This window comes from Tachypleus tridentatus, chromosome 2, assembly GCF_004210375.1.
Source record: "Tachypleus tridentatus isolate NWPU-2018 chromosome 2, ASM421037v1, whole genome shotgun sequence".
Taxonomy (NCBI): domain Eukaryota; kingdom Metazoa; phylum Arthropoda; class Merostomata; order Xiphosura; family Limulidae; genus Tachypleus; species Tachypleus tridentatus.
Genome location: NC_134826.1, coordinates 45187034 through 45247981, shown reverse-complemented (window position 1 = coordinate 45247981; position 60948 = coordinate 45187034). Strand labels below are relative to the sequence as shown.

Sequence of the window (60948 nt, the reverse complement as noted above, 5' to 3'; positions counted from 1 at the left end):
ATTAGTAATTTAACAATGGGAAGAGTGTGATTTAATTAGTAATTTAACAATGGGAAGAGTGTGATTTAATTAGTAATTTAACTTAGGTTTTTGCATCGACTAATTAGCATCATAACGAATTCTTGAGTTTATGAACTTTGGTTTCCTATATTTATGATTATTACAACACAAGCATAGATTATAGTTTACAATTTATATTGAAACATTTATGAAACTGCTAGTCATTTTAATAGTAGTTAAGAACTTACAGCAATAAACACTTCGAAGAAGGTATTGACTTGGGTTAAATATATACGTTTTTATTTCATACAGTTACTGAAATATATTTTTCATATCCTACTGGGTAAATTTAGTTTTCTGACGTAACGTTTAGTTTCGAGACCTCTTCATAAAATTAGCACGCTTTTTACCCTTCTATTTCTGAGAAGGAGCTAATGCCTAGCTTTCTGATAACTGGAGACCATCACATTCTGACAGCTAAAGGCTCTGCAAGCGCTTTTGCAAAAACCTTGTTTAGTTTATTTTTGAGTGACTTCTTCTTTCAAGTAGGTTATGGATAACTCCCGTAAGTACTTGGGTCGCTGAATGTTTCCTTCCGTGGCTGTTGCATGGCTAATTGTTCCTCCCAACGTTCCGGATCTCCTTCTTGGATACTGGTCGTGCCATCTATTAGACTTAGAACCAAAGATGTTGATGAAACTCTGACGAAATTTGACATTCATGAAACAGTAAGTAATTGGATTACAGCAAGAAGAAGTATAAGCTAGCAACTGAAGAAAAGAAATGCCTTGATAACCAAGACCCCCGTAAACACCCACTGGGTTAAAGAGACTTATTGTGTTGATGACGTGTATTGGGGTCCAGCAGACAAAAAATTCTAATACAACAACAAACAACATCTTAATCACACGTTTCTTCTCAGCAAGGGATCTTTCGTGATTACTAACGCTCTGTATAGTGTGTATTTCTCTTCCATTTGTGTCCTGATGAGCCATTGTACATGAAGTACCATAGTTGGTTTTTGACATATTACTGCTGATGATTCTGCATCGTGTTGTTAATGGATATTGGGTTTCTCTAACACGTCTAAGTGCTAGTCTTCTTTTACCTAATTAAGTCAGAAACAATAATTTTATTATGTTACTGTCCATATATACACATGCCCATTTTGATTAATAAATTAATAATTAAAGGTTCTTGAGATGATTCATGTAAACAAACATTTAATTTGGATACTAAGTAGCAAATAGATACAACCTTTTATAAGAGAAGTAATGGATATTCAATTATTATATTTCAAGATTTAATTTCACTATAAGAATATCCAGGGACATATTTTGCATACATGTAATCCAAATTTGAGACACGACCGCTTTAAATTGATAAAGTTTGGAAATAAATTACAAATATTGATATCAAATTAAATTACCCATTCACAGAAATTAAGTTCCAATATATAACCACTTTAGAAAGACTTATTGCTCTAAGGTAACAATATATAGTCACTTTAGTGAGACAAATTACTCCAAAGCAACAATTTATATCCACTTTAGAGAGACAAATTAGTCCAAGGCAACAATATATAGTCACTTTAGAGAGACAAATTGCTCGAAGGTAACAGTATATAGTCACAAAGACTTATTGCTCCAAAGCAACTATATATATCCATTTTAAAGAAACACATTGGTTCAAGGCAACAATATATAGCCACTTTAGAGAGAGAGACAAATTACTCCAAGGTAACAATATCTGGCCACCTTAGAGAGATTTAATGCTCCAAGGCAACCATATATAGTCACTTTAGAGAGACGTATTGCTCCAAGGCAAAAATATATAACCCATTTTGAAAAGACGAATTACTCCAAGGTAACAATATATAACCACTTTAGTGAAACTTATTGCTCCAAGGCAACCATATATATCCATTTTAAATAGACACATTGGTCCAAGGCAACGGTATATAACCACTTTAGAGAGACAAAGTGCTCCAAGGTAACAATATATAGCCACTTTAGAGAGATATAATACTCCAAGGCAACCACGGATATCCATTTTAAAGAGACAAATTGGTGCAAGGCAAAGATATATAGCTACTTTAGAGAGACAAATCGCTCCAAGGTAACAATATATATAGCCACTTTAGAGAAACATTCTGTTCCAAGGTAAACATATATATCCATTTTAAATAGACAAATTGATCCACGGCAACAGTATATAGTCACTTTAAACAGACAAATTACTCCAAGGCAACAATATATAACCACTTTAGAGAGACGTATTTTTCCAAGGCAACTATATATATATATACCATTTTAAAGAGACAAATTGCTTCAAGGCAACAGTATATTGTCACATTAGAGAGACAAATTACTCCAAGGCAACAATATATAGTCACTTTATAGAGACTTATTGCTTTAAGACAACCATATATAACCACTTTAGAGAGACAAATTATTCCAAGGCACAATTTTTATAGCCACTTTAAAGAGACAAATTACTCCAAGTTAACAATATCTAGCCACTTTAGAGAGACAAATTACTCCAAGGTAACAATATCTAGCCACATTAGAGAGACTTAATACTGCAAGACAATCATGGATATCCATTTTAAAGAGACAAATTGGTGCAATGCAACGATATATAGCCACTTTAGAGAGACAAATTGCTCCAAGGTAACAATATATATCCAATTTAAATAGACAAGTTGATCCAAGAGAACGATATATAGCCACTTAAGAGAGGCAAATTACTCCAAGGTCACAATATATATCCACTTAAGAGAGACTTATTGCTCCAAGGCAACCATATATAACCACTTTAGAGAGATAAATTACTCCAAGAGATTAATATATAGCCCCTTTAGAGAGACAAATTACTCCAAGGTACCAATATATAACCACTTTAGAGAGACAAATTGCTCCAAGGCAACCATATATATCCATTTCAAAAAGACACACACGTCCAAGGCAACGATATATAGCCACTTTAGAGAGACAAAGTGTTTCAAGGCAACAATATATAGCCACTTTAGAAAGACTTATTGCTCCAAGGCAACCAAATATATACATTTTAAAGAGACACATTGGTCCAAGGCAACGATATATAGCAACTTTAGAGAGACAAATTATTGTAAAGCAACAATTTATAGTCACTTTAGAGAGACAAATTGCTCCAAGGCAACAATATATAGCCAACTCAGTAATACAAACAAATATTAACGCTAAAACAAATTTTCTAATGAGTTTGCTGAAAAACTCTGAACAGAACTAAATCCCCTGTATATCTGTCAAAACACGAAGTGCTACCACACCCTGAGTACCCATAGTTTCCGCACCCTTTCAAATACATTTGAATATGCCTGAATACTAATAGCCCAGCACTTGATAAACAACAACAATTACTTAACGTGAAAGAAACCGTACTTTAAAACATGCTTCTTAAGGAATATTGATCAACATAAGATAACCAGACCTCAAGCCACGATCGGGTAATTAGTATATTCTAGCCGGATCTCCACACATGAACAATCTAGAAAGGCAATCAGCTCCAAAAGGAAACGCAGTATCAAATGTGGTAACTTAAGCTTTAAAATGTACAAATTTTTCATACAATTATACTTAAAGGGAACAATACAACCTAGATAATTAACACCAATATATGCATACTTTTGGAAGACAAACAACTCAAATGTAAACAGATTCCTATACATGGATACTTAAAAGAACAATAACAGCCTAGATAACCAAACTACAACATATGCATACTTTTGGAAGACGTTATAGAGTTAAAAGTTACAAGTCTTGTCAAAAAATAGAATGAAACATACAGTCATGGTGTATAAACTCAATAAAGCCATTTAATAAGCGTTTCATGTTATGACCAGATGATTAGAGCGCTCAAATCATAATCCGAGGTTCGAGTCCCCATTACAACAAACATTCTCGCCCTTTCAGCCGTGAGGTTTTGTACAGTTACGGTTAATTCCACTATTCGTTAGTAAAAGAGTATCCTAAGAGCTGGCGGTGGGTGGTGATGACTAGCTGTCTTCCCTTTAGTCTTACCCTGCTAAATTAGAGACGGGTAACGCGAAACTAAAAACCGACAAATAAACAATAAGCGTTTCACTTGTTCGTAATATTTTCTCTCAACTCTAAGGTTTGACCCTACTGTCGGGAATTACTTTTATGTTATTGAGTTTATACACCATGACTGTATTTATTTTTTTACTTGTAAGTATTCAAGTGATAAAAGTCTGTATTATCTGTATTTGAGTCAACAACTTAAATGTGATCTAGTAAAAATTCAGCCTGTCATCTCGAAGCTTTCTATCAAGGCCACATTGATATCAGTAAAAGAAAATTATATAATTGTCATAATTTTATGATTCTCAGTGCTACCTCTGGTGAAATTTAGTTTCCCTACGACAAGTGTTTTTTTTTTTTTTAAGAAATAGGCCTGGCATGGCCTTGTTTATGGAGCACTTGACTCGTAAGTTGATGGTCGCAGGTTCGAATCCCAACATTCAATCACATTATTCATTCGTGATGAGTAGTCCAAGATTGATGATGGGTAAAGTTTACTAGTTGCCTACCCTCTAGATTGTCACTTCGAAATTAGGGATGACTAGCGCGGATAACTGTCGAGTAACTTTGCTTGAAATTCCACAGACAGGTTTAAAATATAATGACTTTATACTATTTTGTATAATCGATTTTAATTTGCTTGAAGAAATTTTTTTGGTAGGAAGACTAAAATCAGTCTAAAAACACCATTTATTCAAGGAATAATTATGCAGTAAGTGGATTTTATTTGGTGCATTTTATTAGCCCGCGTTCAACCAAGTTGAAAGTAATTTAATAACACGATACTTTGTACGATCGTCACGTTTTCTGTTCTTTCTTTAAAACTAGGTTTCTTTGCGCTTCTTTAAAGCGCTAAGATGTTTTATGTGGAACATGATATGAGAGTATAACCAATTTCCATATTCCGTGATGCATTAAAAATAGTAGTAGGCTATTTTTAATGCATCACGGAATGATGGAAGTAGACCGTAAGCAAATGCCACTCGTTTTACAATTGTTTTTAAAATGAAAACTGCTTTTAGTGACATGGAGATATTCGTGGGATTTGTATAGTTCGTAAGTGAGATAGAATTGAATATCTAATATCTGAATTCGAATGTAAGTTTTTTATTTAGGTCATCTCCAAATTTCTCTAAAAACAAAAATAAATCAGCATTTTGCGTTTATTAATTCTAAATACTGTAGGAGACAACTTCCAAAAAAAGAAAGACACTTATCGTAGTTCACTGGATAAAAATAGAACTTGTTTACTTCTAGAAATATGTAGTGAAAACATCAAAGGCTCGCACCAAAAACAACAGCAATAATAAACATTCTGTAACAGAACAGACAACACCAACAATACACATTCTGTAACAGAACAGACAACACCAACAATACACATTCTGTAACAGAACAGACAACACCAACAATACACATTTTGTAACAGAACAGACAACACCAACAATACACATTCTGTAACAGAACAGACAACACCAACAATACACATTCTGTAACAGAACAGACAACACCAACAATACACATTCTGTAACAGAACAGACAACACCAACAATACACATTCTGTAACAGAACAGACAACACCAACAATACACATTCTGTAACAGAACAGACAACACCAACAATACACATTCTGTAACAGAACAGACAACACCAACAATAAACATTCTGTAACAGAACAGACAACACCAACAATACACATTCTGTAACAGAACAGACAACACCAACAATACACATTCTGTAACAGAACAGACAACACCAACAATACACATTTTGTAACAGAACAAACAACACCAACAATACACATTCTGTAACAGAACAGACAACACCAACAATAAACATTCTGCACAGAACAGACATCACCAACAATAAACACTCTGTACAGAACATATAAATGCAGTAAACACGACATATCCCTTTCTTCCTAATAAAGATACAACTTCACCTACCTTTTGTCCTGGATCGAAGAGGACGTATAGCTCGCCAGAGTGTTAGTGTGATGAGTGAATACGTTAAAATCATAATCAACAGTGGTGTGATCAACAGTACAACGTCCAAAAAAAAGTTGAACAGCTTTTCTGCTGTCACAGTGGGCCAACTTTCCCGACATTTGAATCGATCTAAAAAAATTGATAACTTATGTTAATGGTCCCTCACTAAACATATATGTCTGTTAAAGTTAGCTATTATCAATATTTCTCAAGTTGGAATTTATTTAAAAAAAACATCAGATCAGAATAAGTCCAGAATCGAAAGTTACCAGTAAAATGTTTTTCTTGAAATAACCAATGCAATGAATCATTACGTCAGGATATTTTTATACAAACATTGATGTACTCGTCTAAACTGTTTAAATCCAAGGTTTGATCGATTTAATGTACTTGTTCTATTCTAGCGTTTATCTTTAGATATAAAGAAGTTTTTCACGTGTTCGAAGTACAAAAGTAACATCTAAATATACTAAAGAAACATACTTTTACACTTTAGAAACCTTGTAGTCTCTCACGTGCTTATCAAATCTCAGAACTTGTCCACTTAAAGAACGTTTTTACAAAATTGTTTTGATATTCAACACGATTTGTGTGTGTCTTTCGTTTTTCGCTTTCCACGAAGTATGACTTTAATGTATATAAGTGGAAAGAGAGTTTATTTAGAAGCTGTTGGAAATATGTAAACATTTCCTTCAAGCTTCTCCAAAACTAATGAATTTGTACACTGTACTCTCGACCCTGTGTTCGTCATTTTGAAAAAAAAAATACAGAAGTTGCACGTTTTTTTATGTTTCTCGTGTTGTTTTTTTCCCTCACTTTTCCAGGATTTTGATGTCGAAAGCAACATTGTTTGGAAAAAGCACCTTTTAAGACTTAAATTAAAGCAACGCCATAGAATTATTTTAAGATCGAAATTAGAATTTCATTTGCCAATCTGAGATTGAAATTAAACGTAGTGTATTTGTAGCGGAGCATAATTGTCAAACCAATTTGGATTGTTTTAGTCTCTAGTTAGTATTAGTTTACTGGAATATGAGACTCAGATGCTTTACAGGTTTGTCGTGTTTTAGAGGTTCGAGATATTTAAGTAAAGTCAGACTGAGGTGAATGTTATTTCTAAACTAAGCCAAAGGAATCTTCGAAATATCTGAGAAACGTTTATGTAACAGTAGGTTTCTGTCTTGATATTTATATCAACATTTATACTTTTCACAGAAAAAACCTTTTAATAATGTGAATAATGAACCGTTGTATTTTGATTATTTATTAACCCTAAAATATTACACATATGCCAACATTCATTCTTGAAAAGAAACTTTTACTGTTTTTATTCAATCAGTTGTTGTATAAAGTACACGTTGATGAAAAATAAGTTTAAATATGATTTAGAAGAACATAAGTTAAGTCGTTGGAAATAACTGGTATATCCAGTTTTGTCAAAAAAAAAAAAAGAAAAGAGAAGAGAGGGCGCTAATTAATTAGTTGTTTTTTAAAATTGATTACAAGAAAACCATCAAACTGAAATACAAATACAAGAATTAGAAAATGGAAACACTCTTAGATTTGTTTAATTTTTGATATATAATATATAAAACATATACATTTTGTGATTACACCGCAAGAATAATTGGATTTTTCAGAATATAAGAGAAAAGTGGCCCAGCATGGCCAGATGGTTAAGGTGCTCGACTCGTAATCTGAGGGCCACGGGTTCGAGTCCCCGTCACACCAAACATGTACTCCCTTTCAGCTGTGGAGGCATTATAATGTGACGATCAATCTCACTATACGTTAGTAAAAAGAGTAGCCCAAATTAAGGATGCCTAGCGCAAATAGCTCTCGTGTAGCTTTGCGCGAAACTGAAAACAAAGAAACGATATAAGTGAAAAATCCGAGGAAGTAGCAAAGATTACATGGTGGACGAGGTTTTGAAACCGAAACGGAAACTTTTTCTTCTACTTAAAAATTGGTTTGTTTTGAATTTCGCGCAAAGCTACACGAGAGATATCTGCGCTAAGCATCCCTAATTTGGGCTAATCTTATTACTAATGTATAGTGGGATTGACCGTAACATTATAATGCCTTCACAGTTGAAAGGGAGTGCATGTTTGGTATAACAAGGATTCGAACCCGCGACCCTCGGATTACGAATCGAGCACCTTAACCTCTTGGTCACGACGGGCTTTTACTTAAATAATTTATTTATTTTTTTTAAATCAGAAGCTAATGAACCTCATCGCCTTTCGACCTTCACTACATGGATACTCCCGCTAAACACCCTTTAAAAATATTCAATGATTTTTCATTTGAAAAAAATACCAGTTAAATGAAAACATTTTATGTTGTGCTCAAAATAGGTAGGACCAACCAACGTAAATTATATCGCATTATATAAATTATCAAGTCATAAATTTGTCGTAACTACATTGTGCCGAACGGGAACATCTCCCCACTCCTAAAAAGATATATATATAACTGTAATATTTCCTCTATATTTAATTTCCACATTTTCGCTTGCAAGTTGTGTTAAAGATGTACAGTTAAAATTAATAATTATATGTTTTACAATTGCACCTTTGAATATAGTCACTCTATACAAATCAATGTAATTCAAGACGAGTTTCGTTTAATTCATAAGCTGTACAATCTGATGTTACTATCAAAGTTGAAAATGTTTGTTTGTTTTTCTGAATTTCGCGCAAAGCTATACGACTGCTATTTGCACTAGTTGTCTGGTTGGTTGTTTGTTTTGAATTTCGGTCAAAACTACGCAAGGGCTATCTGCGCTAGCCGCCCCTAATTTAGCAGTGTAAGACTAGAGGGGTAGGCAGGCAGTCATCACCACCCACCACCAACTCATAGGCTACTCTTTTACCAAACGGCAAGCGTGTTTAGGTGGACTGGAATTTGAACCCACGACCCTCATATTGCGAGTCGAGTGTCCTAATCATCTGGCTATGCTGGTTTCGTGTGATTCAAATCTGAAATGGGAGCAAAATTAACTGTTTTGAACACCAATTATTTTTTATTTTCACAATATGTTTTGCCTTCTCCCCCTGGTGTTCCCGACTTACAACGCTACAAATCGGGTTTTGTGTATTTTTGCGCTCAGCTACAAATAAACAAAACTTTATTGATTGGGCTAAAGAATGTTCGACTAACAATGTGTAATAATATCACCTGTTTCTTAATCTGTGGTTACATACTTTGAAAAACAACAACACAATTTGTGAACGTAATTTTTACTTTTTCTTTTTACGTAATTTTATTTTACGTAATTTTTACCTTTTCTTTTTACGTAATTTTTACGTTTTTTTACGTAATTTTATTTTACGTAATTTTTACTTTTCCTTTTACGATAAAGAATGCGTATAAAGATATTTCGTGATGACGAGAAACTCACTTGAAGTAAAAATATACAAAAAACATATTTGTTTTCATAATGTTAACCAAAAATTATGAAAGTTATTGCTTAGTCTCCAAAAGGCTACACTGTTGGATATTTTGATATTATAAGGAATAACAGAAGGAAGGGGTGATATAGCTTTACTCATACTATATAACAGCTTACATTTACAGTCACTCTAATCGTGTTTATTACATTGAAACTCCTTCAAAATATACGACTTATTACTAACACAAAACGATCACGTGCCCGATAAAAAGCTTTTTCCAGTTCGTTTCTGTTTACTTTTTCAGGAACAAAGTTTGTCTAGTAACAAGCGCCTTATGTGCTGCGTTGAAGTTTGCTTGTTCCTGCTGTCTGTGGACCTGAAACGGATCCGCCTTTAGCTCTTTATCCTTATGTATTAATTGACACTTGAAGCCCGAAATATCCAATTATTAGTGTTGTATCGAACTGGAGTCGAGTTGTCATCAACAGAAGTATTGATATGGCGAATATTTTGTGTGTCTTTTGCTCATTAAACGTTACTTAATTTCATCGTGATCGATCCTTTGTTTTCTTCTCCACTGAAATAGGAACTCCTGAAGTAAAGTTTTATGTGTCATTAATATTGTGAAAAATTATTCCAATCAAGTCGAGTTGTCATCAACTGAAGTATTGATATGGCGAATATTTTGTGTGTCTTTTGCTCATTAAACGTTACTTAATTTCATCGTGATCGATCCTTTGTTTTCTTCTCTACTGAAATAGGAACTCCTGAAGTAAAGTTTTATGTGTCATTAATATTGTGAAAAAATTATTCCAATCAAGAAAAAGACATTGTAACGTCCCCACGGCTGAAAGGACGAGTATGTTTGCTGTGATTCGAACCCACGACCCTCAGATTACGAGCCGAGTGCTTTAACCACCTGGCCAGGTTGAGCCTTAAAACATGGAAATTGTGTTTACGTTTCGACATCTTTATTTCATTTTTAAAAAATCTGTATGGTGAGATCAGGGGGTTTGTAAATCAAAGAAAGAGATTACGGATGAGAATGTTTACCTTTTGAACAAACAAATACAAGAATGTTGTGGTGAGATCAGGTGGTTTGTAAGAAACGCTTTGTGGCATTTTACGAATAAAATTCTTTAGTTCTGTGACATATACATTAAGAAAATATTTCAACATGTTTAATGATTAGTAACGGTTTCTACAGTATATATTGACGAAATACTACAGTTTATGTTTGTTGCGCACTAAACAGTTATGCTAGAAATAACGTTCTTGTCGCCAAGCAGCAAATTGTACATTTTTATAGAAATTTGTGGAAATACGTGAAAATGCATTGTTCTTTGAATATACTGTTGTAGAAAACAACTAGGCACAGTGATATGAAGCAAGCTACTGTAACCACTTATTTTACGAAAAAAAACACCAAACAATACTTAACGACAGTTGCCCATAAAATGACGCCACCATTTCTTACAGATTAGACTGTCATAAACATGTTCGAAGAAGATGTGTCAAATCTGATAAAAGATATAAATCTGTAATTATAGTGACAAATAGAATATGGTACTTTCGGGGTCATCTGGTAAAATCATCGATCAACTGTGTAAGTCGTAAGGGACTACCAATATTTTCTTTCTACAAAATATGTTATAGAAAATAAGATAGAAGTAGCACAGCCAGTTATTGCATTTCTGGTACAAAACGTGAAAGTTTAATAACAGAGTGTGAGAAAGCGAGTTTACATAGTAATATATTACTACTTTTCAGCGTATTTATGTTAAAGTAGCTTTGAGGAAGAAACAATTTACCTGGATTTTTTATACTAAAAATTGAGTCGTCCATCAGGGTTTAGTAAGAATTTTCCATCCAATAATATTCGTGAAACATTTATCATTTGATTAAAAAACATATTTTGCTCTCTGCCTTTTACTACTGTGTGGATACACAGGCAAAGTGTCCACAAGAGTTTCAGAAACCCTAATGTTTGTCCAATAATACAAAAGGTATTGGTGAAAATATTAATTTTCTAAGTGGTATGAATCTCAAGGGCATCGCTCAGCATACATACTTTTATAAAGCTTAATTGTCAAACAAAATGTATGAAATGCTTTACACTGGTTTTGAAATAGCTCGTATTTTGCTATCATTTACTAATACGGAAAGAAAATCTAATTTTAGCGCGCTAAGTGCAGCAGAGAATGGTGGACTAAAGCGCTTGCATTCGCGAGCACCTAGCAACTACGGTCGCGGGTCTTTACATTAACTCTTGCAAAGTTTACCATATATATACTAATATTAGCTCATAAATCAGCCAAATTAACATGCGTCTACTTTGCTAAGATAGTTAAATACTTCTTATTAATTGTAAATAAATATTTTTAAAGCATGCCACAACAGTCATGAATGAGAAAGAGCGTCATTTAACAAAAGAAAACCAACAAAAAATGTCCTCTTCCTAGTCCTCGGATAGCTTTTTTTTTCAGAGGTAGTTATATAGCTCTGTTCACAACTGGAATCCCATCAATTATTCCTACTGGTTTTAGTTCTTTCTCACACGTTCTTATCCGTTACGATCCAATGTAACCTATTTTGAAAAAAAGCAAAAAACTTTGACTTCTGCGTACCACCCCCACGCATGAGGTGGTGCTCCTTCTTTAAAATGTCTAATTAAACGTTAATTATTACTGCGTAAATGCCTTGGTCTCATGTAATACACAAAAATACCGGAAATCCACTCAAAAACACTTGAGCGAAAAAAATTAATATATCTGTTTTAGTTAAAACAAATTGTTATTACTCACGTTGCATAATTTTATTCGAGTGAATTTTATCTTTGCGCTGGATTTTCAATTACTTCTTGCAACTGTTTGTATGTGTGTGTGTTTTTATTTACTTTTGGATCAGAGAAATATAAAAATACAGTCGCTTGGAGCGTCCCGTAAAAATAGCCCGACAGTTTACTAAACGATAATAGAAAATACTCACCATCTCTACGAAGTGGCTGCAACTCACTAAGGATGGCAATTGGAAGCATGCAGGCCATTGATCCCATCCATACACCCCCTATCATCCGGTAGGCGTGAGACAGAGTCTGCCATTGTCGAGACTTTAGTGGATGACAGATGGCGTAGTATCGTTCGACAGAAATTGAAACCAGGGTCCAAGCACTGACGCTAACCGAAACAGCTATATATAAACAGGGGCAAATAAAACAAAACAGATGAATAATAATTAATGCAAAATAGTTAACGATGAACAATTATCATGACATGTGATATATATATATATATGTTTATAACATTTGCAAAAAAAAATGCAATAAAACATATTTAAACTTCCGTTTCTTTTGAATTTCACGCAAAGCCACAAGAGGGTTATCTGCGCTAGCTGTCCCTAATTTAGCAGTGATGGAATAGAGGGAAGACAACTAGTCAACACCACCTACCGCCAACTCTTAGTCTATTCTTTTACCAGCGAATCGTAGGACTAATCATCACGTTATAATGTCCTTGTGGCTGAAAGGGTGAGCATGTTAGGTGTAACCGGAATTAGAACCAGCGACTCTAAGATTGTGAGTCGATTAGGCCAATATTTAAATGTACAAGTTAGAAATCTCAGAATGCTCTGATAGCAAAAACAAACTCGCATGCGAGACTTTTTAGATAAAATATTACGTACAAAATTTAAGAAAGCTAATTTAAAATATCAACACTAGTTTCTAAATAAGTGGATGAATATCTGTATGGAAAAATATTAATATTTGTATACGTTCCTTTCCTTTCTGGTCTAAAATGTCTGACCCACAAAGTTTAAGAAATTTATTACATTTTTTGTTTGTGTAATAGATAATAAACCTTAATTATTTGTCAGCAAAGAATGTATTTATTCATCTCAACCCATTCCTTAGCCCACAGAATTCTACAGACATAAGACTCAAGAACTATATTCACTCCTCTTCCCTTAATTACGTTGCAAAGAAATTTGCAAGATGGCATCATTTCACTCACATGACTTATTTATTAAGCAGAATAAGAAACCATCAATATCTATTTGTTGGGTTGAAACACATCGTGAAGAAAATATGATAATCCCACCAGTTCCTTATTCCAAACTTATGTTGCAAATGTGGCGTAAAAATTGCTATAAATCCTCGGACAAAAATATGTTGGAGACAGAGTTTATGAACTGTTATCAGTTACTTTATCCGAAGTATGCTGTAAACAGATTTTAAAACAACTATCATTTCCTCTATTCAAAATTTGTTTTTTAACTGTTTACAAACAATTACCAGTTCTTAGATTTAGATTGTTCTAAATAGCGTTTGAAAATCATTATCAGTTCTTTGATTTAAAGTGTATGTAAACAGTGTTTAAAAATCAATATCATTATATCAATATCATTAAACCAACGTAGACTGAGAATTAGGACCATTATTAGCGGTATGATTATGTAAACCTGTTGCTTGTCTAAATAATTTGTAATTTACTGATATAATTTTAATTTTTCTTGTTGTCTATGTTTGTAATTAATATATATATATATATATGTATTCTCCTGTATATTCACATCACTTCCCAAGTAGATCAGCGATAAGTTTCAGATCTTACAATGTTAAAATTCAGTGTTCGATACCCCGCAGTTGACAAAACGGAAATAACTCATCTTATAGTTTTGCTATCCAAAATCAGTAGTTTTATAGAAGCTACAAGTTTGTTGAGACCACTTCGTGCTAATGTGCACCTTACTATTCTGGAAGTAATATTCACAATGAGAAAGATGGCAGGACCTGCACCCTATCATCTAGATACTGAGCATCACTTTTTAAGAATTTTTTTATTTCAACTTTGATCAACTCCATGTACTCTCTTCATGTCCTACGTATGTCTTCTCGAACATGAAATACTGTCATAATGTTTTGCATGACATATCCACCGCCAGCTAAAACTTTAATTCTTACACTTTTATCGTGCAGTATTTCAGTATTGAAGTCTTGACTGCACTTACACTACTAGTAATGAGCACAGTGTGACTTTCTGTACCTTTACAAAAACTGTGTTGATGTGTAAACTGTCAGCAGCTCATTTTTACACGACAAAGGAGTGGCATGTTCGTATTATTTCTCTTTGGTAGCATTTTCCTTACCGTTTCGCTAAATATTCATGACTCACTGTATATTACTTACTGGCTTTAAAATTAAAAGTAAGTCATTAGTTTTTAAGTATAAATAAATCACTATTATTGATTAAAATTAATAAGATATTTGGAAATATTCTGAATTAGAAGTAGGTGGTTGGTAATGTATATAACACTGCACAAACAAAGCTTTTGCTTCTTGAACACTGTTGGGTGTTCCTTATAGATTTTTGGCTGTTGAACACGAAATTCATATCCAAATTTGCCCAACACGTACCGTTTCATCGAAATCTTTAGTTTTGCTACAATGGAAAAACGATATCAAAGCAACTGGAATCCGTCAATGCTTGTGACTGCTGTTGGACACTGCAACGTGATGCACCGGACATTGAATACAAACGAAAATCAGGAGCAAAACACTTTTAATTATGTTGAACTTAATAGCGTATTAGAAACATAAACGAAATTAAATACGTTATTGCCGGTAAACAGTTAACTGTCTATTTCTCAGAGTTCCTACGTGATGAAGCAAAACCAAAACTATATTTGTGCATACCCACCAGGTACCTGTCACAATCAGCAAAAAACTTTTCAGGAAGCAAAACATTAAAAAAAAATTGTTGTACAGTGTAATAGACGTGAATTGACATTAAGATCTAAAATTAGAACTGGCTCACAAGTAAAGGCTAAAACAGGAAGTAGATCATCTTTCGTTTAGAAAGGGGAAGAAGATCGTCAGTAAAGACTTAAGCAGGAAGTAGACCATCAATAAAAGTAAAACAAGTAAATCATCAGTAAAAGTTAAAACAGGAAGCAGATCATCAGTAAAGGTTAAAACAGGAAGTAGACCATAAGTAAAAGTAAAATAAGAAGTAGATCATCAGTAAAGGTTAAAATAGAAAGTAGAGCGTCAGTAAAAGTTAAAATAAAAAGCAGGTCATCATCAAAGGTTAAAACAGGAAGTAGATCATCTTTCGTTGAGAAAGGGGGAGAAGATCGTCAGTAAAGACATAAACAGAAAGTAGATCATCAGTAAAAGTAAAACAGGAAGTAGATCATCAGTGAAAGTTAAAACAGGAAGTAGAACATCAGTTAAAATTAAAATAGGAAGTGGACTGTTAGTAAAGTTTAAAATAGAAAATCGATCGTTGGTGAAGACTGAAATGAGATGTAAGTTCTATATAATGCTTAATATCTAAATGAGTAAAATCATGTGATTTAAAGCATTTCTTTGAAAACAGAAGAAAGGACTTAGTAAAGATAAAGAATCAGCAAAACGAGAATTAAAAATACATTTTCTGGAGAACATTTGATTGAAAAAAACATTTTGATATATTGCTGATTTAATGTTCTGGGAGTCTGTTTCTTATTCATTTATGTACATTTGAAGAGCTTTCAAAATAAAGCAACAGGTGAAAGTATTTCTGAATAGAAGACAACTAAAACAGTATAAAGAAACTGTTTAATTTAATCTTTCTTTTTGTTTGTTTGTTTTTGAATTTCGCGCAAAGCTACACGAGGGCTATCTGCGCTAGCCGTCTCTAATTTAGCACTGTAAGACTAGAGGGAAGGCAGCTAGTCATCACCACCGACTACCATATTTGGGGCTATTATTTCACCAACGAATAGTGGGATTGGCCGTAACATTATAACGCCCCCACGGGGGAAAGGGCGAGCATGTTTGGTGCGATGGGGATTCGAACTCGCGACCCTCAAATTACGAGTCGCGCGACTTAACTATCTGGCCATGCCGGGTATTTTGTTTTGTTTGAACACATAAATAGCCTATCTAGTTACACACGTATATGCATTCCTCTGCTAATCTATATCTAAATTATCTCTTCAAGTTTGCTTGTGAAAAACGTACATATGACTATTATTTTTCATATTGGTGCACAGAATCGTATTAATAGGTTTTTGGAAACTAAAATCAATCATTTGTCAAAGAGTTACCGAACAATTAAGTTATAAGACACTTTACGAAGTTGAACGAGACATTTTATGATGTCATTACAATGATGGTTACTAAGAGCTAAAGCTATCGAATGGCTTCTTTGTAACTTACGAAACCGTTTAAAAAAAAATCAAAACGGTGCTTTTAAAGTCTAAATCTTTTCATAATGTTCTGGGATATGTTTAATAACTTCTTTCCATTTAGAACTCTTACATCGATTTGATTCATATGGTACATTCACCTTGATACGTTTCTTTAGCTTAAACGTGATACAGTACATAATTTAAAAATACAGCTGAAGTACCCTATTACTTCCGTCGTTTATTTATACAATAACAGTGATTGGTAGCATTGATACATCAAAGAAGTTCTTCAGGTAAGGCGATTGGCTCCAAACATGTGTATTTAGAGTTGCTTATTAAAATCCCGTGAAGAAACTAAAAGATATAACATAAACTACATTCTGCATTGCCTGTGCTTACAGGAATAAAGACTCACCTTTGAAGCAGACTAAGACGATATTCTATCTTCTAGTTCACAGGACTAGTCCAGAGAGCTTCTGAAAATTTTCTTACAAGACTATTCCCAAACGCTTCTGAAAATTTTCATACAGGACTGATGCAGAAAGTTTTGGGAAATTTTAATTACAGGATTAATCTCAAGAGTTCCTGAAAATTTGCATTATTTTTTGTCAAGCTACGCCATTGATTGCATGTAAAGCTATAATTAATATTGTACTAATGTTTTGTAAGAAACCCATAAGATCTAGACAGAGTCAAATTTAATCTAGAGCTGCTAACTAAATGGTGGAAAACACTCATCAATACTCGCCGTCTAATATACAGTTACCTTTAACCGAACAGCAGGATTGACGGTTACATTTATAATGCCCTTACAGCTGAAGGAGGGGAGCATGTTTAGTGGCATACCAGGGCTCGAGCATTGGTTCTTGTGATACTCAATTTGATATGCTAACGCTAGACCATACTTTTCTAAATGAAAGTAAGAAAACCATATCACGTGTTGTGTTCCAAGAATACTTCAGTATTCCTTTTCTGGTAAACTTGTTGAAAAAAGTTTTCTTACACATCCGACTAACCAAGATGTTATTGTTCAGAGGGTATTTTATTTGAATGTTAGTATTTTCTTACGATATATAAAGTGATAATTATCTCTCCACATACATCCAGCCAGCCAAGATGTTATTGTTTTACTGGCTATTTTATCTGAATATTAGTATTTCTCACAATGGTAATCATAATTTATCTTCCGTGATATTTGAATAAATATATTCGCTGAGTTACGGAGGGACAACACTATTAGATACAAAATGGCGCAGATATTATTAGGTTTTTATCAGTCACTTACTTAAAAATAATCGGATTACTTTAAGTGAGAGAAAACAACCCTATGGATTTATCAACTGTATGTACTTTGCGGATCGAAGATCTATCTAACGCAGATTCTATTAGGTAACCTAAAAACAAATATTACAAAAACTTTTGCCAGAAATACGATATATGAGACTGGTAGAATAACACCGTTTTAAAGTAAAATTATAAATTAGATTAAGCGTTTAAAGCATTTCAATAAAGTACTAGCCCGTCATAGTTGAAACGCATAAATATTTTAATGCTTATAGGACAATGTTTGACGAATTCTTCATTTTCAAAAGAAGTTTATGTAATGAAAATAAAAATAAGATATTTACAATTAAAAGTAGAAGTGCATTGGAAGACAGATTGGATTATGGTAATGAACTGTTATATTAGAAAATAAATTCCAGACTTTATTCGAATGAAAGACTCACTAACTTTTTGGATGGGTCATTCTGTGAAACTCAAACGTTTTTGTTCAGCGAATGAGACGAACAATATTCGAGTACGAGCTACAGGAGCAATACCTGTTGTTGTTGTTTTAGATACAGGAGCAATACCTGTTGTTGTTGTTTTGAATTAAACACAAAGCCACACAATGGGCTATTTGTGCTCTGCCCACCACGGGTATCGAAACCCGGTTTTTAGCGTTGTAAGTCCGCAGACATAGCGCTGAGCCACTGGGGGGCGGAGCAATACCTTATGAGTGTGTTTAAATACTGTGAATTAAGGGTGCTTCTACCAGTTTGACGCGGCAGAAACATGTCCGGAGAAACATATTTCACTTTTTATTAAAATTTGATAATTATTAATTTATTTTAATGTACTGCTAAATATGTTTCACACGTTGACAGAAACTTAGTTTCGTGTACAACACAAGATTTGAAATTCACAATGATGATTGTAACACAAAAACTTAACTTCTAAAACATAAGTTTTCTTTTTACAACAATTATTTGCTTCAACGATTTATCCTCCAACCAGCTTACTGTATTACGGTCATCAGGTTCAATCATTTTTTTTTTCTGGGTGTGCGTGTATCTTAAAGTCACGTTGTGTTATGTCTACAGTAGGGAATCGAACCCAGAATTTTGTTGTTATACGTTATTTACCGCTGTCTCACTTACTCACAGGTGAAATAACTAAAGGATATTTATTATTGTTGTTTATAGCGTAAAGCAACAGAATAGACTACCTGAGCTCTGTCCATCATTGGGAATAGAGCCCCAGATCTTAATGTTGTAAGTGCGAAAACTTACCGCTCACTCATCAAGCTAAGAAACATTCGAAATCTCTGTGTCATTATTTTTCCTTCAATATCTTCGTTTGAAATTATCTGGAAATTTAATGGTACTTACTCAAGGCCATTGCTTAAAACTCATAAGTTTTGGAAATGAAAGGTAAAGAAATAAATTTTGCTTTGAAACTATTTTAACCTGACGATAGCAAATTACTTTCAATTCAATTTTTTAAGATGTCAAAAAAGTGCTTAGCCTTATACTACCATTATCATGTAGAGGTTTTATTATTTTTTATTTCCTGTATATGGAGCCAAACATCATTCTCTATTTTGTTTTACGATAGAATTGATTGAGTGATTGTTTGGAATTAAGCACAGAGCTACACAAAGGGCTATCTGTGCTCTGTCCACCATAGATATAGAAACCTTGTTTCTACCGGTGTGAGTCCGTTGACATTCCGCTGTGCCACTAAAGAGGCCTTTACGACAGAAACACACGATAATGAACATATCTATTAATTACATTAATTACCTTGAGTTTAATTGTATACAACATTATACACAAATACTTGCTTACCCTGTAGATAAGGAATGAGTCGACACATGACGTCTCCAAAAACGAACTCACGCATCAAAGCACCAATAAGGGTAAAAGGCATACAAAAAACTCCGAGAAGTAAATCACTAATGGCCAAATTCAGCAAAAAGACATTAGTGACAGTTCTCATTCTCTTGTTGACAGCCAAGGTCACAATTACAAGAACATTACCCATCACGGCCAGCAACAGGATGATGCTATATGGAAGAATCAGGCGAACTTTCTCTCCCACAGTTCCTGACGAAGAAACTTCGTTCGAATGATAAAGGAGCTCAGTAGCGTTGTTTAAATTCTCCTGAAACTCGATTAACCACAAAGAGGAGTTTCGAAACTCTGAAAATCTATCATCATTAGTCCAGTTTGGAATACCTGAAGAGTTAGTCATGGTTATTTGAAAGGAAGCAAAGCTGAGTCTTGAGACAGGGACAAATGTCTTCTTATCGCTACAGATAGCTTTCAGTGTTCATATTTCAAAAGAGAATGGCCATGTTTTAAGGGCCATTGGTTTTGCTGTAATTCATCTTATCTTTTGTTTCTTGAAGTAGGTGTTGTATTTTTTTGCTGTCTCTATCGTTGTCTTCTCCGGCTCAAAGGAAGGGCTAGCTAGAAGAGAGGAGAATAATTTTTTAGATTAATTATCATTAAGAATTGGTGATGCAAAAATAAATTAACCACACTATTTTTAAACATACCTTGTAAACCAATGAAGTCAATTTTGTATAAACACAATGTTTAAGACAACTTGATCATATGAATCAAAGTACAGTAAAACTAAAAGTTACAATAATCAAAACCGTGTTTCGATACCTGTGGTGGGCAGAGCACAAATAAAACCCATCGTTAGCTTTGTGCTTAATTCTAAACAAACAAACATTCTAGTACCTCGGTGGCTCAGCGTAAGATCTTATAGCACTAAATAGTGGACTTCGATAACCGTGATACATTGAGAAAACAAAAGGCAAAACAAAGATTGTTTATTGTGTAGTTTCTTTTGTTTAAAACAAACAAACAAACGTTAAAGTTAAGGAAGTCTAATACAGATAACCCTCTAGCAGATTTGCGCGAAATTTAACAAAAAATTAAAGAAACTAGTCAATCAATTAGATACCCACGTTGCTAACGGCATTTTTGACCGTAATTCAGTAGTACCTAAGAAAGTTTGACCATCTCAGGAAATATGGAGTACTGAAAAACAAAGTAAGTCGATTGTTATCATGGTTAGTACACTATATCTTTCAAGACAACGTTTAGTTATTTTTATGCGATAGAGATACAAAAACTTAACAATTTTCTAACCTAGTCATATTTTATTTTAGATCGAATGACTGACAAATATATACTCTAAACATAATTTATTCACACCATCCATAACTTAAAATACGCTTTTTTTCAATAAATAATTCAACTAAAACATTTACGACTCGGAAACAGGAATGTAAAAACAATTTAGAAAATGTAGTAGGAAGATCAGAGTGTATTTCAGGGAAGTTACTATTAACTCTGTATTGAGACAAAACAAAGAATACTTGAAAGATTGGTACTGCTTGTAAGAAGACGTTCCAGAAAGTACAGATAGTTGATTGTTTTAGGGATTTTTAGCCAACTATGATAAATCTAAAACAGTTTTACTAGAGTAAGAAGGAAACTCAATCAAACAAGTCCACCATCTTGTTACATTCCTCAAAATTACTTGACACGTTGAACGAATAAAAGTATTTTCAGTTGTTGTACTTAAACGATTTTTTAAGTTCACACTCTTATCGCTAATGAATGTTTCATTATTTTAACTAGTTGATAATAAAGCTAACGCGTATACCCAACAAGGCCATGGCCAAGCGTATTAAGGCGTGCGACTCGTAATCTGAGGGTCGCAAGTTCGCATTCCCGTTGCGCCAAACATGCTCGCCCTTTCAGCCGTGGGGGCGTTATAATGTGACGGTAAATCCCACTATTCGTTGATAAAAGAGTAGCCCAAGAGTTGGCGGTGGGTGGTGATGACTAGCTGACTTCCCTCTAGTCTTATACTACTAAATTAGGGACGGCTAGCACTGATAGCCCTCGAGTAGCTTTGTGCGAAATTAAAAAACAAACAAACAAACAACACCCGACAAAAATTATACATTACTACATAAAATTACCTTCCCTCAGGCGTTCAACTCGTAATTCATGGAGACGTTATAATGTGGCAATCAATTCCATTATTCGTTGGTAAAAGAGTAGCTCAAGAATTGGCGTTGGAGAGTGATGACTAGCTGCCTTCCCTCTAGTCTGACACTGCTAAATTAGGGACGACTCGTTCAGATAGCCCTTGTGCAGCTTTGCACGAAATTCGACATAAACCTACCCGTTTACCTGTGTTTTTCTCTTATTAAAATAAAACAAAGCATGGTATATGTTGTAAAAATAATAACCAGGTGGCGTACAGTACCTGTGAAAATTGTTATTTATTTATTCTACATTTTGAAATACATTATTTCCGGCCTAATTTAATTTCTTTACTAATATTGATAAAATGTACAGGATAAACTAATTTAAGCTAAAAAAAAGGTAAAAGTGCATACTAATAAATCTTTGTGCTTCAGTAAGGATACTATGAAAGTTAAATCTACTTTTCCAAACAATGCGTTTTGGTGGATTTTCCTTGCTTTATTTCGTGCTGTATTCATTCACTCAATGGGGAAATATTCGTATTATGCATACAAGTTACTAAAAACACGCTACGTTTATATAACATATAAAAGTGGTCTTTAATCTAATAAGTTTCATTTGCTTAAATCGTAGTTGAGGACAAAACTGTACCATTTGTTCTCTGTGCTCTCCTCACCCTAAAAAAAACTAATTTTTTCAACTGTAGGTTTGCAGACTTACAGTTTAAAGCCCAGTAATTTAAACAAAAAACAAATCTATTCTTCGCTGACTTACTATTTTTTTCTGGAGAGATATTGAGTGTAAGATCTTGTTGGTTTCTGTAGAACTTTAAGCAGAGACGTAGTAAGTTAGAAAACTTTAATGAACTGAACTGCCTGTTGAAGGAGGGGCATTTTTTCAACAGGCAGTTTCAGCCTATGAAAGTTCTCACACTGACCGTAGAACCTAATTCACTTCTGACTCACCTTCGTCGATTACCAAGAAAGAAATAAGTAAAAAAGCAATATTTTTTTAAACAATTGAAGAAAGTTTGAGAAATAGTAGTATAAAAGATACAGAAATATGACTTCCTTTAGTGTATGTAAGTTGTTCGGCTTTAGCTCCTCGTTTCAGCTGATAGAAGTTATTTTTCCTGCTTCAATAATTTAATTAAAACTATTATTTTCATTCTGATGTTACCACTATTATGAATTCAATTCTTACTTGTGACGTTGGAGACAAACTGGTATTAATATTTCCTAAAACAAACATCTGGCGTCACCATATCTCCTGTTTGTTTGTTTGTTTTGTGAATTTCGCACAAAGCTACTCGGGGGCTATCAGTGTTAGCCGTCCCTAATTTAGCAGTGTAAGACTAGAGGGAAGGCAGCTAGTCATCACTACCCACTGCCAACTCTTGGGCTACTCTTTTACCAACGAATAGTGGGATTGACCGTCACATTATAACGCCCCCACGGCTGAAAGGGCGAGCATGTTTGGCGCGACGGGGATGCGAACTCGCGACCCTCAGATTACGAGTCGCACGCCTTAACATACTTGGCCATGCCGGGCCCACCATATCTCCACCATGGTTTATTGGATTGAATGATTGTTATTCAAGAATGCATTTTATTATTAAGGTTTCAAGTAACTTACTTATAGAATAGTGTGTAACATTAGACGAAAAGTCTTTTCAAATCCCGAAACTCATTTATTGCTACAGCCAATTTCTAGCTTAATGTTTATCGTTTCACAACGCCATACATATTAAGACGGGTAAAAGTACGGTTTCAATTGCTTTAAGTAATTCTGAACATGTTATTGCCACAAACAATGGGAAAACAAGGTATACTTTATTAGCATAATAGGTTTAGTGAAATCAATATTAACGAATCTGGAATTATCTTTTGTTGAAGTACGATATTTTTAGTTTATAATGTATAATAATGTGAACACACGTGCAAGAAGTACCAGCAACTAGTGGTGGTAGTTAGATGACGAATTAATTAAGGGTACAAAACATTATCACAGAACGTTAAAAAAAGGAGTACATTATTCAAAGTATCAGAATTTTGTTTTGAACCCTTTGGTTTTAGCAGAGTACTGCCTCTTGTTTCTATGCTTCAACGCAGTTTATCAGTGCCTGATTATTGGATATTGTAGTACATTTCCTGCATCACTTTCTCACAATTCTGGCAGGATGTTTTAGAAGTCAGGATGCCATCGATTTTATGCACATCAGTAATGCGTTTGGATGAGGTGCAACCAAAAACTTCTAATGTTCTCCTAAATTGTTTCATTATAGATATATTGTGTGATAGCTTTCGTCTTTTCGCTAAGAAACAAACTGTTGTTTATTGTTATCGAACAATTTGAAGTCAATTTCATCTGTAAATAGTTCATGTCTCTAGTTTCTCTCGTTCAATCGTTTTTGATGTAATCCTAAGGTAACTTTATGGTTTTGTTTACCCTTGCTTATGAACGACTTTATAAGAACTACAGTTCTTCTGAGTACAAACTGAGAAGAGATACAGTTTCTCTGAGAACAACTTGAGAAGAACTACAGTTCTTCTGAGACTCCTTCGTGTTAATATGTATCTTATTGTTCTCAAGTAATATTTACACCTATATTTACAACAAGGAAATTACTAAGATATCTATTAATCGCCGCCCAAATCGTGAAAACATACACTGATACACTTAACAACCCCTTTGTTAAAATCTTCTACCTCAACCGCTTCTATCACTGACGGTAATAGTTTCCTATTCAGACCCCTGCATACAGTTGCTATCAAAACACGATGTATTGCTGCAATTAGTTTGCATGAACTATTCTTGACTAAATAAAACTTTGATTTCTATATGATTTTCATGTAAATGTCCAGTCATGAATATATCACACTACTGATACTGGGCGTAGTGTGACTGAGTGAATTTTTATAGCCTTTATAACACGGTATCACATTCTGATACTTTTCATCTGACGATATTAGTTTCTTGCAAATTTCAGTTCCATTCTACACTGAGTATTTGATTTCTTGAACCTTTCTTAGTACAAATTGTTTAAGAAATTGCCTTCGTAATTTAATTTTCTTAGTACAAAATGTTTAGAGGATCTACCTCGTGAATTATCTTCCCTAGTACAAAATGTTCAGGGAAATTACCCTCCTGATTTACCTTCCTCATAAGAACACCTGTATAAACGTAGAAAGACAGCGAATTACTTTAAATGTTTAAGTATAACAAGATACATGATAAGAATTAGATATATCTTAAATGTTTGAATCCCAGTGTAAATATATAATCACCAAAATGTATAACATAAATATCAAAGAATGTGCAGGCATCACATATTGCTATTTTACCAGCCCTAAGATATCTGTTCTAAGGATAACTAGAGCAAAACAGTATAATACAAACATCACCTATCACTGTATGAGCTGGTTTACATTATGGGAATTCTTTTATATTTAATAAATGAATAATCTTTTTCTGGGATTACTTCATAAGTGAATAATACATAATATATATTCTCATTAGCATATAGGTCTGAATACATTTTAAGAATTAATAATAGGCAAGAAGAAAATGACTGTTAAATAATTTGTTACATTTGGCAGTATACGACTTGTTTTAGAATCTTAATGAGGTATTCCAAAAATCAATTTTTGTGTTTTAATATAGTGATGTTATTTACAAATATCTTCTCGAACCTTAAGCATATATTGTTAATAACGTGTATGTGTAAACAAAATGCCATTTTTTTCCCTGTGATGTTTTCCCTATATTTCATCCTATTTATGAAAAAATATAATTCTCGTTTCTCGTAAACAAAAAACTCAGAACTCCAATTTTTCACATAAACTATATTTCTCGATATACGAGACTTTTTAAATCTCTGAATGTTTGCTCGTGCACATCAGATCACGGAAGATCACGTTCTTTAAACTCTTATCACGGAATCAAGAAACGGTAGAAAATGCAATTGAATAAATAAGTGAATCATTCGATCTTTTCAAACTTCAACGAAACTTCATTTCACGCAGATAGACGACTTGCGTTTGTTTATTTTGTCATCAGCGTATGCTTAGTGACTGGATTAGCTTCTAGACTTTACATTGTCAGTAATATACTGTGAAAGGTACTAAAAATTAGTTGCAAAATAAATGAATTAGGGTTTATCTCTGCAGTCCAATCAAAAGGTAGAAACAATTGTGTATGAATCCAAAATTGCAAGTAACGAAAATGACTGTTACATTTGAATGCTTTTATAGCAAATATTCATTGTGTGATACTGACGTTTCGCAACGTAAACGGTTTTGTAATTCGGTAAATATCATTACTGTTTGATTTTACAGTGGAAATAATATATGCTGGGTTTTTCTTAAGTCCGGAATTGAAAAGATATATGTTGGGTTTTTCTTTTACTGTACACTTAAAGCGACATGTGTTGGGTTTATATTTCTTTCTACAATTGGTATCACAAACGTTGCGCTTATCTTTTACTCTGTAATTAAAATGACGCTTGTTGAAAGGTAATATCGTGTTAGCTGTTACGAAAGGATGCTTCTGTTGTTATAGTATTGAAATTCAATTTGATATTAGCAATGTATTGGAGTTCTAGGAACGTATATATTAACATTACTGTTTCTAAAACTAAAATAGGTTGCTAAGTGACAACACATCAAGAACTCGACAGTCTGATGTAAATAATTTTGTGACATATTGAAGTGGATGAGGTAAGGATAGAGCGTAACTATGATGTTTGTGACCAATATGAACTGGATGAGGGTGGGATAGAGCGTAACTATGATGTTTGTGACCTATATGAACTGGATGAGGGTGGGATAGAGCGTAACTATGATGTTTGTGACCTATATGAACTGGATAATGGTGGGATAGAGCATAACTATGATGTTTGTGACCTATATGAACTGGATAAGGGTGGGATAGAGCGTAACTATGCTGTTTGTGACCTATATGAACTGGATAATGGTGGGATAGAGCATAACTATGATGTTTGTGACCTATATGAACTGGATGAGGGTGGGATAGAGCGGAACTATGATGTTTGTAACCTATATGAACTGGATGAGGGTGAAATAGAGCGGAAATATGATGTTTGTGACATATATGAACTGGATGAGGGTGGGATAGAGCGGAAATGTGATGTTTGTGACCTATATGAACTGGATGAGGGTAGGATAGAGCGTAACTATGTTGAGGAAATAGATCCTTTAGAATTACTATTTTATTGGAAGTAGAAATATATCTTTTGATATGAGCACTTTGTATAATGATATTAATATGAACATGATAATGCAAAAAATGCCTTAAACGTTAGAGTATCACGATAAACATGGAAACGACAAGACAATTTTTACATGCTAGAATATAGCATAAACATGAAAAACTAAAATGATCCTCAGGTGCTAGAGTACCAGTATGAACATGAAAAATTAAGATGAACCTTAGGTGCTAGAGTACTAGTATAAACATGAAAAACTAAGATGATCCTTAAGTGTTGGAGTACTTGTATAAAAAACTAAGATGATCTCTACACCTTATACAGTAATATAATCTTGAAAATCCGAAAGGGTATCTAGAGGTTAGTTAATACAAATATGATAAGACTGACTTGTGCTTTTAATGTTGAAATATCAGAAAAGTATAGTAATTCCGAGACATGCCTCAAATGTTATATACCAACGTAAGTACGACAATACCGAGATACGCCTCAAATGTTATACACCAGCCTAAATATAACAATGCCGAGACATGCCTCAAATGTTATATACTAATGTAAGTGCGACAATACCGAGATATGCCTTAAATGTTTTATACCGGCGTAAATATAACAATATCGAGACATGCCTCAAATGTTGTATACCAGCGTAAATATAACAATACCGAAACATGCCTCAAATGTTACATACCAACGTAAGTACGACAATACCGAGATATGTCTCAAATATTACATACCAACGTAAGAACGACAATACCGAGATATGCCTCAAATGTTATATACCAGCGTAAATATAACAATCCCGAGACATGCCTCAAATGTTATATACCAGCGTGAATACGACAATACCGAGACATGCCTCAAATGTTATATACCAGCGTGAATACGACAATACCGAGACATTCCTTAACTGTTATATACCGTCGTAAATAGGACAATACCGAGATATGTCTCAAATGTTATATACCAGCCTGAATAAGACAATACCGAGACATGCCTCAAATGTTATATACCGTCGTAAATATGACAATACCGAGATATGCCTCAAATATTATATACCAACGTAAACACGACAATACCGAAATATGTCTCAAATGTTATATAGCGGCGGAAATATAACAATACCGAGACATGCCACAAATTTTATATACCTGCGTAAATATAACAATGCCGAGACATGCCTCAAATGTTTTATACTAGCGTAAATACGACAATACCGAGATATGTCTCAAATGTTATATACCAACGTAAGTACGACAATATCGAGATATGCTTCAAATATAAAGGATCATAGGATCAATGTTATATATCAGCGTAAATATAACAATGCCGAGACATGCCTCAAATGTTATATACCGGCGTAAATATAACATTACCGAAATATGCCTCAAATGTTATACACCGGTGTTAATATAATAATACCGAGTCATGCCTCAAATGTTATATATCGGCATAAATATAACAATACCGAGACATGCTTCAAATGTTATATACCAACGTAAATATAACAATGCCGAGACATGCCTCAAGTGTTATAGAGAGGCGTAAATATAACAATACCAAGATATGCGTCAATTGTTATATACCAACGCATTTCGATAATACCGAGATACACTTCAGTTGTTAAAATATTAGTGTAAAGACAGTAAAGACGAGATGTCTTAACGACTAATAGAAAACTTTACTTAGACCAGGTTTGTATGTTTCATTCTCATTTTCTTCTGGAGTAACTTCCAGTGATCAAACACAGTATCTATAAGAGAATATGACATTTGTAGTTACATAATGAAATGAGTATATCTGAGCTCCAACTAGAAAAAAACAAGAAATATTTAAACTCCAGAGATCAATTTTCACTCAGGGGCCTTAGAGGAACAGTGAAAGATCTGACGGAAACATACTTAACAAATTATTCTTTCAATGATTAAGTGATAAGCTTTTTATCTAATTTAAATATCCATTAAGTTGTGGATCGATCATTCTCTAACATAAGCCGTTACTGGTGAATTTAAGGTTGAATAAATTTTATAATACGCAGTTTTGAAAGAACGTAAACAAACTGCAAAATTGTTGAGAAATGTAACACTTTCTAAAACATGTATTTTGAAATATTTTAACTCTGTAACATAGTGCTTAGGGCAGAACGCCATATTTTCTTCTCTCTTATGGAATATTTAACTGAGAGTTTTCTAGACAAGGAAAATATACTTTTTGAACCACTGCGCGAATACAATATTTTCTTTGTCTATCATCTTGTCTTACATCGAATATTTGGCATTAGTGCATGAAGAAGCGATTGATTTTCTTTTATTTGCATTAAAATCACGTCTTTAAGTTTTTAATAACATAATTTTCTTTATAAGACCGACAATGGTAGTTTCGAAACGTCGTCCTCTGCACTTGTGTCTTAACAACAGGCAGTTGCCGTCCATTTTACGAAGTTTCATCATGAATACGCTGCCTGAACAATCTGTCAAAGAAAAAATACTTCTCTCTTGAAAGACGTTTTTCTTATTTGTTTTTTGTAATTATTGATATAAAATTTCCTAAACCTGGCATAAGATAAAGATATAGATGTTACGCGTTTAATCACCGATGGTTCAGCCTTAGGACTTATGACAATAAAATTAGTGGTTTGATCTCTGAAATTCGCCAGTACAGTAATTCAACGATATCCTTTTATCTGCTATCATCTCAACAATGTTAGGCTATTTAGTCTTCAGAACTGGTGTTGGGTTAGTTGGCTTTTTCGGTAAGCTACACTAAACCTATCCGTATCTCGAATTTCTAATTGAAACAACCACTCATCAGTAGCCATCGTCAACTTTCAGACTAATCAAATTATGGAATTTTATTGACGCTACTTGAACACTTTCACAGCCCCAAGGTTTCTCGGGCTACACTAATCGAATAATAGCATTTTATTTACAGCCTTTAAAAACCACAGCCCCAAGGTAAGGTGGGCTATTTTAGAAAACAAAACTCGAGCCATAGACCCGTAGATTCACGACTCAGCGTGCTAGGTATCTTTTCAGTTTGTTCGTTTTGTTTTGAATTTCGCGCAAAGCTACTCGAGGGCTATCTGCGCTAGCCGTCCCTAATTTAGCAGTGTAAGACTAGAGGGAAGGCAGCTAGTCATCACCACCCACCGCCAACTCTTGGGCTACTATTTTACCAACGAATAGTGGGATTGATCGTAACATTATAACGCCCCAACGGCTGGGAGGGCGAGCATGTTTGGTGCGACAGGGATATCTTTACAGTAAAACAAAAACACACACAGCAGAAGCTATGTATTACAACGGCTATTTTAAAATAAACCCTTTTTAGTACATAAAGCGCATGTAAAACACAAAAAAACCGAGTCATGCCTCAAATGTTATATGCCAGCGTAAATATAACAATACCGAGACATGCCTCAAATGTTATATATCGGCGTAAATATAACAATACCGAGACATGCCTCAAATATTATATACCAACATAAATATAACAATGCCGAGACATGCCTCAAATGTTATACACCAGTGTAAAAATAACAATAGCGAGACATGCCTTAACTGTTATATACCGTCGTAAATACGACAATACCGAGATATGCCTCAAATGTTATATACCAGCGTGAATACGACAATACCGAGACATGCCTTAACTGTTATATACCGTTGTAAATATGACAATACCGAGATATGCCTCAAATGTTTAAAACCAGTGTAAATACGATAATACCGAGACATGCCTCAAATGTTATATACCGTCGTAAATATGACAATACCGAGATATGCCTCAAATATTATATACCAACATAAATATAACAATGCCGAGACATGCCTCAAATGTTATACACCAGTGTAAAAATAACAATACCGAGTCATGCCTCAAATGTTATATGCCAGCGTGAATACGACAATACCGAGACATGCCTTAACTGTTGTATACCGTCGTAAATATGACAATACCGAGATATGCATCAAATGTTTTATACCAGTGTAAATGCGATAATACCGAGACATGCCTCAAATGTTATACACCAGTGTAAAAATAACAATACCGAGACATGCCTCATATGTTATATACCAGCGTGAATAAGAGAATACCGAGACATGCCTCAAATGTTATATACCGTCGTAAATATGACAATACCGAGATATGCCTCAAATATTATATACCAACGTAAACACGACAATACCGAAATATGTCTCGAATATTATATAGCGGCGTAAATTTAACAATACCGAGACATGCCTCAAATTTTATATACCTGCGTAAATATAACAATGCCGAGACATGCCTCAAATGTTTTATACCAGCGTAAATACGACAATACCGAGATATGTCTCAAATGTTATATACCAACGTAAGTACGACAGTATTGAGATATGCCTCAAATATTATATACCAGCGTAAATATAACAATGCCGAGACATGCCTCAAATGTTATATACCAGCGTGAATAAGACAATATTGAGACATGCCTCAAATGTTATATACCGTCGTAAATATGACAATACCGAGATATGCCTCAAATATTATATACCAACGTAAGCACGACAATACCGAAATATGTCTCAAATGTTATATAGCGGCGTAAATTTAACAATACTGAGACATGCCTCAAATTTTATATACCTGCGTAAATATAACAATGCCGAGACATGCCTCAAATGTTTTATACCAGCGTAAATACGACAATACCGAGATATGTCTCAAATGTTATATACCAACGTAAGTACGACAGTATTGAGATATGCCTCAAATGTTATATACCACAGTAAATATAACAATGCCGAGACATGCCTCAAATGTTATATACCGGCGTAAATATAACAATGCCGAGATATGCCTCAAATGTTATATATCGGCGTAAATATAACAATACCGAGACATGCCTCAAATATTATATACCAACATAAATGTAACAATGCCGAGACATGCCTCAAATGTTATACACCAGTGTAAAAATAACAATACCGAGACATGCCTCAAATGTTATATACCAGCGTGAATACGACAATACCGAGACATGCCTTAACTGTTATATACCGTCGTAAATATGACAATACCGAGATATGCCTCAAATGTTTTATACCAGTGTAAATACGATAATACCGAGATATGCCTCAAATGTTATATACCAGCGTAAATATAACAATGCCGAGACATGCCTCAAATGTTATATACCAGCGTGAATAAGACAATACCGAGACATGTCTCAAATGTTATATACCGTCGTAAATATGACAATACCGAGATATGCCTCAAATATTATATACCAACGTAAACACGACAATACCGAAATATGTCTCAAATGTTATATAGCGGCGTAAATTTAACAATACCGAGACATGCCTCAAATTTTATATACCTGCGTAAATATAACAATGCCGAGACATGCCTCAAATGTTTTATATCAGCGTAAATACAACAATACCGAGATATGTCTCAAATGTTATATACCAACGTAAGTACGATAATATCGAGATATGCCTCAAATGTTATATACCAGCGTAAATATAACAATGCCGAGACATGCCTCAAATGTTATATACCGGCGTAAATATAACAATACCGAGACGTCCCTCAAATGTTATACACCGGTGTTAATATAATAATACCGAGTCATGCCTCAAATGTTATATGCCAGCGTAAATATAACAATACCGAGATATTTCTCAATTGTTTTATACCAGTGTAAATACGATAATACCGTGATATGCCTCAAATGTTATAGAGCGGCGTAAATATAACAATACCAAGATATGCGTCAATTGTTATACACCAAGGCATTTCGATAATACTGAGATACACTTCAGTTGCTAAAATATTAGTGTAAAGACAGTAAAGACAAGATGTCTTAACGACTAGTAGAAAACTTTACTTAGACCAGGTTTGTATGTTTCATTCTCATTTTCTTCTGGAATAACTTCCAGTGATCAAACACAGTATCTATAAGAGAATATGACATTTGTAGTTACATAATGAAATGAGTATATCTGAGCTCCAACTAGAAAAAAACAAGAAATATTTAAACTCCAGAGATCAATTTTCACTCAGGGGCCTTAGAGGAACAGTGAAAGATCTGACGGAAACATACTTAACAAATTATTCTTTCAATGATTAAGTGATAAGCTTTTTATCTAATTTAAATATCCATTAAGTTGTGGATCGATCATTCTCTAACATAAGCCGTTACTGGTGAATTTAAGGTTGAATAAATTTTATAATACGCAGTTTTGAAAGAACGTAAACAAACTGCAAAATTGTTGAGAAATGTAACACTTTCTAAAACATGTATTTTGAAATATTTTAACTCTGTAACATAGTGCTTAGGGCAGAACGCCATATTTTCTTCTCTCTTATGGAATATTTAACTGAGAGTTTTCTAGACAAGGAAAATATACTTTTTGAACCACTGCGCGAATACAATATTTTCTTTGTCTATCATCTTGTCTTACATCGAATATTTGGCATTAGTGCATGAAGAAGCGATTGATTTTCTTTTATTTGCATTAAAATCACGTCTTTAAGTTTTTAATAACATAATTTTCTTTATAAGACCGACAATGGTAGTTTCGAAACGTCGTCCTCTGCACTTGTGTCTTAACAACAGGCAGTTGCCGTCCATTTTACGAAGTTTCATCATGAATACGCTGCCTGAACAATCTGTCAAAGAAAAAATACTTCTCTCTTGAAAGACGTTTTTCTTATTTGTTTTTTGTAATTATTGATATAAAATTTCCTAAACCTGGCATAAGATAAAGATATAGATGTTACGCGTTTAATCACCGATGGTTCAGCCTTAGGACTTATGACAATAAAATTAGTGGTTTGATCTCTGAAATTCGCCAGTACAGTAATTCAACGATATCCTTTTATCTGCTATCATCTCAACAATGTTAGGCTATTTAGTCTTCAGAACTGGTGTTGGGTTAGTTGGCTTTTTCGGTAAGCTACACTAAACCTATCCGTATCTCGAATTTCTAATTGAAACAACCACTCATCAGTAGCCATCGTCAACTTTCAGACTAATCGAATTATGGAATTTTATTGACGCTACTTGAACACTTTCACAGCCCCAAGGTTTCTCGGGCTACACTAATCGAATAATAGCATTTTATTTACAGCCTTTAAAAACCACAGCCCCAAGGTAAGGTGGGCTATTCTAGAAAACAAAACTCGAGCCATAGACCCGTAGATTCACGACTCAGCGTGCTAGGTATCTTTTCAGTTTGTTCGTTTTGTTTTGAATTTCGCGCAAAGCTACTCGAGGGCTATCTGCGCTAGCCGTCCCTAATTTAGCAGTGTAAGACTAGAGGGAAGGCAGCTAGTCATCACCACCCACCGCCAACTCTTGGGCTACTATTTTACCAACGAATAGTGGGATTGATCGTAACATTATAACGCCCCAACGGCTGGGAGGGCGAGCATGTTTGGTGCGACAGGGATATCTTTACAGTAAAACAAAACACACACAGCAGAAGCTATGTATTACAACGGCTATTTTAAAATAAACCCTTTTTAGTACATAAAGCGCATGTAAAACACAAAAAAACCGAGTCATGCCTCAAATGTTATATGCCAGCGTAAATATAACAATACCGAGACATGCCTCAAATGTTATATATCGGCGTAAATATAACAATACCGAGACATGCCTCAAATATTATATACCAACATAAATATAACAATGCCGAGACATGCCTCAAATGTTATACACCAGTGTAAAAATAACAATAGCGAGACATGCCTTAACTGTTATATACCGTCGTAAATACGACAATACCGAGATATGCCTCAAATGTTATATACCAGCGTGAATACGACAATACCGAGACATGCCTTAACTGTTATATACCGTTGTAAATATGACAATACCGAGATATGCCTCAAATGTTTAAAACCAGTGTAAATACGATAATACCGAGACATGCCTCAAATGTTATATACCGTCGTAAATATGACAATACCGAGATATGCCTCAAATATTATATACCAACATAAATATAACAATGCCGAGACATGCCTCAAATGTTATACACCAGTGTAAAAATAACAATACCGAGTCATGCCTCAAATGTTATATGCCAGCGTGAATACGACAATACCGAGACATGCCTTAACTGTTGTATACCGTCGTAAATATGACAATACCGAGATATGCATCAAATGTTTTATACCAGTGTAAATGCGATAATACCGAGACATGCCTCAAATGTTATACACCAGTGTAAAAATAACAATACCGAGACATGCCTCATATGTTATATACCAGCGTGAATAAGAGAATACCGAGACATGCCTCAAATGTTATATACCGTCGTAAATATGACAATACCGAGATATGCCTCAAATATTATATACCAACGTAAACACGACAATACCGAAATATGTCTCGAATATTATATAGCGGCGTAAATTTAACAATACCGAGACATGCCTCAAATTTTATATACCTGCGTAAATATAACAATGCCGAGACATGCCTCAAATGTTTTATACCAGCGTAAATACGACAATACCGAGATATGTCTCAAATGTTATATACCAACGTAAGTACGACAGTATTGAGATATGCCTCAAATATTATATACCAGCGTAAATATAACAATGCCGAGACATGCCTCAAATGTTATATACCAGCGTGAATAAGACAATATTGAGACATGCCTCAAATGTTATATACCGTCGTAAATATGACAATACCGAGATATGCCTCAAATATTATATACCAACGTAAGCACGACAATACCGAAATATGTCTCAAATGTTATATAGCGGCGTAAATTTAACAATACTGAGACATGCCTCAAATTTTATATACCTGCGTAAATATAACAATGCCGAGACATGCCTCAAATGTTTTATACCAGCGTAAATACGACAATACCGAGATATGTCTCAAATGTTATATACCAACGTAAGTACGACAGTATTGAGATATGCCTCAAATGTTATATACCACAGTAAATATAACAATGCCGAGACATGCCTCAAATGTTATATACCGGCGTAAATATAACAATGCCGAGATATGCCTCAAATGTTATATATCGGCGTAAATATAACAATACCGAGACATGCCTCAAATATTATATACCAACATAAATGTAACAATGCCGAGACATGCCTCAAATGTTATACACCAGTGTAAAAATAACAATACCGAGACATGCCTCAAATGTTATATACCAGCGTGAATACGACAATACCGAGACATGCCTTAACTGTTATATACCGTCGTAAATATGACAATACCGAGATATGCCTCAAATGTTTTATACCAGTGTAAATACGATAATACCGAGATATGCCTCAAATGTTATATACCAGCGTAAATATAACAATGCCGAGACATGCCTCAAATGTTATATACCAGCGTGAATAAGACAATACCGAGACATGTCTCAAATGTTATATACCGTCGTAAATATGACAATACCGAGATATGCCTCAAATATTATATACCAACGTAAACACGACAATACCGAAATATGTCTCAAATGTTATATAGCGGCGTAAATTTAACAATACCGAGACATGCCTCAAATTTTATATACCTGCGTAAATATAACAATGCCGAGACATGCCTCAAATGTTTTATATCAGCGTAAATACAACAATACCGAGATATGTCTCAAATGTTATATACCAACGTAAGTACGATAATATCGAGATATGCCTCAAATGTTATATACCAGCGTAAATATAACAATGCCGAGACATGCCTCAAATGTTATATACCGGCGTAAATATAACAATACCGAGACGTCCCTCAAATGTTATACACCGGTGTTAATATAATAATACCGAGTCATGCCTCAAATGTTATATGCCAGCGTAAATATAACAATACCGAGATATTTCTCAATTGTTTTATACCAGTGTAAATACGATAATACCGTGATATGCCTCAAATGTTATAGAGCGGCGTAAATATAACAATACCAAGATATGCGTCAATTGTTATACACCAAGGCATTTCGATAATACTGAGATACACTTCAGTTGCTAAAATATTAGTGTAAAGACAGTAAAGACAAGATGTCTTAACGACTAGTAGAAAACTTTACTTAGACCAGGTTTGTATGTTTCATTCTCATTTTCTTCTGGAATAACTTCCAGTGATCAAACACAGTATCTATAAGAGAATATGACATTTGTAGTTACATAATGAAATGAGTATATCTGAGCTCCAACTAGAAAAAAAAGAAATATTTAAACTCCAGAGATCAATTTTCACTCAGGGGCCTTAGAGGAACAGTGAAAGATCTGACGGAAACATACTTAACAAATTATTCTTTCAATGATTAAGTGATAAGCTTTTTATCTAATTTAAATATCCATTAAGTTGTGGATCGATCATTCTCTAACATAAGCCGTTACTGGTGAATTTAAGGTTGAATAAATTTTATAATACGCAGTTTTGAAAGAACGTAAACAAACTGCAAAATTGTTGAGAAATGTAACACTTTCTAAAACATGTATTTTGAAATATTTTAACTCTGTAACATAGTGCTTAGGGCAGAACGCCATATTTTCTTCTCTCTTATGGAATATTTAACTGAGAGTTTTCTAGACAAGGAAAATATACTTTTCGAATACAATATTTTCTTTGTCTATCATCTTGTCTTACATCGAATATTTGGCATTAGTGCATGAAGAAGCGATTGATTTTCTTTTATTTGCATTAAAATCACGTCTTTAAGTTTTTAATAACATAATTTTCTTTATAAGCCCGACGATGGTAGTTTCGAAACGTCGTCCTCTGCACTTGTGTCTCCACAACAGGCAGTTGCCGTCCATTCTACGAAGTTGCATCATGAATACGCTGCCTGAACAATCTATCAAAGAAAAAATACTTCTCTCTTGAAAGACGTTTTTCTTATTTGTTTTTTGTAATTATTGATATAAAATTTCCTAAACCTGGCATAAGATAAAGATATAGATGTTACGCGATTAATCACCGATGGTTCAGCCTTAGGACTTATGACAATAAAAGTAGTGGTTTGATCTCTGAAATTCGCCAGTACAGTAATTCAACGATATCCTTTGATCTGCTATCATCTCAACAATGTTAGGCTATTTAGTCTTCAGAACTGGTGTTGGGTTAGTTGGCTTTTTCGGTAAGCTACACTAAACCTATCCGTATCTCGAATTTCTAATTGAAACAACCACTCATCAGTAGCCATCGTCAACTTTCAGACTAATCAAATTATGGAATTTTATTGACGCTACTTGAACACTTTCACAGCCCCAAGGTTTCTCGGGCTACACTAATCGAATAATAGCATTTTATTTACAGCCTTTAAACACCACAGCCCCAAGGTAAGGTGGGCTATTTTAGAAAACAAAACTCGAGCCATAGACCCGTAGATTCACGACTCAGCGTGCTAGGTATCTTTTCAGTTTGTTCGTTTTGTTTTGAATTTCGCGCAAAGCTACTCGAGGGCTATCTGCGCTAGCCGTCCCTAATTTAGCAGTGTAACACTAGAGGGAAGGCAGCTAGTCATCACCACCCACCGCCAACTCTTGGGCTACTATTTTACCAACGAATAGTGGGATTGATCGTAACATTATAAAGCCCCAACGGCTGGGAGGGCGAGCATGTTTGGTGCGACAGGGATATCTTTACAGTAAAACAAAAACACACACAGCATAAGCTATGTATTACAACGGCTATTTTAAAATAAACCCTTTTTAGTATATAAAGCGCATGTAAAACACAAAAAACAACCCTATGTTATTCTATTACGTGGAGTAATTTAGATTCAATTAAACTATTCAAGATTCATTACAATTTATTGTTGGACATAAGATAAGAGCCATTGTAGTTTCCTGTTTTTCATTGGGTAATATATGTTATAAGTTTTAGCAATTATAAACATTGAAACGGATTTAGCAAAAATAAATCAAAATGATACAACTGGAAAGTGTATCAAAATGTCCTAGGCTGTATCAACTATAGCCCACAGAAGAAGAGAGGAAGGAGATGAAATAACGTACAGACTTATCACGTGATCCATATACACATATCTGTGTGTTGGTAGTAAAGCATTTTTACGCTCTACCAAAACGTTATGTGCCATTGCGGTATCTAAACAGAGAATATTCTTTTTGTTTTAATCTAAACAGCACTTTGCCTTCTAACTAAGTTAACGTTATTCGTGTAACATTTCTCAGGTATATTTATAAAGTATGGATATTTATTATCTATAAATTCAATGAATATCCCCCATAGACAAATATGATAATTTACCTAAATATATATCTACAAGCTGTGGTACCCGATCTATGTCTGGGTTATGATTTGTTTGTTTGTTTGGAATTTCGCACAAAGCTACTCGAGGGCTATCTGTGCTAGCCGTCCCTAATTTAGCAGTGTAAGACTAGAGGGAAGGCAGCTAGTCATCACCACCCACCGCCAACTCTTTGGCTACTCTTTTACCAACGAATAGTGGGATTGACCGTCACATTATAACGCCCCCACGGCTGGGAGGGCGAGCATGTTTAGCGCGACGCGGGCGCGAACCCGCGACCCTCAGATTACGAGTCGCGCGCCTTACGCGCTTGGCCATGCCGGGCCAGCTGGATTATGAACTGAAAAAAACATTTGTGGGTAAATGATAGGTAAATAACACAAAAACCCTAACTTTCACAAAATGTATTTATAATATAACATATTATTACAATATTCATTATTAATTTACCCAAAATTTAGTATAAGATTCAATAACTCACTATGTATATACTTAAAAACTTGGTATACACTGTGCGACGGTCATGTTGACTTTGTAGGAAGAGGTAGCGAAAAGTAGTGGCGGTAGGTGTGCATTCTGTTTCTACATCCTGATTTTCTTGCCCTTACACAGTGTTTTAAAGTGTCACATAGTGTTTAAATGACGGTCAATGGCTGCAGAAGTGTCTTACAGAACGAAGTTGAAAGGTTTGGGGTCAAAGTAGGAAGTGTTATAACGTAAGAAACAGCTCTTCTGTTGGTGGCTGTTGGATTAAAAACTTTGGCTGAGTTTTATGCATTATTTTAATAGTGGCGGACATTTTCATTGTTTTCGTCCATAGAGAGTGCTAGCATACTCCCTTATATATGTAACAAGTTTGTGTGTTGCTCCCACATTTTGTGTATGTTGGGTTATAGGAAAGTTAACATACTTTTTGTGTAAGAACGTGACACTATCTGCGAATTGAGTTTACGTTAAGTTACGTTAAATATAATAAATGCTCAATAACAGCAATTATGGGAGTATAAGGGGTCATTAATCCTCCAATAACATGTTCCTTGTTCCAAACTATCGTCCCATAAAGTTTGGTACGTATTATCTAACGAACAAACAGACAGACACATATATTTTTGGACTTTATATACACTAATATATAATTAAGTTGCTGAACTGCCTGAAGCTAACTATTACTATGTTTTCTTAAACTAATAGTTACTACGCTACATAAAACTAACTGTAACTATGTTAACTAAAGCTAACAGCAACAAAGCTACATAAGCATGTTTATATATATGTGTAGGTACATGGCCGAAATGGGCCTGGCATGGCCAGGTGGGTTAAGGTGTTCGACTCGTAATTTGAGGGTGACGGGTTTGAATCCCAGTCGCACCAAATATGCTCGCCTTTTCATCCGTGGGGCGTTATAATGTGACGGTCATTCACACTATTCGTTGGTAAAAGAGTAGCCCAAGATTTGATGATGGGTAGTGATGACTAGCAGCATTCCCTCTAGTTTTACACTGCTAAATTAGGGACGACTAGCGCAGATAGCCTTCGAGTTGCTTTGCGCGAAATTCAAAAAACAAACAAACTATGGCCGAAATTATAAATACAACATAGAGCCATCTAATGAGTTGCACCATAAACAAAAAAATCCATAAAAAGTTTCACACTTTAAGTATTAAAAATTCACACAATTAAAAGAAGAAGTACGGTATAACTATTTCCTTATCCTTATCACAGAGCACAATAATAACACAACAAAAACAACACGACTTTCATTAGGATCGTACGTAAGGGTTTCATTATATCTTTATTGATGTAATTTGTTATATAGTACTAAAAATGTATTTCTTAGAAATGTTATTTTTAAATAAAGGGTATGATTTTTAACATATAAAAACATTAAACTTCACACCAGAAAAATCCGCACACGCATCGCGTGCAGTACTTTCCAGAAAAAGGTTTGTTTAGAAAATGTCACTTTTATTTTTCAAAATTTTTCGACTGCTGGGCGGCATTTCTATTAATATAAATTAGTGGTTGCTAAACCGCATAAAAGTGACTGTAAATATATCTGTAGCTAATAGCTACTAGGCTACATAAAATGAACTGTAACTATATTATTTCAAAACTAATATTTACTAGGCTTTATGAAACTCAAACTATGTTATCTAAATTTAACAGTTACTAGGCTAGGTAACACCTATTGTAACAATATTATCTAACTAATAGTTCTAAGCTACATAAAACTGACTCTAAGTATTACTTAAAACTAGTAATTGCCAGGCTATGTAGAAATAACTATAACTACATAACTATGTTAGTCCGAACTAATAATTCCTGAGATACACGAAGTTCGCTTTATCTAAGTTGCCAAAAACCAATAATTATGTGTCCTTAGGATAGGTAGCTTTAGACCGAAACTTAGCGAGGTTACGGAGTTCTAAAACATTTTAAAAAAAGAATTAACAGCTCATAATTATTTAACTTTAAAGCCGATGGAACATTTTCCTAATTATATCTGCGTTTATCTGGTCTATGTTAGTTAATTAGTGAACCACAAGAGGACCCTTAGAGCTACAGAACACTCACTAAACACCGTATGTAAGTGTTCACATCTGACAATAGGAGTATTATTAAATTATTCTTTGTTAGAGATGTAACAGTATACTCGTAAGTATTGTGCATTCATAATTAGAATCATATGGAAATGTGTATAACTTCCTGAAAACATGACATTAATTTTGATGAATTGTTAAATCAGGTTGTAATATGCTGGTTGAAAGATATGTAGCTAATTAGTGATATTTATTATTAAAACGTAAAATATATATCCCATTCAAGAGAGATTCACCCAACATCTCAGATGAGGTTGTATACCAAAAATACTTTCAACATTGTCATTCGTAATACTTACGTAGAACAATAATCTCTGGAGGGATTGAAGATCCAATCAGTTAAGTTGTTAAAGTTTTATAATAACGCAAGTTGACAAATTTGGTACACATAAGCAAAAACGTTGATTCAGTCTGACACGAAATTAGTTGCCAACAGATGTCTCAAAACTAGCCTCTCACGAGAAGAGACGTACGTGTTATTTGCGTTGTATGTAGCAAGGACAACCATACAAACCTTTCAAGCTGGAGATGTCCAGAGATGTAAATTTTAAAGGCGATTTTCTTCCAGTTCTTTCTAATTAAATTTAGAAGCGTTAGGGGCGTTTTCCGAAGAACCTGAAATCAAAAGTCAGTTTTATAATATAATACATCAAACAACTAAGCCTATATTTGCACTGAAACACGAACTACAATAAATAGTTTATGGCACTGTACATAATTCCAATATTCCAGAAATTACATTCCCCATATACTTCAGAAGTGGGATTATTTAAAGGTAGGCGTACCTCATTCCAATGAATACCAGTTTAGAGCATCTAGATGATTTAAATAACTCACACTTTCCTCAACTGAAAGAACAAACACGGGCTTTATTAGTTGATGACATTAACAGATTTGACTTTAAATGCTCTTCTTTTATCACATCCAAACGTGTAAATATTGTGTTATAGTAAAAAATAAATATATATTACCTTCATTAGCTTCGAGTTACCTGTTGGCTAAAACATTCAACTCGTAATCTGAGTGTCGCGGGTTCGAATTATATCCCCGAAGAAGCACCAGCTTTCAGTCTTGGGGGCGTTATCATGTTAGGGTTAATCCTTGTATTCGTTGGTAAAAGATAGCAGAAGAATTGGCTGTTTTAACTCTATCCCATCACCTCGAAATTTAGGATAGCTAACACAGATAGTCCTCGAGTAACTTTGCGCAAAATGCAAAACAAACCAAAATTAACTTTCATAATAGAGTCAGTCAACATGGTATAGTTCATAGAAAACACCTTTTTTAAACAGACGTTTGTTCGTTTGTTTTTGAATATCGCGCAAAACTACATGATGGCTATCTGCGCTAGCCATCCCTAATTTAGCAGTGTAAGACTAGAGGGAAGGCAGCTAGTTATCGCCACACACCGCCAATTCTTGAGATACTCTTTTACAAATAAATAGTGGGACTGAACGTCACATTATAACGCCTCCACGACAAACTGTCCCTGGCTATCCCTAATTTTAACCGATAGGTTAGAAAAATTCACGAACATCCAGATCCAACTTTTGGGCTACTCTTGTCTGAACAAATAGCGAAATTTAACTGTCTCTTCTATAGAGCTTCGTAATTGTAGTTTGTGTTTATGTAGAAAAGGTTCCCGAACCATTGTTTATAGGTCGAGCATGATAACTACTAGGCTAACCCTACCCAAGAAAATATAAGATATGCAAGCCTACCGAACTGTTTGAAAACGCGTGCGCAGAGTACATATATATTTTTAATTCTCACATATTACTAAGATGGTTTTCATTCTATATATAAATTCAAGCCCAGTTTAAGCTTTACAAACGTAGTAGGAGCGTGTACCTTTAAGGATGTGAATTATCACTCTGGCGAAGAAAATCAGTGAGTTTAGTGGAATCACACATCATCCTTTCACTACCACGTTTATATATATTTAGAACGAGAAATGTTCGAACTATTGGATTATGTTTCACGTAAGAACGACACTTTTAACATTAAATGATGTATAATTCGTCAACATATTTTGTCTTCAGATATGAAATGTGAAAGAGACCGATGACGAAAAGCACGAAAATAATTAATGTTCATTTCAACTTTGTCAGTGACTTCAGGTTTTACATCTTATAAATTAAACGAAACTTACATTGGATTACATTGTTCTGTATAGAGTGATTATGTTTAAAGTCGCAACAGTAAAATATATAATTATTAATCGTAATCGTACGTTTTCAATACAATTTGATAACTGAAAACTTGGAAATACAATATAGAGGAAATATTATCAAAATTATATTTTGGGGAAGGGGTCCCCTTCGGCATAAGGTAAAAACCACAAGTTTTCAATACAATTTGATAATTGATAATTTGGAAATGAAATATAGAGAAACTATTACCAAAGTTTTATTTTGGGGGAAACTTTTCCCCGTCGGCGCGATGTAAGCACCAACTAGAAAGGGCTGTGAGTCGATCCGCAGAAGTTGACGGGTATTCTGTTATTGACGTGGTTACGTAACCAGCCGAGGCTTATAAGAAGCTCGCTTTATTGCGTTCTTGCATGTGGCGTTCGGTTTAAATACACATTCGCTATTTTCCAAATTCAACGACATGCATTTAAAAAAAAAGGACAACTCAAGACAACATATGGACATTGCCCTGAAAAGGACTGGAGTGTTGTGGGCTTCTCTGGCCCTAAAGCACTACAACAACAACACAGTAGTAGCTGAAATGAAAGTTAGGGATAAAGGAAGAAGTCTTTTGCACCTGACCCTCCTGGGTATCTAAAATCCAACAAAAAAACCCACTTGAAGTAAAAATGTAGCTCAGGACGGTTGGTATGGGTATTAACACTTTTACCATAATAAAGCAGAGAACAACGTTTCGAGCTTCTTAGGTCATCTTCAGGCTAATCGTTCTGAGATTCACGGTTCACGAATCTATAACTTCGTTATAGATTTGCAATTTCCCTTCCTAATTCTGAACTACTGATCAGATGAAAGGCGAACAGTCAGCACCACCCGCCGTCACTTTCAAGCATTTTGTTTGTTTGTTTGTTTGGGAATTTCGCACAAAGCTACTCGAGGGCTATCTGTGCTAGCCATCCCTAATTCAGTGTAAGCACTTTCAAGCAAATAAGAGGATTGTTCGCCACTTTTGTAACAAGCCCACAGCTGAAGAGAACAAAACCGTAGCCTGACACATGAACGTTTAGGCTGAGTTCATCGTAAAATGTGAATTTTTTTAAAATTTTGATAAAATTCTTAGTTTAAAAATAAGAAACCATTGCAACTGAGCTTTTAGCAATTTTTACTTACTTAAATGAATCACGTTTTGTTTCTTATTTAAAATTTGAGAATATATAACACACCGTTGCAAAAGCCACAAATAACAATCAAAATGTATTGAATGAGGCATATTAGATAATCCTTCTTAAATTCCTCTCCAGGGGGCACAGCGGTATGTCTGCGGACTTATAACGCTAGAAACCGGGTTTCGATATCCGTGTTGAGCAGAGCACAGACAGCTGATTGTGTAGCTTTGTGCTTATCTTAAAAAAATAAACAATCCTTGTTAAACAAAAAGGTATGAACGAAAAACTACAATGTACATACTTCACAGGCTAGTTTAGTGGTTACATTACGGTCGTTCAATGTTGTTGTTTCTCGTCTGAAACGTAATGTAAGTCTCTAAGATATTGATAATTAATCGTATTTTGCAAGAAGAATGTTCCAGGATCCAGATTCCTTCAGATATACTTTCTCCAATGAACATCGTGCTCGTTATAAGAGGTCTAATTAGTTTCTGTGGCTGACACTCCAGTTTACCAGAAGTAAACGACGTTGGCCTCAGACTACATAGCTAGAAAAATCTTTTAACAGACTTATCAATGTGCAAGGACGTTCACTTCTCAGACTAAGATTAAGAGACCAAAAATTTATCGTAGCTGAATCGTGGATCATGACAAGTATGTAATTATATCGGATTGCCATCTTTCTTCTTAAAACATTTGTTGATTTCGAAGTGTGGCTGGATGGTTGCAAGCCTTCATTAACTTTAAATTGTTATCATTATTATTTGTTAATGAGGCATCAGACAGACAAGCACTGGAAACAAATATGTTTTCCTCGCTTTTTAAAGAGGTACCCACTTGTGAAGAATACGAAATTTTAAAGTTATTTGCACTTTAAATGTCGTAAATGATATTGTCTTAGTGTTAGAGAAGAAATGTGGTACATAACTAAATCTATTATCTCACAAATAGCCGTTTCAAAACTTTGTATGGAAGATTTTATTCTCAGCCAAATTTCAGATTAGCGTGATATTCAAGAGGTGCAGCTTGTTTGATAGCAACAAAACGAGGTATGAAAAGCAATTTGTCACGCTTATTTTTTTTGTATTTTCTGTTAAACGCAAAGTTACAGAATTAAATATATATATCTATATTCTGCCCATTATGGCTATCAAAACTCGATGTTTAGTATTTATGTGGGCTTACATTTATCGCTGAGCTACAAAGGGGCTATCTATAAACCAATTTCAGTTTTTAATTATTTGATTTATTCTCATGCTAGCTTTTCTAGGAGATAACCTACTGCCAACATTACGATACCTTGAAAGTGTTTTAAGACGTGCTGAAACAAATACATTAAAGTACAACTTACATATTGGGAAATTTTCTATTAACGTCGGGAATGCTTGGAAAAATCTCTCTTAAAATGATGCTTGAAAACTGTCATCGCTGAGACTTCATAACTTTTATTCAAGTTAAGAATTTATTTTCATATAGATAACTTATTATGGAAGTTGATACCGAAAAGAGAGAGCAGAGGTAGTGACGACTAGAAAGATCAGTACGTGCGAAGGTCTATCCTTCTGCAGAGTAAGTTAGTAACGGCCAGGATTAAAATGAGAGTTAGTGCGCGTGCGCTCAAATACAGGAATATTTTATAGGATTTCAATCAAAAAAAATTCTGGATATTTGTCTGAAAAGTTATTAAGCATAGATTCAAAAATATACGAGAAATTGGGAATATTTTATAGGATTTCAATCAAAAAAAATTCTGGATACTTGTCTGAAAAGTTATTAAGCATAGATTCAAAAATATACGAGAAATTGGGTGGTTAAAAAATACTGAGTTGCAAATTGAAAAATACTTTTAAACATTTTTACGAATATAAAATATTTGTTTATGTTCAGATCTGCCTTCTCGTCACATTATCCTTAAAGGTAAAAAATATAATATGACAAATGTATTTTATGTGTTATTTGTTTTAATTTTTAGAATAGATTACAGTTTTAGAGCAAATCTTGTTGACGTGAAAAATTCAAGCTAAAACTTTAAAATCACGACATTTAGATCCAAGATTTTGTATACTACTTCTTACAAATCGTCATGTGACAACGCTTAAGTGTGATTTATATTTAACTTCTTATATCAAAGTTGGAAGAACAAAACTTGTTATTCATAGACACAAAGGATATTTCTTCTACCGTGTCTTTTTGTTCCTGGCCCGGCATGGCCAAGCGTGTTAAGGCGTGCGACTCGTAATCTGAGGGTCGCGGGTTCGCATCCCGGTCGCGCCAAACATGCTCGCCCTTTCAGCCGTGGAGGCGTTATAATGTGACGGTCAATCCCACTATTCGTTGGTAAAAGAGTAGCCCAAGAGTTGGCGGTGGGTGGTTATAACTTGCTGCCTTCTCTCTGGTCTTACACTGGAAAATTAGGGACGCCTAGCGCAGATAGCTCTCGTGTAACTTTGCGCGAAGTTCAAAACAAACCGATCTATAATAGTTTAGCATTTGAAATTATATTTAACTCGCAGGTACTGTTCAGATGTACAGTTTTAATAACATGAAATGTTCTAGCTTTGATAGCGTGTGAGGTAAGGTATACTGACAAATCAAAGTTGTTAATAACATTTAACAAAAAAAACAACAAAACACGGAGTTTCTGAAAATGACGAATATTTACACACTTAGTTTAATTATTGCCCACGAGTGGCACAGCGATATGTCTGTAGACTCACACTGCTAGAAACCGGGTTTCGATATCCGTGGTGAGCAGAGCACTGGTAATCCATTGTGTAGCTTTGTGGATAATTCCAATCAATCAAGTTTTATCATTTTTATCATTATTTGACAATTTCTAGAATAACCTACGTTTTTATTATTTATATTATAAATACATTATTCTAAATCTATGAAACTAGCTAAAAGAATAATTATAGTAATAAGCGAATGATGTTCAGAATTGCAAGCTTCCTACATGAGGAGACTTTCAATTGGTTGTGTTTATATTTATCTTCGATTCCTAATTCCTTACTGGATTAAAAATATACAAACTACGATTTTAAGCCTAAGGTTCGAGAAAAGAACAACTACTTATTAGCTCGACACTTTCTGTTGTTGTAAGTCTGCAGACATGCCGCTGTGCCAAAAGGGGGCGTTTATTAAAAACAAGTTTAAAAATATTCCGAAAATTCACACCGAAGCTTGTGATTTTTTTCCAAATTTTAAATACGTCGTTTCCAACTATTTTAATTTTCATTAGTGTTGGTGGCTTTGTAATCTCTATGCACTAAGAGGTAAAAAAAAAGCTCAAGGTATGTGCTTTTGAAATGCTGAAGGATTAATCAATAAGGGAAAACATGAAGCTCTTTCTTTTGTTCTGACGATCATTTGGTTAAAACACGACTTTCAATTTGTACAGTAGTTACATTTGCAGTCTAGTCGACGCCAATCTGACATGTATGTTCAAGGCATGGAGAAAACATAAATGAAGTTACATCCGAACACCTACCCCTATGTTAATCTTCTGGAAAACCCTAAAGGTACAACACGAGTTTGGTGCGAATCGGTACAGCGCGATTCACCAGATATAAACATATTCATATAAAACTTGTGATGAATAATAATTTATATGCTTTAAGAGTTGTGAAGTGAGGCTCACCAATAAAATAGATTTACTTCTGGTTATTGTGAAGTAAGGCTCACCAATATCATAGGCTTACTTTTGGTTATTATATTCACTTGTAGTCAATAGAAGCATATAAAAAAATTGTATAGAAACTCACACTTAAAACAATAAAATCACGATATATTCGATGTGAACAGACATAATTTTTTTTTGAATAATTCAATGGGTACTTGATTTGTTACAAAATGTTTACATATGTTTGCAACAAATAAGATACTTAATATTAAGATGTAATACAAATACACTTACTGCTGTTAAACTGAGGAATGGTCGTTACATTACACATCTACATATGTAATTTGTATAACGAGACAGATTTTATGGATAACATGAACGATTTAATATAATAGAAAACAGTTTTATCAAACACCTTATCTTAAAGGATCGTATGTGTCCAAACCTTATGTTAGCATGCTGTTTTGCCAAAGAAATACATTCGCAGCAGTCAGTTCCTGTTAATATCGGTTTGCAGATAGCCCCTTCTTGCAAAATAATTTTATTTGGTTTGATGTTCTGAAATAAATGTGTTCACGACATTTTTGTTGTAAGGTGTTAAAAATCTTCTTTCCATCTTATCGTGTTAACCTGATTGTCATAACAAGGTAACATCAGGCAGTAGTTTTTTTGTTTGTTTTTTCCATTTGGCATCAACCAGTAAACTTTCCTGGAACAATGTTTCTTGTAGTCCGTTAACGTTTCGGAATTCTGGATACATTACACTAGGCAATTGTTCTGGCAATGTCCGTTTGCTTCATACCATTTTTGGACAGTCGAACAATTTGGACCCATAAAACCTCTGGCACGCGACAAGGCGTGACAGTACAGAGAACCCGTCTGAATAAAACGTTGATCTGTTTCGAAAAGGAAAAAACACATCCTTTTATTCAAAACAGGCGTGTATGTGTTTTGACTAACAAATACTCAAAACAACTTATAGAGATCAGAATAACAACCCATACATGTTTGTACGATAGTAAGCTACCTTCTATGTTACTAGTCGAGCACGTACTCAACAACACTCCATACCTGTGGACAACAACATCAATAAAGAACAGTATACAAACATTTTCGGCAAGATTTTATTAACTGGATGTGCTTCCATAGGGTCTTTGAAAATGTTCTGTTTTAAGAGTAAATAAGACCAAACTCAAAAGTAACATTTTATTTCTCGCTGTGTTCTAGCATAATACTGTGCATAATCCTTCTCGTGATTCACGGCATGCTTGTTTGTTTGTTTGTTTGTTTTGGAATTTCGCACAAAGCTACTCGAGGGCTATCTGTGCTAGCCGTCCCTAATTTAGCAGTGTAAGACTAGAGGGAAGGCAGCTAGTCATCACCACCCACCGCCAACTCTTGAGCTACTCTTAACTAACGAAAAGTGGGATTGACCGTCACATTATAACGCCCCCACGGCTGGGAGGGCGAGCATGTTTGGTGCGACTCGGGCGCGAACCCGCGACCCTCAGATTACGAAGCGCACGCCTTAACGCGCTAGGCCATGCCAGGCCCTCACGGCATGCTCTCGTTTTACTGACACAACAACAGTACTAATTCCGACGTTAAACGTGCCTTGTGTAAAGCCTTTTTAACATCTATTGACTGACAGACAATAGACTGCTATTGTGCGAGTGATTAAAACAAATTATCCCTTCCAATAAAATCCCATATATTTCATGAATTTTTTTTTATTAAATGTACTAGAACACTAATTTGTAGCAAACACATATAATTGAAATTCCTTTTTTTTCATTCACCGGTATCCGTTCAGATGGATAAAAAAATATTAACATAAAATAAAACAGCATAATATTATTTCGTGAAGTCTAAGGTAATGTTTCCAATTTGACCAAACAGATGATGACTTGGGTGTGTTTTATTTTGTCATGTTTATTGGGTTATAAACGTTCAGCTATGTGGTATTTGGATTTTGACAAGTACTCAAATTTACTTGCAAAACCTAGTTTCAGATGACGAGTAAACTTTCAATTATTTCGTATTCATCCTGAAAAAGAATGGTTCGTATTTGTTAAGCCGTCCTCTGCAAACACACAACAAATCTTCGCTACATTTTTAGTTTTACGTTTTTCTTGTTGTTGTGTTTTTGCCCGTTCGTGTTGCTTGTCAGTCCATTTGTTGTTGGCTTTCAATATTTCCTGACAAACAATACTTAGATTTAATGTGACAGAATAGTTTGTGAAATTCCTTTAATTTTCATCTTTAAGAACTCTCAATACTAAATAACTGTTCATTTCTCTTGCAAGAATAATTTGTTTATGGTAACAGTGATTTTTATAAGAGTCAAGGACTACAGGTAATTATGCTTTCTAAATAGTAACACTAACGAGGTATTTAAGAGTGCATATGAAATAGACAAGATTAATGTTTATATGAACTTAGTTCTCTTAGTATATGTTTTTGAGTTCCCTGCTTGTACAGCAGTAAGTCTAGGGATTTGCATTGCCAATATCAGGGGCTCGATACCCCTCGGTGGACACAGCAGATAGTCCGATGTGGTTTTGATATAAGAAAACACACATTCACATGTGTTTTGAAAGCCAGCCTTTAAATATGTAAAGATGTTTTTCTGATGTGGGAATTTCCAAACTATGGAAACATAAACATATCTATTTATTTTAAAAAAGGTTGAGCTCAACACTTAATAAATAGGTTTGTTTTAGAACACAGTCTGATATGTGAAACGATGTGTATTGCTTGATAGGGCCCGGCATGGTCAGGTGGTTAAGGTGCTCGACTCCTAATCCGAAGGTTAAGGTTTCGAATCCCGGTCGCATCAAACATGCTCGCTCTTTCAGCCGTGGGGGCGTTATAATGTTACGGTCAATCCCACTATTCGCTGGTAAAAGAGTAGCCGAAGAGTTGGCGTGTGGGTGATGATGATTAGCTGTCGTCTCTCTAGTCTTACACTGCTAAATTAGGGACGGCTAGCGCAGATAGCCCACATGTGGGAAATGCAAAACAAATCAAACCAATTGTTTGATAGTTTATATTGTGTTGTTACTGTTCAAAGGTTTTAGCATATTAAGGTACGTAATTAGTGAAGACAACGTTTTCTCTCAAATTGACCAAACCACTTGTTTTTATTTGTCTAGTTCAGAATTTTGACCTAATGGATTTACTTCTTGGTCAGAACTGAAAGGAAAAGATGTTTAAAAGTTATATAAGAGAAACGGTTAAAGATTTCTTTAATTACAATAGTCGCCAATGGTTAAGTTTGATCCTTCAAAACGTAACCTAACAAACATTTACATGAAACTAAAAGGTTAGTAAAAGTATCAATTTAAATCACTGATATTTAGTTAACCAATAAACGTACTAATGTACTATTACGCGATTAACACGCACGCATACGAGTATAGAAATGATCGAGATGGTGGCGATAGGGGGACATCTGTGTGCAAGTGATCATTTCTCTATTAGGTTCAGTGTTATACTACATATGGAGATAAGGAATAATTTGGTTACAAATTTCTAAAAAAAGCAAACTTTGAAGAGACGCGACAAGAATTATGTCTTGTGATATGGGCAACTGAATTTTTTGGAGAAACTGATTCGCTGTAGTAAAATTTTAAAGATATTATGGTAAACGTATTCCTTATTGAAATAAAAGGGTATATGTAAGTAAAAATAAACCAGGTTGCCTTTCAAAGAGTTTAAGAAATAAAATTTAAGAAAAGCCTATTAAATTTAAAACATTTAAATTGACTTGTATAACTGGAGATATAGAAGGTTATAGAAGATTGAGAGAATTGATCAGACAGGAAACTAGGACGTCAAAAATGGTGTATGAGAAAAGATTGGATGAAAATGTAAAAATCAGCAGTAAGGAATTTTTAAAATACATTAAGGGTAAACAAACTGTTAGTCAGGGACCAGGGCCTTTGAGGGATAGTGAGGGAAAACTCGTATCTGATTATTGTAAGATGATTGGATTATTAAATTCTAATTTTTCTTCGGGTTTTACTAATTAATATCTAAGCACTGTTTCCCATCTTTAACATTTGATTGGTGGAAACGTGATTGAATAAGATTATAACATTAATTCTAAGCTTGTTAAAAGAAAACCTGACAAGTTTAAATATGATAAGATTTCTGGGTCAGGTAATATTTTCCCAAGAGTTTTGAAGCAAGTTATGCCTATTAGACTTAAATAAGTTGTGAAAAAAGGTTTTGAGTGTCTGATAAAAGATCCTTTGCAAAGCCATTTAACACAGTTCAGAATTTACTGAATAGTCAACATGGTTTCACTAAGGAAAAATCTTGTCTTACAAATCTTTTGAAAATTTTGGAAAAAGTTACTGTAGATGAGGGTAAAAGTGTAAATTTGGCGTACCTGTATTTTCAAAAAGCGTTTGACAAGGTGCCACATAAAAAGTACTTCTATAGGTATGAGTGATAAGTTAGCAAATTAAATTTCAAAGTGGCTGGATTGAAGAAAACAGAAGGCTGTTATAAAATGAGCTGCACCATGTAGGGCCAGGTGGTCAAGTTGGTTGACTTACAGTCTGCGGGTCGCAGGTTTGAATCTCCGTCACACCAAACAAAAGAGTTGAAGGTGGGTGTTGACGACTAGTTATCTTTCCTCTAGGCTTATACTGCTAAATTAAGAACGGCTAGCGCAGATTGCTCTCGTGTAGCTTTGCAAGAATTTAAAAATAATAATAAAATGAACTAAATCAAACTGAATTAATGCCAAAGGTGGGGTTCCTTTTTTAGAACCGCTGCTCATTTTGATTTATATCAAATAAAAGAATGGTCAATACCTTACTTAGATTTGTGGGTAAGATTAAGGTTTTTGGTGTTAGTGCCTATGAGGATGCTGCTGATGATTTACCAAAAATTTAGATCATTTAATGAGTTGGACGACTAAATGACGGAGATATTTTAATTATAATAAATGCAAGATAATGCATGAGGGTTATCATAATTTCAAGTATAATTTCAACGGGTATAACCTTAATAATGTTATGAAAGAAAAGGATTTCGATGTTGTGGTTGATCAGTCTCTAAAACTAAGCGAGCAGTGAGCTTATGATAGTGGAAGAACAAACAGGGTTTTATGTTGTGTCTACGGAAATATATACAAATCTAAAGAAGTCATAATGGCATTGTATAGGTCACTGGTTAGGCCATATTTGAAGTAAAGGGTTACTGGTGTGTTCAGTCTTGGCCTCTTGTGAAAGGAGCTGTGGTACAGGACCATAAAAAAGGGTTACGAGAATGGTGTGATGAAGGAGCTGTGGTAATAGGACAGGCAGAAATCATTGAAGTGTTGGAAAGGGTTACGAGAATGGTGTGATGAAGGAGCTGTGGTAATAGGACAGGCAGAAATCATTGAAGTGTTGGAAAGGGTTACGAGATGAAGGATGTGGTAATAGGACAGGCAGAAATGTGAAAGGGTTACGAGAATGGTGTGATGAAGGAGCTGTGGTAAGAGGACAGGCAGAAATCATTGAAGTGTTGGAAAGGGTTACGAGAATGGTGTGATGAAGGAGCTGTGGTAAGAGGACAGGCAGAAATCTCTCAGATTGTTTTCTCTTGAAGGATTCGGGAGAATCTGATTGAAGTCTTTTAAGATTATAAAGGGAATTGATAGTATTTATACATCATTTTTTCCCTACTTAATAGTGATAATAGTAGGACTAGAGGGCACAAATATGCATCTTGCAGTGTAGGGGTTATCTCCAGCTAAGCTAATTTTATTTTTATAACAAGGCAGGTAGCCTTTAGAACGGATTGCCTTAGGATTTAGTAGAGAGTGTAAATGTAATAGAAGCCTCGATAAATATGTCAATGATAAGGGTTAGTTCAGGTTTCTTTAAATAGTTTTAGTTCAGTTTAGGGGATGGGACAATCTATACTGGCCAACAGATTCCTTATTAATATTATGTTTTAAGTTTTCATAAGAATGATAGGAGTTTACGCTTACTATAATTAGGTTTAAGCTAAACCTCAGAGAAAAACTTATCATGCACGTCGAAGATTATCTCATCTGATGTGTAACTCGCTCAGTTCATTGAAGATGATCTCATCTGATGTGTAACTCGCTCAGTTCATTGAAGATGATCTCATCTGATGTGTAACTCGCTCAGTTCATTGAAGATGATCTCATCTGATGTGTAACTCGCTCATTTCATTAAAGATGATCTCATCTGATCTGTAACTCGCTCAGTTCATTGAAGGTGATCTCATATGATGTGTAACTCGCTCATTTCGTTAAAGATGATCTCATCTGATGTGTAACTTGCTCAGTTCATTGAAGGTGATCTCATATGATGTGTAACTCGCTCAGTTCATTGAAGATGATCTCATCTGATGTGTAACTCGCTCAGTTCATGCTCCTCGTCAGCACTGCTTGGATTAGAATCATAACTATTCAGTTCAATCGTTTTGATAGAAATGTGCTTTGTTCAGAGTAAAGGGTTAATGAGAGAACAGTTATGTATTGATTCAAAGGATGGCCAACGAACAGAACTACTAAGAATACGCCACTGAGCTTAAAGACCGAAGACGAGGATAATTAACAGAGGCAAAGGTTCATTACTTACATTAATGAAGGCGAAACTGGTGACATTTATGTATGACCAGTAGACGCTATGAATATACACCGATAATGTCCACGCGAACTTAGTTACAGGGAAAGTGACAATCTTAACTGGAAGTAATGTGATGACAAAGCGCTTTCACACTTCGCTTTGTTTATTAGACTTAATAATTTGTCTGTTTCACCACTCCTAGCTGAAGCCATTCTTAATAATCCGTAACAACATAATATCTTCAAACTGTTACTCAATCAGATAAAGGAGACTTGTTACCAAAAGTCATCAGTTTTATATAACTAATTTATTTCTGTGTTCTAAGACGAATAAATTAAAGAGACCGATTTATGTTAAATTAACGTTGTTCTAATAGCTAATCTCGTCCAATAACATTCACAGTCGATGTACATTGTTATGCACTCTCGCTCTACGTGTATCTATCTTTGGCTTTTGTTTGGAGTTAAGCACAATGGACTTTCTGTGCTATGCTCACCACAGGTATCAAAAAGCGGTTTCTAGCTTTGTAAGTCCACAGACAAACCGCTGTGCCAATGGGGAGGGTTACTTATATCTCTATCGATCATTATAGAAGTACACGTATCATTGGTGTTCCACCTTTACGTATGTTTAATGTAACGAATCCGACGAATATTTCATATACAGCTAACATAACTCGAGACTTTCCTGTTTTATAAGTGCACATTGAGAAGTGTTAATACATGAGATCAATAAGTTCCATTTTTTTGACAGAAATAACTTTTAAATATAAAGACTACTGGTTACGTTTTAGTGTTTGTGTTAGATAGAAAACGCTTCAACATGTAAAAACCCTGATGGTCCCGTCATGGTTTTTGCTGGTAGAAGCAATCCCTCATCTGTAAGTCTGAAATCTTATCATTTCTAAAAACCGGATTTTAGATATTCTTGGTAAATACAGCGCAGATGGACCATTGAGAAGTTTTGTGTTTAACAACAAATAAACAAACTGATAAAGATACCATGGTGATTCGAATATTAAAACGCATTTTGACTTAATGTAATTTAACTGTAAATTTTTGCTATAATACCGACCACAATTACAAAAAAGAGTAACTTAGGTTACAATGAAAGACTTATTCGAATTCTGGTTATTTTTTTAAATGTATGTGTGTTTTGATGTTATTTAAAACAGAGAAGAAGATGAAGACTTTTACCAGACAGCCCAAGAATGTGCAGCTTGTACAGTTAATAACTACTTCAGACTGCCAATTATACAGTCTTACTATAGGTTCTCTGCATCCCAATACAGAGAAACAATAAAGACAGATTGCATCAGATACGCATCGCAACATCTGGATACACGACCTTTCAAAGGTTTCAATCCCTCTATTCAATCTCTCCTGACAACAGTTATTAATTTATATAAAATTAAGCATACTTCGTAAAGATTGAATACATATCTATGTAATAAGTTAAGTATAATCCAGTTTAAATGCATGAAATAGTAGAAATATATATGTGAAACACAAACACAAGTTTAGACGTACTTAAAAACGGTTTAATTATATAATAGCTTCATCTCCATCTCAGACTTCCTGCACTACAAAAACACAAGTGAAGATGGCAATAAAACAGGAGCTTTTCTAAACAGCCAAATAATTTCTTTAAGCATTCTTTAAAACGTTTCGAGCATGATAAAGTACTAATATTAGGTGTTTTTTATACGTGTATTATGTCAATTTATTCAAAGTTTGATCGATGTGAAGTTCGTAACAACTAGAACATCGAATGATTTAAATACAGTTAGTTAACTTACAGGGAAGTGATTGATTGCTGTAGATATTTATCGAATTAATATCATATTGTAATTGTACATCAAATAACCTTCAGTGCATAGACATAGTTTATACAGTTTATTTGTTTTTGAACTTCGCGCAAAGCTACATGAGGGCTATCTGCGCCATCCGTCCCTAATTTACCAGTGTAAGATTAGAGGAAAGGCAAATAGTCATCACCACCCACCGCCAAGTCTTGGGCTACTCTTTTTTTATTGTTCTACTCACAAGCAATTTTATGTTAACATTTGAGAATTCAAAATTTATTTAAAAACAATTTAATGTAAATTATTCAGTTGTATAAAAAAAACAATAATCTAGAAACGTAAACCACCGTAATTTCATAAAAATATCCAGTTTTTATATCCAGGTTTTCAATCGCTGAAGCATTGATTTTGGTTTAAATCTTACTGCTAGACCCGACATGAACAGGTGAATAAGGCCCTCGATTTTGTAATCCGAGACTCGCGGGTTCGGATCCACTTCACACCAAACATACTTGCTCTTTCATCCGTAGAAGCGTTGTAATGTTATGATCAGTTCCACTATTCTTTGGTAAAAGAGTAGCCTGAGAGTTGGCAGTGGGTGGTGATGACTAAATACCTTCTTTCTAGCTTTGCACTGCTAAATTAGGGAGAGCTAGCGCAGATAGCCCTCAAATAGCGTTGCGCAAAATTCAAACCAAAACCTAAAAATAAATCGCTAAATTATGCATATAAATAAGTCTTTGTTCCCGAATTTGCTATTAAAATAGGTGTTTTTCAGTATGAGAATCACATTGCTCTTATCAGTTTCTTTATATGTCAACTCTTTTAGAGTTTAATCTTTTGAAAAAAATTCTTTGTTTCATATTTTCGAATACTCAATTTTAAGTTTTAGAATAAGCGAAAATTGAGTCTGTCGAGTAGAATGTTCAATTCTTAGTTTCTGTCTAATTTGTTCAATGAAAGTTTTTGTTTAGAATTAAGCACAAAGCTACACAATGGACTATCTGTGATCTGCCCACCTGAACTCTATACATTTGAATGTGCGAGTTATTTCCTTGCTTGTTTACTGTCCGTTGATTAGTTTCAGAATTTGTAAGATCGTAAAATAAAGTAAGGTAATTAATATTTGTTGAATTTAAAAAAATGAATTTTATTTCCTGATTGCCTTTCCTCATTAACTTTTCTGTCAAATTTTTATACCGTGTCTTTTAAGCTTTAGGTGTTTTTCTTTTATCGCCTCATTCAGTTTAGTTTCTCTTTGTGAATGCTTTCGTATTTTATAATATAATGCTATTGGTTTTGAAGCATGAATCAAAATTTTGCTTTTTAGGTCTCTAGTTGGATTTTGTTTTGTCTAATGATTTTTCTCCTATGATTCTCATAGAATAAGTAACTTAATAGCGAGTTTTATAAGATTAACAACCATCGTAAATGTTTACTAAATGATAAATGATGAATTTCAGTAGGATTTTAAGTTTTAAAAATAGGCTTAACATCCATGATAAAAAAGGTACTGTAAATGTAATAATAAACGTTGTCATGTATACACTCGAGATGTCTTACGAAACATGAATAAGTTACCATTACAAGTCACAATGCATAGGGCAATTTCCTTATGAATCAATCATTTTATTGTAGCAGTTCGACTCCTTGTATTTTTACGGTTTAATATTCTAATTGTTATCAGCTTTAGACTGATTAAATAGAGAAGTTAAGATTTCGAATACATTTATATAAAAAAACATAAAAATCGACATAATGTTTATTCGTTATGTTTAAAACATTTTAATGAATACTCACAATAAAAATTCGGTTATTTAAAATACATTGTGATTTATTGATTTCCTATCTGTGATTCAAAGGATAATAACAAATATATGTTTTTAAGAAAATCACCTTATGGACAAATTTAAAACAACATATTCGATTGTTAATATTACTTTTATGCTATAAATATGAGTTTATACAAATTGTTATACACAGCATAATTGACAAAAACTGAAACTGACGAAGAATTTGGTGTTCGAATGTGTTTTGACATTAAACAACTTGGAAATAATATCAAGTGACCGTTTATATTTGATATGCATATTTTCACTATATATATATATATACACACACACATACGTATACAACCTATAAACCACAATTTTAGTGCAAATCGATAACAAACCATTACTCATAATAAATTTCATAAATAAATAAACTGAAGATCTGTCCCTTGTCTTGTCAACAAAGTACAAAAGGTATAATTATTTTAAGGATAATGTATACGGTCATAGCATCCAAAAGCGTTGGAGAATTTCTTTCTACCAGATATAATCTGAAAACATAGATGAATAACAAGATGGCTATCACAACATCATTTAGGGTTAGATGCTTCAACCCGCAGTGTCCCAACATCAATTAGGGTCAGATGCTTCAACCCGCAGTGTCCCCGTACTCACTATCTTTCACCGTCTGCAACCAGTTATGAGTGATAGTTGCACCTACAAACGTTTAAAATTTTAATAGGAATTTCATGGTAGAAATTTTGTTGTTAAGAACCACCCTTAATTTATGCCATTTTTATATACGTAATCTTCATCCACCCTTTAGACAATTATTACGGTAGAGCAACTTTTATAAACCTTTTCTAAATACTTCATAATAATTAAATATCCACCTTTTATAATTCAAACTCTTATTATAAAATAACAAGAATTATAAACCCCTAATTAATTGTTAAGTAATAATTAAACATCATACTTGATGATGACGAAAGCTTGTCGAAACGTTATTCATTTGCTAATTGTGACAACGTTTCTTTTATGAGTCATCGAAGTTGTCTTCAAACTTTAAAATCTTTATATTGTTATATTCTCTACAAATATAGATTTTTGTTTTTTTTAAGTTGAGCACAGATATTCAATAGGTTATCTGTGCTCTGTCCAGGTTTCTAGCGTCCTAAGTCCGGAAACATGTATCTTAAGCTGTTTCTTTATATTGGTTTAAATTTGGTTTTAGTTGTTGTACAAGCAGGGCTTCTTGAATTTTGTGTTTGTTTATATTTGTTTCCCTACTTAGTATCTGGGTGTTTTTTATGGTTATGTTGTGGTTATTTGATTTGCAATGTTCAAAAACGTGTGAAGGTGTTTTTTGTGTTCTTTGAATCTGGTTTCCATTTTTCTACTTCTTTCTCCAATATAGAATTCGTGACAGTTGTTGCACTACATTTTATAAATAATGTTGGTGTTGTGTTTGTCAGTATAGCTTTTACATAGTACGGACTTTAATTTTGTACCTGAGTTTTGAATAAATTTGGTGTTTATTTGAATGTTGTTTTGTTATAAGTTTTTTTCCAAGTGATGGTTATTTTTTTCGTTGATGTCGGGAACATGTGATATGCAGCAATATAAGGTTTTGTAGTTTGTTGTATCTTGGGATTTATTGTTGATTGTGCTGTTGGTCTAGGTGTGTGCGTATAACTTTTTAACGGTTTTTGGAGGAAATTTGTTGATGTTGATGAAGTGTTGTTTTATTTTGTTGATTTCATCATTACTTTTATCTGATGAACATAGTTTTGTGGTTGTGTTTATTTGGTTTCTTAATGTGTTTAGTTTTTGTTTT

The 60948-nt window shown here is 34.2% G+C and overlaps 1 protein-coding gene across 1 annotated transcript; it reads right to left on the bottom strand.

The window, feature by feature from the left end:
• Window positions 1-218: 218 nt before the first annotated feature.
• Window positions 219-46840, bottom strand: LOC143235527 (cholecystokinin receptor-like). Its single transcript, XM_076473764.1, has 6 exons — window positions 46666-46840; window positions 42513-42613; window positions 19749-20372; window positions 12454-12654; window positions 6029-6199; window positions 219-1108 (listed from the first exon to the last, which is right to left on the bottom strand). Exons 3-6 carry the CDS (start codon window positions 20152-20154, stop codon window positions 519-521), a joined length of 1368 nt encoding a protein of 455 aa, XP_076329879.1. The 5' UTR covers window positions 20155-20372; window positions 42513-42613; window positions 46666-46840; the 3' UTR covers window positions 219-518.
• Between the last annotated feature and the right edge of the window lie 14108 nt (window positions 46841-60948).

What these genes read in the sequence shown, in the direction of transcription:
- LOC143235527 (XM_076473764.1), bottom strand. Translation starts at nt 20,154, where the DNA reads ATGACTAACTCTTCAGGTATTCCAAACTGGACTAATGATGATAGATTT. An exon ending in GCAGCCACTTCGTAGAGATG is followed by an intron (nt 6,200 to 12,453) that starts GTGAGTATTTTC and finishes CAATTTTTTTAG; the next exon opens with ATCGATTCAAATGTCGGGAA. An exon ending in TCTTCGATCCAGGACAAAAG is followed by an intron (nt 1,109 to 6,028) that starts GTAGGTGAAGTT and finishes TGACTTAATTAG; the next exon opens with GTAAAAGAAGACTAGCACTT.